Here is a 72,089-nt window from a genome sequence, read left to right as displayed (position 1 = left end):
TCTTACAATGATGGCGAAGCTTGTATAGTCGTTCTTCCCTAGATATACTTGAAGAACAACAAGTGAACTTATTTATTCAAAATTTGGTCCCAGAAATGATGTATGAACTCAAATTGAAAAGTCCTAGTACAATTGAGAAACTCATTAAGAAAGGGATGAACATTGAAATTGCTCTTATAGCTAAGGGAATCATTAAGCTCACCAAAGACAGTGACAATACAAACAATTCAGGAGATAGGAATAGATTTTGGTACAAAAACAAGAATGTCACTAATGATGGAGTTGTTGATGCAAGGGTGGTGAATGCAAATCAATCCCCATTCATAATAAAGAAATTGAGTGCTCCTAATATGTCAACTATGGAACAAAATAAAACACCAGTGAGCAATGTTACTCAATAGTCACAATACCAACAACATACTCAACAATACACTCAACAATATAATCAACAACAAGGTTAGCAACAAAACCAGCAATGCAAACCTTTCCAATCAAGAGATGGGCCTCCTCAATAGTTTACGCCATTGGGAGAGCCTATTGAGTCAATAATGAAACAATTAATACAAGCAAAATTTATCAAGTTACCAGATATCAAGGAAGAACCATTGGTAAAGCCGCATTGGTGGAATGATACTGCATATTGTGAATAGCATCGGTCAAAAGGACATAAAACTGCATTGTGTTTTCAATTGAAACATATGATTCAAGACTTGTTAGATCAAGGAGTAATTGAGGTAGACCCACCCAACGCGACCTCTAACACTGATCATACAATTTTCAAAACTCCTTTGCTTGATCATGACAAGGGTAAAACATCTTCTTCAAATTCTACCCAAACAACAAATTATGCAAATAATGGTTATAACAATGTCATCAATTGTTTTCGAGCATCAAATAAGTATGTTTCCACCATAAGAATAAAGGGACAAGATCCTTCTTGCAGAGTCACCACTCGTCGATCCAAAATAGTCCTAAAAGGAGCTCCTGCAGTTCCTCCCAAATCAACTCCTACAAGTCAATAAAATCTCCTAGATCATCTAGGGAAAACACCTGCACAAATATCAATTCTTGAGTTGTTGAAAATGTCCCCTTTGCATCGTGCAGTCCTAGATAAAGCTTTAATTGAGTCCACTATCCTGACAGACATTGATGTTGACCAGTTTCAAGCTCAAATTGGACATCTAGCCATTTCCCAACACGTTGCCTTTTCTGATAATGATATTTCTCTTGATAAGATCCCCCATAATGATCCATTACATCTCAAAGTCTTTGTCCATAGTTGCAAAATCCGACAAGTCTTGATAGACGGCAGAGCGGGTCTTAACATTTGTACCCTGAGAGTGGTTATTGGTCTTGGTTATACAGAAAGTGATATTGATTCTTCCAGAAGAATAACAATCAAAGCATATGATGATGTTGAGAACCCATCCAAAGGGATAATTTCATTGCCTATCAGAGTCGATCCAGTGACAGAAAACACTTTCCTGCAAGTCCTAGACCTCGACCTCCCTTATAATATGATTCTTGGCCATCCATGGATCCACGCAATGAAAGCAGTCCCATCCACTTATCATCAATGTTTAAAATATCCTTACAATGGGATTGAGATAACAATTCTAGGAGATCCTAATCCATTTCAATTTTGTGCTAATCTAAAGGATTCCCCACAACAACAAGTCCTAGTCAATAGAGAGGCTCACTCACATAATTATGTGGACCCTAATGAATTGTTAGATGTTGTCAAAGGAAAATTGAAGATATAGGACCAAGGATGTGGAGAGTATTCAATGGCTCAAACATTCCTCATTGGGAATTTACCAATATCTCCACAATCACATGGTAAACCACATTTGTTGCAAAAGGAACCTAAGATAGTCATTCAATATCAACCCCCCACTACATTTACAAGATGGGGTGAACTTGACAAAGAAACTTTGGATGATGATTTTATAGACTGGCTTTATAAGGATCCCACTGAGACACCACCTGTCAGGTTGCCGGTGGAGTGGTACGGCAAAGGATTTACTATGGTACAGAAGAAAGAATATGATGGCTGCAGTGGCCTGGGCCCTGACAAGAAAGGAAGACTAGAACCTATTATACCCAAGATGTGACCTCCAACTTTAGGGTTAGGTTTTGTACCATTGCAAATTGGACCCTTGTCTACCAAAGTGACTACGTGTGGAAATGGGCGTGATTCTGATGATGAAACGACACCTGAGGATACCCGACCAGAAACTGATTCCAATGAATGAGAGTGGAGTTCTTTTTCTTCTATCTCCTATGCCCTTGACAATGTTTTCCTTGACCTTGATGATTTGCCCATGGAAGACAAGCATGAAATAACTCCCTCTCCTAAAACATGTCCTAATGCTTGGATAGAGTCATTCTGGGACCCAAGCTCTGAATCAAATACGAGCAGTTCAAACAGTGATACCACGAATGTTTACATCTTTACCATCTCAGCTCTCTCTCTCCTAAAAACCGATGATGACATGCCCCTTGTTTATCCTCAACTTATCCAACATGACCAACAAGAACCACTCACATTAGATTGTTTTCAAAATGACAAAGCAATTGTCGAATTTCTTGGACTCTGAGAAGGCATACCACAAGGTGATCATAAGGCAGGATTTGCTATTGATCTGGATTCCATAGCATATTTTGGGGAGTCAACTCCATCTTCCAGTCATAGAAATGAAAAAGGAAAAGAAAAAGTAAAAAATCAAATGAATAGGTCTTTGAGTGAAAACCATAAGGCACTCTCTTATCATGAAAAAGTAAAAATAAAAGACGTGCCTGTAGGTGAAAACCTCTCGGAGGCGCCCAAAGGTGGAAGATTGGACGTACCCTCATCAAGTTAGGATAAATCAACATTGCTTGTGGAAATGACCGAAGAGATAAATTTGGGTACACCTGACAACCCTAAGGTCATTCATTTTGCTGCTTCTCTATCAAAACAGGAAAAGATAGATTTTGTCAGTTTCTTTCTTGAGAAGAAGATCAGTTTTGCATGGTCCTATGCAGATATGCCCGACCTTGATCCAGAATTAGTCCTTCATCACTTGCCATTAAAATCAGATGCCAAGCTCGTCAAACAGAAACTCAGAAAGATGCATCCCCAGGTGGCTCTCTTGGTCAAGGTAGAATTAAAAAAATTGTTAGATGTGGGCTTTATCATACCCATTGATTATGCAGACTAGAATTCAAATTTGGTACTAGTTAGCAAGGTAACTGGGGGCATCAGAATCTATACGGACTTTAAGGATCTCAATAAAGCATGCCCTAAGGATGATTTTCCACTGCCAAATATAGACATCATAGTTGACATGACTGCTGGATATGAGATGCTATCATTAATGGATGGTTTCTCTGGATATAACCAAATTCCCATTGCTCCTGAAGATCAACATAAGATTGCATTCACATGTGCTTGGGGTACTTACTGCTAGAATGTGATGCCCTTTGATCTTAAAAATGCTGGAGCAACATATCAAAGAGCTATGACGACAATTTTCCATGATTTTATGCATATTTTGATGGAAGACTATGTTGATGACCTATTATGCAAATCTGTCACAAGAGATAGTCATTTAGCCATCCTTGGCCCAATCTTTGACCGAATGGAAATCTACAAGCTCAGACTCAACTCAAAGAAGTGTGTCTTTGGTGTCATAGCTAGCAAATTATTAGGGTACATTGTTTCTCACAGAGGCATTGAAGTCGACCCTGTCAAGGTTAAAGCAATAATGGATATGCCTCCTCCTTCCAATCTCCGTCAACTAAGAAGTCTACAAGGAAAGCTACAGTCAATCCGCTGGTTTATAGCTCAATTGGCAGACAAATGTCATCCCTTCTAGTATTTATTGCATAAAGGAGTTGCTTTTAAATGGACTGAGCAATGTTAATCAGAATTTCAAACTCTTAAGGATTATTTGTTGTTGCCACCTATTCTAATGCCTCCTATAGAAGGGAAGCCATTTATATTGTATATTTCTGCAACTGAAACGACACTAGGAGTTCTCTTGGCCCAACAGGATGAGAAAGGCAAAGAGCAGGCTATTTATTATATCAGTCAGACACTAGTAGGCTATGAGCTAAATTATTCCACTATTGAATGGGCATGCTTAGCAGTGGTATTTGCAACATAGAAGCTCTGACACTATATGTTAAATCATTAGACATTGTTAGTTGCAAAAATTGATCCCTTGAAATACTTGCTTAGCAGAGCAGCTTTGATGGGTTGCCTAACAAAGTGGGTTATGATTCTCAGTGAGTTTGATATTGAGTACATTGAGTGAAAGACAATAAAAGGACAAATCATGGCGGATCAACTTGCCGAGGCTCCTATTTATGATGATCATCCCATGTTGACCGATTTTTTGGATGAATCAGTCTTTGCTCTCACATCTTCTAATGAATGGAAGTTATATTTTAATGGATCCCATACCAAATTTGGGTCCGGCATAGGTATATTATTTGTAACCCCTCAAGGTGATGCTATTCCCAAATCCTACATAATAACTTTCCATTTTACTAATAACATCGCAGAATATGAAGCTCTAGTCACAGGACTCCGAGTAGTGGTCCACTGGAATATCACACATTTGCAAGTCTACGGAGATTCTCAGTGAGTCATCTGTCAAGTGAATGATGACTATGAAACAAAAGATGAAAAACTTATTCCCTACAAGCATATGGTAGATTTCTTCAAGACAAAATTTATGGCTATCCATTTCAGTCAAGTTCCAAGAATTCAAAACAAATCGGCAGATGCTATGGCAATGATTGCTTCCATGTTAAATATGCCCCATAATATGGACAGATGTGAATTTTTGGTCGAACAGTTGCTTGTCCCTTCCTTTGAAATTCTGACAGTAGATGTGATGTGTGTTCTTGTTGGGCCTAATTCCCCATGGTACAATGACATCTATCAATATTTGAAATCCCAAACCCTACCACCTAACCTTTCCTCTAACCAACGCCGAGCCTTCATCTGACAGACAACCAAATATGTCATCATTTCCGATACCCTTTACCGTCGTTCCTTTGACCATACCCTCCTTAGGTGTTTGGATTTTGACGAAGCACAAATGGCTTTACACGAGGTTCATGATGGTATATTTAGGGGCCATTTCAATGGTCTGAGCTTGGCCAAAAAGTTGGTTCATGCTGGGTATTATTGGCCCACTCTGGAAAAGGATGTTCATGACTTTGTCAAGAAGTGCTACAAATGCCAAATCCATGGAAATTACATTCATGACCATGTTCATGATATGGGGTTCCCCTTGCAATTGTCACAGACAATGGCCATCCATTCAAGAACAAAGATGTCAAGGAACTCTGTGAAAAGTTTCACATTCAACACTGTTTCTCAAGTCCTCACTATCCATAGGGTAATGGTCTGGCTGAAGCATCAAATAAAACCATCATTAAGATCCTAAAAAAAGTTGTCAATGTCGTTGGTTGAGATTGGCATGTACAATTGAATCCAACACTATGGGCCTATCGCACTTCTATTCACACACCTACTGGCGCAACACCTTATTCCTTGGTGTATGGTGCGGAAGCCATTATACCCTTGGAAGTGGAGATTCCTTCTTTGCGTGTTTCCTTGCAACACTTGATTGATGATGAAATGCATAGAGTCTCTCGGTTGCATCAGCTTGAGATGTTAGATGAGAAATGTCAGACAACCCTGACACATTTGCAAGCATATCAAAACCATCTTCGTCACTCTTATAATAAGAAGGTCAAAGGGTGACACTTCGAAGTGGGAGATCTGGTTTTAAGGGCAAACCCCAAGAATGCACAATCTACTGACATCATCAAAGGAAAGTTTGAACCTAATTGGGTTGGGCCTTTCATAGTTACTGCAGCCTATGGCTTGGGGGCATATCAGCTTGCTACTCCAGAGGGTGAACCTTTTTCAGATCTAGTCAATAGTATGCACCTTCGCAAGTACTGGGCATAGTTTTCTATCAGCCATTCTTCAAATATGATCCTGAAAAGATACAAAAAAAATCAGAAAGCTCAAAAAATACAAAAAAAGTGAAAAAAAAAGAAAAAAAAAACAAAAGTAAAGAAAAATCATTCGCCCTCTAGTGAAAACCTGGCAAACAGGCACCATGTGTAAAAGATTATTTCTCTGTCATCTATCATGACCCCTAGCTATCCTTTCTTTCTGCAGGTTTATCATGCTTATCCTTGTCTTGACCCAATGTTCTGTTCCAGGCCTATGAGTGGTCAACATCATTGTCTTGCATACTCAGGTTTCCAGTCCTTGTGCATATGTTTCAGTCCTAGTCTTTGTATATGTTTTTCAAATGCTCATTGGGTGCATGTCCCTTTGTCATGATCAATTACTGGAGCTTTCAAAATTGAAAAATGTCCTGAAAAAAATTGTAAAAATTGAAAAATGTCTTGAAAAAATCCAAAAAAATCAAATAATGTCCTGAAAAAATCCAAAAAAATCAAATAATGTCCTAAAAAAATCCCTAAAAAGTCAAATAAAGTCCTGAAAAGAATGAACAAACAACATTGTAAAAACTCAAAAAACAAAACACCAATATCCCTTTTGTGCATAAGACAGATCACTGAGCATACATCCAATAACACACTGCGCTTTACTGAAATCACGCATTCACAGATGAACTTTTCAATCAAATCAGACATTCAAACTGATCACAATTGTCATATCAATCAATCAACATCAATATCATTTATCCTTGTCACTACTATCATGGGTCTTATACAGGGTGTAGTATACTCGAAACCAGACTATGTCCTGTCTTAGACGGGGTACCACATTTCCTGAAACCAGACAGCATGATCGTCTTATCAACACTTTCAACTTTTGACAATGAAGATCAAGATGTTTGTTTGACTTGTTGGAATTAGCGAGTCTTATCATTTATTGATTTATCTTTGATCATGTTCCTATGTCGCTCGATGATGTCCATGAGTAATTTAGAGTGACCGGGATGGTTCATGGTCCTTTTTTGTGGTGTTTGCTGTTTGTGGAATGTTTGTCACAAACTGGGGCAACTATATCATTGGGTGTCTGTGATAAGTACATTCACTCTGTGAACACCACACATACCTCGACCCTTGATGTATGCACCCTAGGATGATTGACTCATTCCTTGTGTGCGATGTGTCTGTATTTTGCAAAAGGGGTTGCGTTTTAGCTCTGGCCTTCAATGCCATGATACTCTGCATCCATTTTGCTACATTAAATAAAGGTTCTCACCTACAAAGTGCATTGGTGAAAGCAAGTTTTTCTTTGTCTCTAACTACTCTTTTTCTAATTTCTTCTTACTAACATTTCTTCTGTCAGTTTGGGCAGTCAGTTCGGTCTAGTGCTCCGATCTCCAAAAACATAAGCGGCATCTTGCATTCATTGATTAGTACATTTGCATTATATCAAGCCCATATCAAGCATTTTATCCATTTCATATTATAAATACATCAAAAAACACATAAACATATATTCATACATGTTCCACAATGGTACATAAATAGTGCATAAGCCATCCATTCATGGAAAGTAAACATAAGTCATAACACATTACATCCCATCATATAGCTGCATATCATATCGTATATCAAAATAATATCGGAGTACAAAATTGGACTGTTTGTCCTCATTATGGCCCGCAGGCTGAATACATAATGTCAAACTACATATGTCTCTATCATACAGAGCACGTGCCTCTGTCACTGGGTGCTCCCTCTATCCTCCTCATCCCTGCCATGTCTCACAGATGATGTCCCTCCTGCCCCAGGTCCTGGTTGTGGTGGTCTCATAGGTCCACTCACCCCCATGCTGCTCACTAACCTCCGAGAACGTGGTCTGCTCTCTGTCCTTGATCGTGCCCGATTTGACACTGCTCTCTGCTCTGGTGGAACTGCACTCTCATATAGTGTCCTCCAATGGTGTATCTCCTCTCCGGTCTCTACCAACATCTATGCCATCTCACGTGCACTGGCATCCCTAATCGACCCAATATACTCGATCACTCTTTGCTCTGCTTGTTGTGCCTGGACTATTGTTGTATCTTGAGCCACTATAAGTCTGGCTATCTCTGCTTTGAACTGATCCTGCTCTATCCTCAAGATAGCATTCTGTCTCTCTAATGGTGCAATGTGATCATGCTGGCTCACTACGGTGGCCCGACATATCTCCAGCTCCTCTATGCTAGCTGTCTCTGGCGCTATGGGTATATCTTGCAATGACTCCTGATCAGCTAACTCTGGCTCATCCTCATCATCCTCTTCATCCTCATCCTCATCCTCATCATCCCCTCTATCCTCATCCCCATCCTTGTCCTCCTTGTCATCCTCATCATCTCCCTCATCATCCTCTCTGTCCTCATCCTCTCTAGTGAGTGGGAAGTCCTCCTATCTTCTAGGTACTGGAATATCAAGATCTGTCAATGGCACTGGTCGTCGTCGTGCAAACCATCACTCATATTCCTTTGTCATCCTGACATCCACCACATTTGATCTCCAATCCCACTCTCTTTGTTGTAGCTGTGTGAAGTCAGCATATGCTATGTGTGGCTGAATCATCCTCCCCCACTAACTCGTCTCTCTGTGAGATTGGGCAAAGTGTGCAGTCCCTCTCGGTATATCCTGCCTCTCTCCAAATTGTCGTCTGACTCTCTCTGGTAGGTACATCTCAATCACTCTCTGGTGATTCACTGGTCACCCAATCAAGTACCTCTCTTGTCTAAAATATGGTAGCTCATCACTGTCATCTGACCATCCAGGGCAATCAAGATATGGCCTCCATGTGAAATCTCTCAATCTGTCTAACTCATGTCGCTAATACAGTATGTATCCGAAAGGACCCTGTCTCAATGTACCCCCATAACTATACACATATGGTCAGTGTGGTACTACCTATCTCTCTACAATTGGTCAACATATGGCTATGTGCTCAAATGCCCATACCTATAACAGTGTGACTCCACAGCTCAACGTCTGCACTCCCTGATATGCTATCAGATGCAACTGAAAATATAGCATGGCAAGCACACATGGTCCCCATGCATATACAGTCCCCTCTGTCGCCATCTGCTCTAGCACTCTTCCCCATCCAATAGGGAATCCATGTCCTCATCTATCGCTTGCTAATATGCATGCTATAACCACGGCTATCACCACATATCGCTGATTGTACTCTACTGCCCTGGTCTCCTAGCGAATCTCCCTCTCTATGATATCTAGATCATCTGCGTCACACTCCAATAATCTACACAATGCATCTCTCCCTATCGCTGGGTCATACTCTATCATCTCCCCATGAATCAGAATGTGGAGGATACGCCATACATCCTCTAGTGTCACAGTCGCCTCTCCCATCGCCAGATGGAAGGAGGACGTCTCTAAATGCCATCGCTCGGCCAATGCGGTAAGCAATCCTATGTTTGCCCTAATCTTAGGCATGAATGTAATATAGTATAATCCAAGTCCTGCTAATATATCTCTATCCGTGCTCCTGAGTCTATGTCGTAACATGAAGCAGTCAGGTCAGTTCTCCCGTGTAATCAAAGGACCCTGTCTCAATGTCTGCATCACAATTGGGGCACGCTTTTTGTCAGTTTTAGGGTTTCCTCCTACGGGTTGCATTTCCTTATTTCATGTACAAATTAGGGTGTTTCTTATCTATTTTGACCTATCCTACCCTCAACCCCCTTTTCGGGATCATTTGCGTGCTGTTTTCGATCAAATTAGGGTTCTTAGTGCACAATTGAGCCTGTGTACCCTGTCCTGTGCATGTGCAGCATCAAGCTACACTTGTGTACCCTACACAGGCACAGGACATCCTACACAAGCGCAGGATGCACCCACACAGGCGCAGAAGTCCTTTTTTTCATTCCCTGTAGGCCCCGCAATGTTCCGCAAGCACGTCAAATTCATGAAATTGACAATATCGGTTTTTGAGATACGTACCGCTACTCCCACATCGTCTAGTCGTCTGTAGGTGCGTACACGTTCCCTGAGGTGATCTACCATTGGAATGTTCACCATCTCTCTGCAAGAGTCCTTTTTCAGAGCAACAAATCCTCCACTTTGGCTAGTGCAAATGAGCTATTTTCCTTCTTCTTGTCTCATTTATAGATCTTTGTCAGTGCCTAGATGGACATGCACCCTCTCCACCTTATGCTAGTCACAGTCTTTTACACCTTCCATTGCTTGTCATTTGGCATCCAATCTCCGATTCTTGATCCATTTGCTCCTATCATTTTCTATCATTCTTATCGATCAATTGGCCTCTTTTCTGGATGTTTTCGGCCAATTCCTTGAGGGGCATTTTCATTATTGTTCTTTAAAACAACACTTAGAATTGTATTGTCTCAAAGAGGGGCAAAATGTAGATGTCTAAAAATGGTCAACGCTTGCGGAGTCATACTTTAACATTTGCGCATTACCTTATTTTAGGGTTTTTGTGTCACATTAACATTTCTTCTATGTTATGCACTTGGTCTTTATCATTTGCGAGCATCAAGTCCTTCTTCTACATTCTTTATTTGTCTCGCTTTCGAATTTGGTCTTGTCGATAATAGTCTTCAGTCATGATTTTGATCGATTTTATCCTAACGCATCAATGTGTGTATTCATTTGTCATATTTTGGACATTGTCAATTCGATTTCATTTTGGACATTTTCAATCCTAATCGATGATAGAATTAGGGTTTTGTCATGTTTTAATCTTGTCGTTTTGCGATCGATTTGTCATCGATCCTGATCCTTTTCAATCTTGTCATTTTGCGATCGATTTGTCATCGATCATTGTCCTTTTCAATCTTGTAATTTTGCGATCGATTTGTCATCGATCGTTGTCCTTTTCAATCTTGTCGTTTTGCAATCGATTTGTCATCGATTGTTGTCATTTTCAATCTTGTCAATTTGGAGCAATTAGTCATTGTTCCTTGTCAATTGGCACCTATCAATTTGGTCTCTTTCTCAATCTTGGTTAGTTGGTCAACCATTCTCAATCATTTGTTAGCATTGGTCCTGTTGATTAATCAGAATCATGATCGAATCGACATCAATTATCTTTTGTCAAGACCTAATTGTCGTCCTTGCATTTCTAATTCATTTTCTAAGGTTAAATAATTTATTTATTTATCCTAAGTCTTCTTGTCACAATTAAATATTTATTTAATTGGCTAACTAATTCTTCTCTCTTTTTGTGAATTAATTAATGAATGAAAAATTATTAATTAATTTACCTAATTTTCCAATTTAGTAATTTGTCCTAATTCCTAATTTTCTAATTTTCATCAATTTTCTCCTAAATTCATGGGAATGACATTTCAATCTTGTCATAATTTGTCATAATTTGTCAATCAATCAATTTTGCATAGCAATTTTGTCAATTTTGTCATAATTTGTCAATCAATCAATTTTGCATAGAAAGTGTCAATTTTGTCATAATTTGTCATATTTGTCATTTTTGATTTGAAATTTCCTTTCAAATTTCTTCATGCTAATCTTTTCTTTTTTCCAATTTATCTATAAATTGGATGAATTTCTTCAATTATCACCCCCTGATAGATCAATCAATCATGCTTCGAGTATCCTTGCGCTATCATCTCGTCTTGTCAATCTTGCTTTCATGCTGTACCTTTGCATTTGTAGGTGAGATCCACAAACAAAGGAATTTGAAGGAGAAAGAAGGACAATGGAGAATTATGAAGGAGATATCTGCATTTGGTTTGCTTTAATTTCATTTGGAATATCTTGTCTTCATGTTTTCTATTGAATGTTTTTAGGATTGTTATCATTGTAATCTGGTTTTGTGATTGAACTAGTCTAATTTGTCACTTGCTTTGATGATTTCCGAATTCCTATCTATAGATACTACTGTAGATAGTATGTGTATATAAATGGGGTCTGCACATGCAGAAATCCCAAGTGCCTAGAGCTCACTGCTCAAACACAAATAGGAGTCACACTGACTGCAATTGGATGGTTAAATCCAATAATGATGTACTACTCAAAATAGCATCTTCATATGCTGGATTCAGTACCGATTGAGTTCTGATATGCCTTCATAAAAACCTTGCTTCACCTTAAATGATGTCTTCATGTATAGCTCTGCTTATTCTCACATATACCTTCTTATAATTCTTTTTCCCAATCGCCTATCGGTCTTATAAATAAGATCTTACATATATACCATAACCTAAGACCAATTTTAGTAGGTTAGCTCTAAAAGATATTACAATAAAATAATTACAAGTAAATCAATAACCAATGCAATATCCGACTCAACATGTCGACTTAATGCATTTACAATAACAACAAAATCATCTCCCAAGCGTGTCATGCTGATCTGGAATAGATAAGCCTACTGGTGCATAACCTGGACCTATTTGCTAGTAACAACAAATATGAAAATATGAATATACCAATGAATAAATCTCCAAGACAAAGTGTCCAAATGATGGCTTTGACATAACCAGATGTTTTCCATGTCATTCCAAGTGCCGGTGAACAATATATCCTGTCAGTGTACCAGATACCGGTGACTATGCATAAAGTCACTTGCTTGTCAGTGAACATAACCATTTCTCCAAAGTGCCAGAGTTGATAAGTACTGATAGGTGTTGACATCAATGAAAAAACCATACCAAAATACCAACAATGTCCTCATCAACTTTTACATTCACACTTTCAATGACTCTTAGTCTTTTGTTGTAGAATTTGTAGGCCTTTCTATTTGATGAGTAACCAAGGAAGATTCCTTCATCACTTATGGAGTCAAAACTACCTAGACCATCCATATCTATTTTGATAAAACACTTACTTCGAAATACTTTGAAGTATTTGCTGACTGATGGCTTCCGTTCATACCACAACTCATAAGGCGTCATTCTGTTGTTTGTTCTTAATTGAACCCAGTTCAAAGTATATACAACACTATGAACAACTTCCTTCCAATATGTGTCTAGTAGTCTGGCATCATTTAACATGGTTTTGGCCATCTTTTAACTGTCCCATTCTTTCTTTCTACCACACCATTTTTCTATGGTGTCCTAGGGGCTAAATATTACCTTCTAATTCCATGTTTTTCACAATAATCTTCAAACTCATTTGATGTGAACTCTCCATCCCAGTCTGATCTTAGACATTTTAACTTGCACCCACTTTCTTTCTCCATCATTTTCCTAAAGATCTTGAATCTGTCAAATACTTGTGACTTATCTTGCAGGAAGGTGACCCAAGTCATTCTTGAGTAAACATCAATAAAACGCATACAATATCTTTCACTGGCAAGAGCTCTTGTCCTAGTTGGAGCACATAGATCTGTATGCACAATTTCAAGTGGTCTTGATGTGTTGTTCTCTTTTGTCTTGAAGCTCACCTTAGTTTTCTTTCCTTTCACACATTCATCACAAAATGTGCTTACCGGTTTCATGATGGGTGGAATATTCCTTACACACCCCTTTCTGCTTATTGCAACTAAGTTATCAAATTTTATATGGTCTAAGCTTTGGTACCACAACTAGCTTTCATCGACCTATCCTATCATGCATTGGGACTCATAGCATTCCTTCAGATTGTAAACAATTCCATCTATTCTCTTTCCTTCTGCCACAACCTGACCGGTACTATCTTTCTTTATCTGACAACTGGTTGAGTCAAAGGTGAATTTATAACCCTTGTTACACATCTAACTCATGCTCAATAGATTGTGCTTTAGGCCTTCCACATGATATACATCATGTGCCTTCAATTTTCTATCGATTCTTAGAGTACCTTTTCCATTTATTTTGAGGGATGAGTTGTCTCCAAATCTTACTGAACCACCATTCTAGTCTTCAAGTTTGATGATTTTTTTTTAATCACTAGTCATGTGATTGGAACAACCACTGTCTACAACCCATAGATTTTTCCTTTCAACATGTAAGACAGTTTGTGCTATCAAACTTGATTCTGCCTTTTCTTTTTCTTTCTCAACCCATACTGGTTTGGTTTCCTTCTTCTTATCTGCTGCTATATTATGCTCAAGTTCAACTACTGGTTCTTGATCAAGATTTGTCTTCTTTTGCTTGATCTTCCTTTTTTTACACAACCTTGCTATGTATCCAAACTCTTGACAGTTATAGCATTTCACATTTTTATTTAAAGATAAATCCTTAAAATTATTGTAGAGCACCGGTTTATTCTTCCAACATTCAAAAATCTTATGACCATATCCATTGCACTGATAACAGACAACATTCATATCCCAGAGTGCACTAAATGTATTTCTAAAACTTATAGAGGGCTTATTGGTTAATCTACAGTCAGCTATTCGATGCCCAAATTTGTTACACCGGTAATATTAACCATGAAAGTTTGAAACATACCGGTTAGGTTTCCTGGGTCTTGCAAAGGATTGCCTCACTGTGGGTCTTCTCTTCATGTTGTTGACTCTAGTGAATTCTTCAAGGTCAACTCTTCCATTTCTCCTTGAATCTGCATGTTGGTATGATGAGTGTGGTCTCCGGTTCATTGCTTGTGTATACTAGTTTGAGTGGTGATTTCCAACAGCATCTGGATATGTCTTTTTACTTGTATCCTTGCCTACAGTGAATGCCTTCTTTTCTTCACCTTCATTTGAGGAGGTGAACTTTATTTCTTTATCGGATGTGTCTTTGTTGTTTGAACTTTGACCTTCTTCAAAACCTAAGCCACCGGTATCTTTGGATTGCTTCTGTTTTCTCAACATCTTGTCTAAGGCTTCGGTGTTGCCTTCATACTTGCTCCTTACTTTTATTTCTTCCTTACTTTCTTCAAGCTCCTTTCCAAGCTTCACTATTTTTGCTTCTAGATCTTGATGCTCCTTTTCCTTCTTCATCAAATCAGAGGATGTAACTTCACATATTCTCTTGGTTTCTTCTAGCTGTAGTTTCAAGTCAGATATGACTTGACTGTACTCATCCATGGATTGCTTCAAGAGACCTTGTTCATCTACTGTTGCATGCTTGACCTTCTTGAGTTCTCTTCTTATTTTACTCAGTTCCTCAATAGTACTTATAATCTCTCCTTCTAAATCCACTTCAGCCTCAATATCCTCTTCTTCCTTATCTTCACCAATTGGTTCATCAAGTGCCATAAAGAGGTTAAATTTTTTGTCATTCTCATGGCAGTCATCTTTTGATGCACTTTCTTCATCTATGTCATCATATTCAATATTATAGAGGTTGTTCTACTTCCGGTAGCCTCTCCTTCCTTGCCGATAGACATTTATTTCTCTATCTTTGCCAACATATTTTCTAAACTCTCTTGACTCATCTCCATTAGTTTCATTGTAAGGACATTTTGCAGCAAAGTGTCCAACCTTACCACAATTGAAAAATTTGAGTGGTATCTTTCCTTTATACTTGTCGGATCCTCTTTTGAGCTTTCTGACAAATTTTTCTACCTCTACATCAGAAGCTTCACTGGATCCTTTATGAGTAGCTACTTCTTTGCCCTTTTGAGTGGTTTTGAATGTTGGTTCTTTTCTTAAAGAAGCATCACCGGTTGTTCTCATCTCATAGGCTGTTAGTGAGCCAAAAAGTTTATCCATTGAAAAGATCTTTAGATCCTTGGCTTCTTCTATGGAAGACACTTTTGTACCATACTTAGGTGTAAGAGACCTAAGTACTTTCTTTACAAGGATCTCATCTATAATTTCTTCACCAAGCCTTTTGATAGTATTCATAGTTTCATCAAATTTGTGAAGGTAATCTACAATCTTTTCATCATCCTTTATCTTGATGCCTTCAAGTTGGCCCCTTAGTGCTTGCATCTTGGCCTCTTTGACTTTTTCATCTCCTTCAAAGAACCTCTACAATTTATCCCAAGTTACCTTAGCTAATGCACAATGCATGACTTTGACAAACTCATTATCAGACAACCCACTCAAGATAGCATGTTTGGCCTTTGCATTGTTCTCATACTCCTTCTTGGCATCCAGATCAGTGGGAGGAACACTAGGGGAAAATTACCCATTCTTGACAGACATCCACACATCAAAACCATGGGAGGAAATATAGGTCTCCATTCTTCTGCTCCAAAAGGCATAGTTGGATCCATCAAAAATGGGGGCTTTTGAGGAAACATACTCATTTCTTGCCATTGTGTTCAAGTCTAGAAACTATCCAAGGTTTATAAATAACTAGGAACCTAGGCTTTGATACCAATTGTTGAACACAAAGTACCACTGAGAGGGGGGTGAATCAATGATTCCTAAACTCTTCTCTCTTTCAAGACAACTTCAGAATACCGATTGTTACCTTAAGCACTAAACAATCAAACCAGTAAAGCAAAAGAGGAAACCAAAGAAGAAAATCACACAAATGTAACCCACAACACCAGATGTATGAGGAAAACCCTGTTGGGATGAGGAAGCTACTTCTCAGGGGGAGTAGTTCGTATATTGAATTGATTGGTATTTTGTATATGAACTTGGTTTTATTATAACTTTGGCATTTGATGTCAAAGGGGGAGAGATATCTATGGAAAAACACATTATCTTTTAAGAGACTGGTATTGAAAATCTTTAGATAAACACATGTTGCTCCTAGGGGGAGAGATTGTTGTTTAAGGGAGATTATTGGTTTTTGGTATTTGGCATTTCTGTTTAGGCACTTTGATGGTTTTTCCATCTTGTGTTGCCATCAATACCAAAGGGGGGGATTGTTGGTATTTTGGTATGGTTTTTTCATTGATGTCAACACCTACTAAAACACTAGCACTTTGGAGATCCAACAACATTCACCGGCAAGCAAGTAACTATTGCACAATTACTGGTATATAGTTCACTGACAGGATATAATGATCACCGACACTTGGAATGATATGCAAGACACCTGGTAATGTCAAAGACATCGTGTGGATACTTTGTTTTGAAGAATTAATCACTGGTATAATCATATTTGCATATTTGCTTTTATTGGCAAATAGGTCTAGGGTTACCTAGGGTTACACCGATAGGTTTATCTTTTCAAATCAGCATGGCACGCTATGAAGATGATTTATTATTGTTGTAAATACATTAAGCTGACATGTTTAATCAGTTATTGCATCGGATATTATATTGATTGTAAAATGTTTTTATTGTAATATCTTGTAGAGCCGACCTACTAAAATTGGTCTTAGGTTATGGTATAAATGTAAGATCTTATTTGTAAGATCGAATGTGGAATGCGAAAAAGAATTGTGTGAAGGTATATGTGAGATTAAGCAGAGGTATACACAAAGACATCATTTGAAGGTAAAGCTAGGTTTTTGTGAAAGCATATCAACATTACACCGGTACTAAATCCAGCATATGAAGATGCTATTTTGTGCAGTACATTCTTATTGGATTTAACCATCCAACTGTAGTCAGTGTGACTCCCATTTTGTGATTGAGCAGTGAACTCTAGGTTGTTGGCCTTTCTACATGTGCAGACCCTATTTATGTACACTTACTATCTGCAATAGTATCATCTGATTGTGGGTAAGGTTTCCCACCATGGTTTTTCCCCTTATAGGGTTTCCACGTACAAATATTGGTGTTATGTGTTGTGGATGACTTTGTATTTATGTTTCATGCATTAATCTTTACCGATATAGCAATTTACTGTTAACACTGTCTACCGGCATACTTAACTGGTTTACCAGTATTAAGCATTAAGTTGGTTAAGTGGTTTTTGGTTTGAATTTATTAGAAAACTGATTCACCCCCCCTCTCAGTTGTCTCTGGGACCTAACAAACCCAATATGGGAAAAACCTTGGTGAGAAATGTTGGTGGAGACTACTACTCCAATCCAGCCTCACAAGTAAAATAATAGATTACAAAGATTTAGGGCACCAACCCCTGCACCAAGCTTCAACTTGATGATGTATATTGAAATACAATTTTGATACAGTTATAGCTTCTTGTTGCAAAAGAGTTATGCAACTCTTGATCAAATAGGTTACTGTCAATTGACAATCTTCTCTTCTCTATTGGATCTCACACTACCAGTTATGAGATCACTCTCTTTGATTCATGGCCTCTCTTCTCTCTCTCTCTCTCATAGTCTTACAACTCATTGTGTCACACTTGGATGCCACCTTTCTCAACCACACCTCACTAGTTTTCTTAACTGTCAAACTTGCTGCAGTTATATCGGTACTCAATCACTGTCGGTTAAACCCTCTCACCGGTTTTCTTGTTGACTCACTCTACATCTTACTTAGAATAAATTCTAAGGGAGATGATTCTTCTCTACACTCAATCTCTCTTTACTCTTCTTCTTCTCCTCAAGCATCAATCTTTTTTGTTTCAAGCTTGTATATTTATAATCATGGATTCCCGCCAAGAATGCATTCAAACACTACTATGTTAGGTTTTCCTTTCCCAACTCAATCTGAATCCCCTTTGATTCAATTTGCTTTTTAGGGATATGATCTTTATGACAACGATCAATCACCAACTGAACTTTGCATTCCAATGTGCATTTTCTAAATCTGGAGGTCTGCACCACGCTTTTCTGCTTTTCTCTCTCACTCACCATTAATGGCTTTGTTGTTTCCTTCACCTAATAGGTATGAAGATCAAATCTTGTTGTAAGATCAGTGCAATTGCTTTTCTAGATTGCCTTCCTCGAGCCGCAATCTTTTGGCATCCTCCGTGACTTGTGGGTTCCTCATAAAAGCTGACCTACCTACAGATTCATTACCTCGATGCATACTCCATTGACCTATGCAATACTTCCACCTAACATCTATTGGCATTTCCATGATGATTGCATTAATGAAATGTTATGTTGTCATTGATGTCAATTGTAACCGATAATGTTGTTATAATGTTATTTTGTAACCAGTATGAAGAGCTAGTGAAGGGAACTACAACCGATAGGTGAGTTTGTGGAGTGAACTGGTATTGCTAAGAAGAAGTGAGATCAACCGATAAACCCTACCTATTGATATGATAAACCCTAACCAATTAAGTTTGGTGAATTGGTTGTATTGGTTTATGATCTGATGATGAGCGGTAATTACTATGACACGTATGCATGTTGTATGAGAAGAGTTTCAAAGTGTTTTTGGCATGTTGAGATAATAGGTTTTGTCTTGGGAATGAGAAAGTATATTGCATGTAATGCAAACCGTGTGATGACTTACAGTGTTCGATGAAATGATGATCAAGGAGTGGTTGAGGCTATCTTGAATGATGTGCATAGATTGTTATGTAATCCAAGGGTCATACTTGAACTGACTTGTTTGTAATCTCTATGAGAGAATTAGTTTTTTATTGTGTTACCAACCTATTGATTTGTTTATAAGGTCGATGAATTTTTTTGTTTAAGTGTTGGCAAATTTGTAGTTGAGAGTGAGAGTGTGGTTGTTGAACTGGATGATGTATCTGTAGTTTGTGTTGTTGATTTTCCCATGTTTTATTGGATGTATTTTAATGTATATATCTGATTCAATCTGATACTTGCATTCTTGGAATTCTATGTGTTCTCAAATTGAATCACATTATACTATATATATTCCTTTGGAGAGGCATGTCCTTGAATGGACATGTCTCTCCTTTAACCATAATAATTTAATCAATATTATAATATTTCATCAATCAATTATTAATTTAGAATAATATAATAGATTAATATTGAATATTAAATTTTATATGATTAATAATAATATAATAATATAACATAATAATATATTATTATTAATCAACATATATTATATGTATTCTAAATGATCATTCGAGTGAAGCTACAAACATTAACCTGTGTAAGGTAGATAGGAGCATGAAAAGGATCTGAACAAGAAAGTGTAGTGCTATTCAAACAAATCAGCAAACCCCCATTGTTTTCTAACAATTACAATAGTAAAATCCCCTAACCGGGTAAGCTCTAACAAGCTTGGTGTTATTCAAATCCTCTAACCAAGTGATCCATTAGCTTGGATTTCAAATCCTCTACCAAGGTTACTCCTCACATGGTATTGTTTTAATAGGGCGTTATAGTCAATCCCTTAATTGGGTGGTCCCTAACAGGATCTGTTCTTAACATGACTTATTGTAAAGCTTTAACAAGCTTGGCAGAGTTCAGAATACTTGTGGGTATTCATCCCCACCATTGTTTTTCCCATTTGGGTTTCCACATCAAAAATATCATGTCAAGTGGTGAATGTTTTTGTGGTTATGTTTACTATGATTGAATTGCTGAACAGCTAAATCCACTTTGATAAGTTATGTTAACTGGCAACAATCTGAAATGAGGTTTTACTTATGTTAGTAAAGTATTTGGATGTTTGTGAGTTTCAAGTTGTCTTATTGTTAATCTATTATAATAGTCAACCGGTTTATCTTGACAGTAATATTGCATTTGTAGTTCAGTGGTTTAATTTGTCATTTTTGAGTTTTCTTTGAGAGGTTGATTTTGAGATTGGTAAAAGTTTATATTACTTTTCTATATACTAATTCACCCCCCCTCTCAATAGTTGACCGAATCCTTATTCTTTTACTATACCATCAACATCCAGCTGTCATGCTTGTCGACATCCTACATTGCTTGGCTTCCTATGTCGGTTTGACATATTTTGTCGACCAAGATTGACTACTAGTTTAGCATTTCTTACCAGTATGACCATCAACCATCCTTTATATTTTGTTCACTGGTTGTTGTGCCTTCATAACACACAAATAATCTTCATTCTGGTTTATTCCTTACCGGTAAGCCTTTTTTACCGATAGATGACCCAATTCATGTGTACGGGTATCCTTCCTTCTGTCTTCTCACTCTCATGTGTATTGCCATCATATCAGTCACCACTTCTTACTTACCGATGACCTTGCCAAACCTGTTGACATCAATGACAACTTAATGCCAAATGCCAACATCTAATCCATGGTTTCTAACCAACCCTATCCCCTTAAACTAATATTATCCTAACCTCCCCTAATTTCCTTAATATTAAGAAATTTGATTCCATTTTTGGGTGGCTTCCTCCCAAATTGGACATGTGTCCTTAAGGACACATTTCAAGCCTCTTTTTGACATTTGTACCTCCAAGGGACACTTGTCCTCCCTTTTTGAGGATAAGTGTGGAATCTTGTTCCACTTGTCCTCCTTGAGGACAAGTGTTGCATTTTCCAATCCCTTCCTCTCCTCCCTTCTCCTATTTAATCCCTCCTTATTTTAGATCAAATCCTCTACTTTCGTACATTCATAATACCATAATGTATAATTCTATCCACTTTCTCACAACCATATCATTATCATGTAACATTTCATTCATTCTAGCATATCCATATCATCATATTGTCAAATTTCATCCCCATATCCTATCATCAAATCCACATATCCTAAATCCAATCATCAAATCGCATCATGGAGCAATCGAGCACTAGCTACATCTTGAGCACACATCCAAACATGGGAAAATCGAATCAAAGCTGGTAAATGAGGTTTGCATTCACTTGTTTTATGCTTATTGTACTCCATTTATTTCTTTTTAAACATCCCAATCTTGAGGTGTTTGGGGTTACTTGTGTTGCTTAGATTGTTTAGTGTTATCTTTCAATCATTTATATTTGAGTATAATTTACTTCACACATTGACTTAGGCAAACATCAATACAACATAACAATTTCACTCTCTATGTGTTCATATTACAGATCCAACTATTTATAGTGACAAAATTATGCAAAGCAGACTAAGACGCAAAATCCTAGATTTTGAACAAGCAAAAAACCTACAACTAATCCAATTAGTTGCATAGTTTAATTTTTTTTGACTGAATTTTGAATGAAGTGATCTACAAAACATCTCGATCCAAGATCTGAAGCCTTAGTTGACAAAGACATCTATAGGACTAAAGCACCTATCTCTTTCGCCTGACAATTTTAGGCTCAAGTTTTAGCTACAGGTTCTTGTCTATATCTCATTTCTAGATTGTACTTTTGAGTTGACTTTTAGTTTTGTATCTATATATTTATGTTAATTATTGTCCATTCTTCATCATTTATCATCATAACCATATCAAACAAAAAGAGGAAAAGTTGATCATAGTGTTCAACTCTCATAGATGACTATAGCTAAGCCTAATTACTTGTTCCCTAATAAAATAATATCCCAATTGGAAATGGTTCCTATTTTGCACTTATAGGCTAGAGGAAACCTAACATAGCTCACATACTTTTTGATTTTGAAGTTCAGATTTGAATTTATTTTCATGAAATTTTAAGATTTAGAAACATTAATTTATGAAATACATCTTTAATGTGTGTGCATTCATTTTGATTAATCATCATTTTTTTATCTCATTTTACTTAAATAGGCACTTAATTGATCATTTCATTGTTATAACACAATTAATCGCTTATTTAATCAATTGCACCATTGATATTATTTCATGTCCTTTGCTAGTTGCTTACATTCATTATTCAAATTTGTAATACATTGTTTCAATTAATTAAAGATATTGCAAGCATAAACCAATTCCTCTACCTTTGCCTCTATCTTTTCTTCTTTATTTCCTAGGAGCAATTGTGTATTTTTGGAGCTTGTACTTTTTTATGAGTTTTATAACCCATTGTTCTGAATTCGATATTCTTGTGAGAAGTTATAGACATCTCATGGCTTCCCATGGTCTAAATACCAATAGTTTTGAGCATGATTTGAGTGTTAACTTTTATTCCATCCTAAGAGCTTGGGAGAATAATCTTCTTTTAATCCAACACCTATCTTGCCCAACATTACTAAGAATCCTTCCCCTCATGCTTCTCATGATGAGGATGACCCTTCAATACAAGTTTATAATGAAAAAATGATGAAGATAGATAGACAATTAGAAAATTCAACAATTTGTGAGAAGAAAAAATGGCTAGAGGTAGTTACCTTGATTGAGAGTTTAAGTAAGTTGATTCAAGGTGATGAACATGGTGTGGATCTTCTACATAACATAACTCACATAGTGGATGAAAACACTGTGAAGTTAGGTAGTTGCATGTAAGTTCTTGGATAATTCTACTCCTCCAACCCAAGATGAGATACCAATGCCTATGCCTACAAAATACCTAATTTTCCTACCTAAACATCTTATGTCATGGCTACTACTAAAAAAAATGGTAATTTTATCCATGTTAGTAATTGAGATAATCCTACCAATAGATATGCTTATATTTCACCTTCAATCGATCTCCCTTTTTTTCTCAAAACATGTATTAAAACCATCTCCTCTAACCACTTACCATAATGTTCTACCTACCTACCATATTGTACCTTCACATCCTCTATCACAATCCAACTTTTCATAAACCAATTCACCCACCAACGCTACAATGAACCTTTTTTTGCAAAAAGTTTCATTCTTTCAACAACAATTGGCCAACATAACCTAATATCGTTCCACTATCCCTCATATATCGAATTAGCTGACTTTACATTGAGATCCTTCAAACCCAACTCCCACAAACAATTGAGATCCCTCATTTTGAGAAATACAATGAAAAAAGTGACCCCCATACTTGTGTGAAAACATTTTCCATTTTATATAGTGACTTCTTCTTTGACCAAAAACTTCTTGCAAAAATATTTCCTTGATCCTTCAAAGAAACTACTTTGGGATGGTTTTTATCCTTGCCTAATAATTCAATTATTACTTTTCAACAATTAGTGGATAAAAATTTTCAAAACAACATTGGGCCACCAATTACATTCACTGATTTATTGTACTACAAATAAGGTGTTAAAGAAAAATTGAGTAATTTCATTGGTGGACATCAATATTTGTATTGACAAAATTCTTATGCTATTCTTGATACTGATATTTAAAAAGTTTTTTATTTAAAATTTACAACCACATATTTGAGGAAATATTTTTCTTTCGAAATTCCTATCGTTTATAGACTTGTGCATGGTGCTTCTTGAATATCAAATTTAGGTTAGTCAATATGAAGGTTCTTCATCTTTGAGTCCAGTTGATAATTCCAAATAGGCTCATCAAAATTATCAAGGATTTACAAAACAAAACAAAACAAAAACTTATTTAAGATCAACAACAACAATTCTTCCAACTATATTGATACTCAAGTTATAGCCACAACACCCCCTATTGTAGCTTACTTTTCTTCTAAACCATTTAGGAATCACAACTTCACACCACTTTCTAAGTCCTTGCATACCATTATGATTCAATTGATTGACAACTATTTAATGAAGATTCCCCTATTCATCCCATAGATACCTCAAAAGACTTTTGTCAATATCATCATCAACCTAGCCATGACACAAAGAGATGTATGCATCTAAAAAATAAAATTCAAGACCTCATTGACTCTAATTTATTGTGGTAGATGGTGTGGATGATAAAGGGAATACATTCGTATTGCCACCTAATCAAAACTTACAAATCTTTACCAATTCTTTGCCTTCCCATTCCATTAATGTTGTTGAGCTTAAAAATGGTAGTCATATAAATATTGATGATTTACTCGACCAAAGAAACATTGTGAATTCTATAGACCAAGATAAACCTAAGCCTAAACATGAACCTAGTATCATAAATGCACCTAATGGTCAATTATACATATTGCAAAAAGAAAAAAAAACATTCTATCATGTGGAATGCTAATTGTTCTAGTAAATATGGTGAATATTATGAAAAAAGAGAGAATATCTCTAAATACATGAATTATATCAAGACAAATATGATAAATTCAATGTCTTCATAAAGGTTCATGATGGTTTCACTTGTCCTACAATAGGTTCTATCACCTTTCTCATTGAAGTTGGTTCTAAATTCTTAGATGTTACTTTTACCATTATCCTTATCTTGAATCAATTTCGTGTGAAGTTGGGTCATCCTTGGCTCACATCAATGAAGGTATTCCCTTCCATAATCCATAAGTGTTTGAAATTACCTTACGAAGGACAAGTCATAACTATACGTCATAGTCTTTTTCAACCATTATCTAATCATTGAAACTTTACCCTTGATTACTTTTGCCCTCAAAAACCTCAAATACTCAAAACTCATCAACATTCCCTATTCCTTTCCTACTAAAATTTCAAAGCCAATAGGATAGCTAACTTATCCTTAGGCAATCCTTTAGGATCTGCTTTGATTGCTACCCCTAAGGATCCTTCATCATCTATGGATATAGAAGTATCTCTTCTTGCCCCATAGGTAATGAGTGAACCACATATTGGACTGATAATTATACCTACTCCTAACATTCCTCCTATATGTGTTGTGGCTCCACCTAGACAACCCTACAAAGGACAAAGAGCTAAATATCTAGTACCTCCTATCTCGCAATGTTTAGTGGTTCCTTTTGTTCCTCCTTTTTTTCCTAGAGTGAAGGAAGAAAAGGAATCGATGTTGAATTATCCCCAACTTCCTTATACAAAATATTCAATTCATAACCAATAAAGTCATAGTGTGAGAGAAATACAACAATGACTTTGTGTCAAGGTTCTTGACCTTGCAAAAAAAAGTGTTTCTTATCCTAATTATTTGAATGTATATTTGATCACACCTTCTTAGCCTTCCTTTTTCATCTTCCACACCTAGAGAGGAGCGTTACCTTGACCAACCTTGCCAAAATTTAAAGTTGTCAATTCCAAGTGATTCTTCTCCTGCTCCTTCTATTTAATCTCTTATTGTGATCAATTTAGATGATGATTCTAATCATATTGAAACTATTGAAAATGCTAATATTTGATGTTTCCAAAAGAATTAACTCTAGCTCCTAGTGCCACATGTTGTGATCCATCATAAGGGCATGGTCCATGTTTGGCACTAGAGATAGCTCCATATACTATACTAGCCATAACTCCTTTGGATTTTTTTTCACCATTCATAAATGGCGATGAAAAATATTGGGAGGTAGATGATTTACTATAATAGCTTGTTCATGTAATATAGATTCTTTATTTAGTATGTGCTTGCATGTAATGTGTTCTATCGCATTGTGTTTCTTGGCATGCCTTTGTTTTTGTTAAGCTCTCTTTTGATGTTTATTTTTTCTCAAAGGGACCAAATCTATCATAACATCTTTATTTGTATCTCACTTCTTCTATATGTTATATACATGTTATACTGTAAAAGTATTTTTTTGATAAATTTTCTTGTGTGTTGTCTTGTAGGGATGATACAAAGAATTGAGATATATTTGGTCCCTTTCATGTTGACCCAAAAAATCTCCTTTTTTCATCTTATATTCTCTTCTTCCATTGTGCTTGTAGTTCCACTACATTTTGAGGGATGAGGCCAATTCAAAACAATCATACTTCATATACATGATTTATCTAATTCACATATTGACCCTTGATAGTGGACTCCTTATGTTACCTTTCATGTCTTGTGACCACCCCCTTTGATTTGCCTATGTTTGGGGGTATTTCATTGTTGCGATGTGTTTATGTTTTGGATGTATGTATGCTACCTTAAGGCAATTTCTCTGATTAAGGCATCGACCATCGATTTCACATGGGGGCATATACACTCTATTGTATGTTACTTTATACACACACCACAAGATTGGTTTGTACACTTTGACCACACACCATGTACACTTTGAGCACCCATATTTTAAGTCACATTTTTTAGATTGTATAGCAAACATAGATTTTGCTTTGTAATCTTCCTTAGTATGAGTCAATTGTGATGACACACCTTGCTAGACATATTTGACTCTTCCTCTTCTAATATGACTCCCAGTAAGTGTTCCTTAAAAGTCCTAAATGTCATTCCTCTTGATTTATGGATCCTTACTTGGCCTATGATTCCATACCCTTTATTTTTGTATGCTCCATGTGTATGTGTTACCTATGCTAATCATGTTGCTCCATTTATCTTTATATTTTATAATTATAAGATCCTAGGTCCTAGGGGCTTGGTGTTGTCTTATCTCTTTAATGTTTTGATGAAATTATTTCTATGCTATCCTATACTTTACCAATAATATGAGTGTAAGGCCATACTCCCTCTAAAGTGAGGGCTATATGTAGTGTCATTAATTGTATCCTTCTATAATGTCACACTCATTTTGGGCTCACTTTGGTGTTTGTTCCTCATGCCTAATTAATCATAGTCCATGGTCATTTCTAGAATTTTGACACAGCCCTCTACTCACTGACCCTAAGTTCAACTTGTTTTTATTACCCTTGGTGGATATTTATACATGTGAAAAAGGCACTTAAGAGTCATAAACTACTCTTTATCCTTGAAATAGATTGAATGTCTTCATTCCTCTTCTTTGTTAGCTCTATCCTCTTTTCAATCACCATGATAATGGCCTCAATAATATTTATGAATGTCATTTACACCATGCCTTTCATTCTCACTTATCATAGTTATTAAATTTTTATACCCTATATCATAAACAAGTCCCTAACAATCATGATTATATGTCCTTAGGAACCTTCATGATTATACCCTCTTGCTTTAAGAAGACTCTCATTTTCCTCTTTTTCTCACTAGCATCACAATTGTGCTTTGAATTCCATCCATCATGATTTTCCTCACACCTCATTGACTATCCTTTTATGCTAGTTAGGTTCATGATAGTTCCTTATCCTTTTATTATTCACACATTGTCTTCTTGCTTCTTGTCACTAAGGTTTAGAAATTGATGTTATATCTTTCTTTTCTTATTGGGTGCATTATGTAGGATGTTTATCCCTTAATGCTATTATTTAATTTAATTTTGTATGTAAAATTTCCTTAAACCCCTCTAAACTCATTACTCTTCAACAAGACTATCATCTCAACATGAAAACCTCTTTAGACTAACATGTGCGACTTTTTGAAACTTTGTCAATGTTGACTGCCCTCAAGCTATGAGGCTTCTATACATTGTCATAGATCTATATCCGAACAAAGGCCTTTGAAAATCAATGCAAACCACTCATATTGTAACTTCCACTATGAACTATCACTATCCATTTCCATGCTTACTTCCATTGTTCTTGATCATCTTCAATCTCCTATTATTGTTTACATTATAACTTCAAAATCCCTTAGGATGCAATATGATCACTATTATGAAACCTCTATTGTCACCTAGGGTTCTAGTATTTCTTTGAGTATTATTTTTTAGGCCTTCTCATTGTCAAACATAGCTTTCATGTTCTTCTTCTTTGCTCTATCTTATTAGGAAATACTTTCCTTTCTCAATGTAGCTTATGTGTTTTTCTTCTTCACATCTTCCGCTCTTTCCTCTTCAAACACCTTGTTCATTGTCTTAAATTTCCTATAGGACTATATATTACCAGTGGAATTATAACTTAAGGTCATATTATCTCCTTCATGATTGTCATCTCTAGCGTGGTTGCAATATTTTATGATTGTTACTTTTTTCTATCTCTGTCATGTGAGCTTCTTACCACATTATCACTACTCCTATTTTCAAACATTGTATCATATTTTCCTTTGACTATTATAGGATATTTTGAATATCATTTTTGTGATGTATTTGGACTATTATGCATCCCAATGATCTTCCCTAAAAATATCTATACTATCTCATTGCTCCAAGAAATTCATATCATTCAAAATTGTGCAATCAAACTTATAAATTATATCATGGTGGGGCTTCTTCATAATTATTCCATCTATCCTTGAGGATTTTGTAGTGTCTTGGTGGTTGGATTTTTCTCTTTTATCTCATAATTTCTATCCTCAATCTTTGAAGAACACTATCATGTCATCATAACACCTTGATATGGTTGTACTTAACTCGTCTTGTTTTTTCATTTGTTGTCATGCAAACTCGAATGTCTCTTTATAACGTGATTCTTTTCTCTATTCATGCCTTGCTCTTGTGAAACCATTGTCCCTATTAGTCTCAATTATGGCTCCAAATATTTTTATGGATCTTGACCCTTATAACTTGCCAAGGATAAGGGAAGATTGTGTGTCTGTTCACTTAGAAAGGACCACTCCTTGTCAATGGTATATATTATTTCATAATTGTTATAGACCTCTCCATAGGCTTTGATTTTAGGAGACCATCTAATAAATTTTTACTATCATTTGATCTAAATGATTGTCTATCTAATAGTTGTATGTTCTTTATGATTGCAGGATCTATGAAACTCATGTATGAATGATGGACTGTCCTCTTAGTATTCTTTTTAAAGATAACACTACCCTTCATATCTCCTTACTCATTTTCCATGTTTGACATACAATTATATTGACCAATTCCATTTTCCTTTATTTGTGAAATATCTTAATATTGGCTAAGATGATGGCATGGTTGACTGAAGGTAGGGGTATCCATTCTCAAGGAGACTACTATCTTCCATTCTGGATTGTCAAATTTATTTTTCATTAACCCATTACAGATTCAATAGAAACCTTTATTGTCTTATTCTTTTCATAGTTCTCTTTCCTAGTCTTAGGTATTTTTCTCCATGTCTTCTTATTTCCATAGCTTCAAACCTTATCACTTTTGTTTTAATAAATTATCATTGCATTATTTGGATTTTCCCTATACTTTCATTTCACAAAATGACCATTAGAGCTCCACCTCTTATTGGATTATCCTTCTTGACTATGGTGTAGATCTCTACATCTTACCTTATGTAACTACCCTCAAGGACTTAATTTTGCAAGGTTTTGGTAGGGTATTGACAATTAACATGGAAAAAATATTATGGAGAAGCTTTTAAACATTATGAAGTTTTGACAACTTGATTGGATATCTTGAGAGGGTTCTTTACAATTGAAAAAAGACATGTTTAAAAGAACATACATGCTCTCTCTATGACTATCCAAACATATGAAAATTTTTTACTTGAAAAATCATAATAAGACAACAATCTCCCTCTCATTTTCAACTATGCTTTCATGTGACAGTGACTTCATGAAAAATTTGATATCATTTGGTTGCCTTTATTTGCATGAAGATCTCTATTTTTTGTTAAAAAAAATCCATTCATAGATAAGATTTGGCTTTGGACACCACCGTAGATCAACAAAAATGTATGGTTAAAATGATAATTTTTTTATCAAACCCTCATATAATGCATCCCTTTTAACTTGTGAAATGGAAAAAAACCATTCAAATAAAACTTTTAATAAAGGATTCATAATAAAAATTCATACAATAGTGAGAGATTTCAAAAGGAGATAGTAACATGTCTTATGTTGGCTTATCCCATCTGGGTTTCCTTGTATACTAGTGTGGGATTATGAAAAATATTATCTACAAGATTTATTCAACCTTTTCTATGTAATTGTAGTCTCCCATGCTACCTTATTAATTCCTTTACCACCATTGTAACTTAGTAAAAGTAAGAAAGTAACAAAACACATACACCACTTATAGCAGTTAGCCTAGTTAAGAGAAAACTAAGACATTTTCTCAGCACATTCTCCTTCAAAAGCCTATGCACATAACTTTGGAGATGCAAATAACCCTTGAATTCCCTTGCTGATGTGGAAAGCCACTCTCTAAGGAAAACTATTTGTACAAAATCCTAGGACAAGGTAAGAATAACTTTTAACCATCATTAACCATTTGTTTAAAAGGCTATTTTAAACAAAAAGGGTAAATATGGTTCTTTCTTCCACAACTTTTGATCATCAAAACAAACCATTAGATAACCTAGTTTCCATCATATATGCTCAACTTTATCTAAAATAAGATAAAATTGAACCTATTTATTACACGTGATGGCACTCTTTACATTACTGCTAGAATTAATGACAAATACATGTGGGGAGTACTCATCTATCTTGTGTTCCTAGTAAATCTTGTTACATAACAGTTTCTCTATGTGCATAAATTGTACCAAAACAAGTAGGAGAAATTAGAAGCATCAATTAGAGTGCATGATGGTTCCACTTAGCCTAGACTATTGGCTCCTTGACACTTCATGTCTAGCTCAAACCGAAAAGCCTAGATGTATATCTTTCCATAATAACAAATTTAAGTTGGCATTTTTGATGTTTATGTTGTGATTGTCATTGATGGACACACACTTGTATTGAGATCCCCTTTATATGTTTGAGCTAGAGCTCAACTGGTATTTGTTCCAACTAGTATGTTGTATTCTAGTCTTTAGACTATTGGTGATTTTGCAGAATGTGTTTCCCGGTCTGAAGTGACATGTCGACCCCAACCAGTTCATAGATCTCAAGTGGTATGAGGGAGCAAAGTGGCATAACACATTCTTACCAGTCTTCATTTTTGTCAAACTGGCAACTAGTACTTTGTATGAATCGGTAATACTCTGTGATGAGTTACCAACCGACATTTTGTGATGAGTTACCAATCCACCGATTGATTGACGGTGTCGACACACTGACGGTGCTTTTTGTGTCATGTTATTGAGTATGTCTAGATTCATTGAACCTAGGAAATTGTAATGTAATCCTATTAGACCGACATGAAATCAAATTCCTTTAAAAGGACATCATGTCTAGGGTTTTAAGTTGTTACTGAAAGGGTTTATGTTGTGACTAGGGTTTAAGGTGGTTGTTGAGTTGTTGTAAGAGCGATCTTATCTGAGAAGATCAAGTTGTAACTAAGAGAGATAGAGAAGACTGAAGTAATGCTGAAATGCATTAGCAATGAGCTATACTAGATCTAACCAAGCAGTTTGTGCTATTAGATAGAACAAACACTTGTTGATTACTCACATCTTTGACAAGTCTGTAGCCCTTAACCGGGTAGGCCCAAAAGCCTTTTGTAAAATCCTCTAACAAGGTGGTTCACTTCTATGAATCTAAAATCCTCTAACAAGGTAGTCATTAATCAGACTTATCTCCTAACAAAGATTGAGATTCCTAACAGGATCTGTTCTGGTGAAGAACATTGTAAGACCTTAACTGGTCTGGTCTCTATTCTGCAGATAGTGACTTGTGAGTTCCATCTCACCATGGTTTTTCCCAGTTGGGTTTCCACATCAAATATCTTGTGTTATGGTTGTATTGCTTATGTGGGTGAATGCTTTATTGGCATTTTGGTTTGCATGTGTGTTAACCGGTCTGTCTGTTAAACTGTTTTATTGGTTTATCTTCAAACTATTTAAGTGTCTAAGTACAAATATTTTTGGCATACTAATTCACCCGCCCCCCTCTTAGTATTCATCAATTTAGACCTATTTTTTGTGAAGTTGTGTCATGTGTGGCTCACTTCCATGAGGGTGTTCTCATCCATAATCCATAAGTGTCTAAATTTTCTATTTGATGGATAGGTATACATCACAATAGGTTTTGCCTCTTGTCCCTCCATGCAGACTTTTCACTTGATTATTTTTGGCCACAACCAGTTGATCTTATTCAACTCTAAGATGATTTTATATTCCTCTCTTATAAAAAAATTCAAAGATAGCCACATTGCTCAATTTTGTTTAGGTAGCTCCTCGAGTTTCATTTGATTTCTACCTTTGAAGCCCCTTAATATTATATAGTGTAGCATCATAAAATTGCAACCCTTGCAATTTTTGACCACATTAGGGTCCTCAGACATGAGAATCGAATCTCTAAGCCTAATTGAAGACTAGAGACTTACTCGACACCTGAAAACTACATCTTTCTTGCCCTCTACACTACCTGAACTACATCCTATCCTAGAAAAAAGGGTAGGACAGGGGCATGGCACCCTTGTCCCTATTTTAAGGTATGACCCTTTCCAATTTTGCATTGGAGGTTGTGGATTGAGTGGGAAAAATCCCCCAGTGTCAACCTATGATGGAAAATCGGCCAGTTAACCCTAATTGATGGGTATATAAGTTGCATTCACTTTCCCATTTTTGCATGATGGATGATAAGAAAGGAGTTTTCATAAGTGATAAGTTTATTAGATCATGCATTCAAGCATCCAATTCAAGCATTGAGCATCTCAAGTCTCCTTTCAAGGCTAGGTGTTGCATTCAAGTCAAGGATTCAATCATTGAAGAGGAGAATCATTCCAACATTCAACTTCATACAAGCAATTATATCAACATTTCTATCACAACCTCCCTTGAGGTGATTTACATTTCAGTCTTTCATTTACATTTGCTTGCAAGTACTTTCTTTCATCATTTGGTTAATTCCAAAAGTAAGTTTGACCTAAAGGAAAACCCCCAATCCCAACCCCTTTTCCTCTCTTTTCTGTGTGTATGTTGCAGGTGCACAACTGTACTTTGAAATTTGAACTCCATTTGTAGAGGTAGAAAAACCCTTTTTATTTCACGGATTTTTCGGAGGACCGGGTAGACTTTTGCCACGGTCTAGGCAAATTTTTCTGAAATTCGCAGGGCGGCTTCATCTCGACATATTATTTCTAGATCCAGGTGCACAACTTCATCCTACGCTTCTATCTTGATTTATAATCAGATCATTGTCATTTTTTCACTCGGTCATAAGTACAAAATTCAACCAATTCAAATCTCATTCTAGAGGAGGGGATTAACTTACAATTCTAATATCACTCAGAATTCAATCTCCTTCTTGGAGGTTGAATCTAGTGCATTTTCCCCCCTATTCTAATGTAATGCATGAATTTTTTTTGAAGGGAAATCTGAAGTGAAAATTTCATCTCTCCTCAGAGGGATGAAAACCTTTCCTCTAGATCTCTCATTCGCTCATTTTTCCCAACATTACATTTTGGTGAACCTGACATCTTGCATGCCTTCCTTTGAACAAAATTGCAAGTTTAATTTTTCTACACACTTAGTGATTAATTCATTCAAAACCCTAGTTTTAAAATTGAAATTGAACTTGTGTTTTTCTTTCTATTGTCTCAGATCTAAAAATTGCTTTGTTTGTCAAATTCAATTTCTTCCTTGTCTTGTTCAATTTGCAAAATCAACTTTACAATATTAAGTGGTTAATTGTTCAAACCTTGACTTTCAAAATTAATTGGATTTTGTACAAATTTCAATCAATTTCATTCAAATTCAAATTTCCCTTCTCACACTTTTCACACATTACATATAGATATGATAGTAGTTCCTCCTATTTCACAAGTAATGAGAAAACCACAACTCGAACTATTTCTCTCTCCCCAATCTTGAGAATCTAGTATCTATGTTGCTCGGTTCAACCTGTACCATCCTATTGAGGACCATGTAGCAAATAGTCAACACAACCTAAACCTCCTCATACTTTAGGGGTTGCTTTTGTTTCTCTTATCCATTTAGAATCTAGAGGAAAGCAGTTTATTGTGCAGAGACCTCCTCTTGTTGTCTCCAAACATTTAGTCACTCCTTTTTTTTTCTCATATCATTCCTTAAATAAAGGAAGAAAATGAACTAGAATTGGTGAACACCATGTTTTCCCCTATACATGCTCTAAATTATATAAGATGAAATTAAAATGTGAAATAATGTAAGAGACGATGTTGTGCTATGACTCACCATCTTGTTATAAAGGAATGAACCTTTTCCTAATATTCCTTCTACTATGTGGTTGAATCTTGACTTGGCCCCAACCACTTATTCTCCTTCACCCTTGTCACCTAAGTGTAAGTATGAGCCCTTCTCTTCCAGTCCAATTTAAAATCGTAAGTGTTTAATGCCTTCACCACCATCAAGTTTGTGGGATTCTTCTATGATTGATAGTTCTTGAAACCACATTGTAAACATTTTCATATCGGTCATTGTTGTTTATTTAGATAGCGATTTAGATGACATGGTTGAACCATTGCAAAATAATTTATAATTATCTTTAATTTTTACACAATTAATGGACTTGGTTTCTAAGGGCATGTAAGATGATCTTTGTATGGTGAATGACCCATGATGCATCAAACTAGACACTTCTCCATGTACACTTTCCATAGTATTTGTAACATTTTTCCTTTCATCTTTTTATGATGAGTAGGTTTGGGTTATGGATAGTTTTCTATATATCGACTTGTAGGTATGATACCCTTTGTTTTTGTGTTATGCATGCAAGTATTTTTATCCTCATAACATGATACTTGGTGTGTATTTTGTTTGTTATTTCTCTTTGGATAACCCTTGATGCTCTTGTCGATATAAGAATACAAAGAGAATAAATATGTTGTGACATTCCTCTTTATGTATTGTAATTCTTCCATTTTTCATACTTGCAGACATTTAGGTCTTTTCCATGTTGACCTATTTTTTTTCATGTACTATTTTTCCTCTGTACTTGTACTTCCACAATATAGTGAGAATTAAATCAATAGAAAATTATTTTTACATCATTTGTCATACATTCATACTAACCCCAAGCCTTTGGATCTATTATGTGCTATTATATGACGTTGCTTGTCGCATCACCTAAATTTTATGATCTTGGGCCTGATCCATTACCACAATGTACCTATTTTGATCTCTCTTTCTCCCTTAAAGTAAATTGCTCCTTAATGCAATAAGTAGTTAATTTAAGGTGAGGGTATATATTCCACTATGTTCTTCAATTTGTTCACCTACCATGCAGTTAGTTGTTTTATCACATCACCTTTTGAAAATCCTTGTAGAACTTTATCAGAGTTAGCCAACAAATAATTTGTTTTCTTGCTCCGTGATTTGATATTGTTGACATAAAACTCACCCAATAAATATATGGATATTTAATAGATTTGTTATTTTTATTTTCTACATATGAAGCTCACCTAGTAAATCTATGGATCTTACTAGCCTATGGTGTTGTCATTTTTTCATAAGCCACCTAGTAAACAATGAATATTATTGCCTTGTGAATTATGAATGATATTTTTAGTATGGATCCTAGTAAGAATTTAATGATATTACTAGATGAAGAGGCCATACCTTGTATACTTTTTGTTTGTCGAGTATGCTAGATACATTATTGGATGTTGATCATATTATGTTGTTAACCAAAGTTGTTTCAACATATAATATTTGGTCTTTTCCTTTTTTTGATATCTTATAGATAAACATGCTCCTTCTTGCTACATGTCTTGTTTTATCCTAACATTAGTAGGATCCTAAGCTTGGGGGCTATCACATCTCTCAACTTAGTGTCATCTCGTCTCTTTAGTATTTTGATGTAAATACTTTGGCTTCTATACTTTACCATGTTTATTAATGTAAGTTAATACCCCTACTAGCATGGGGTCAGATGTAGCATCATAAATTGTTTCAACTTATAATTTCACACTAGGTATAGCACTCAATTTAGCGTGTGTTTAGCTTTTCTTGTAATGTGCCTATTTCATATCCTTTTTGGAAAACTTAGGTAAGTCATTTGTTACTATGCCCTTTGAGATAAAATTATGTCTAGACACTAGTGTGACATGCTATCATCTCAGTCATATGCTCTAAAATAATTGAATTCAAATGTTAGACTTGTTACTTAAAGGACATGGCCTTTCTTATTAGCCTTGCCCAAATGACTATTTACAGATATATTTAGTCTTATATATACATAAGCTTCTCTCTCCTTCACAAATATAGAAAGATAGATAGAGATAGACATATATGAATAGAAACACATAAAATAAAATGGACATGCGAGAATACAAGCACATAAGAGATTTAATAATCTACATTCTATGTTCTGCAAGTTTATGAATTCTTTAATTACAATAAATCTCTACTCAAGTATTGCTTGATACTCTTTGTTTATGATTGTAGATATTTTTTATATGCACTAACACTTGTAGGACCTCAAGGAATTTCATTCCTCTTCCTTGTGTGAGATTTGTGTGACAACTTCAATCCCACAAGGGTTCTAGATCTGTATTGTAAATTTATTCTTGTGTTGTTTACCAATATCAATTTTATTTGTTTTTCCTTTACTCATTGAGAGCATACACTCTTTATCATCATTGTCATTTTTTTTGTAGAGGTGGTAACACCAAACACGAAGTTTGACTAAGGCAAGTCCCTATAAAACAAAACCCCCTTTTCCTCTTTCCATTTTGTGGGTGTCTAGGCTGCTATGGTGGAAGGAATATTTTACATCTTTCACCTTTTAGAGATTCCTAAAGCCTCATCTCTTGTATTTCCTATTTTATCTTAGATAGATTAGGTTATTCTAATCATTCATGTATATCCACATATTTATTTTTTATTCTTTATTGTTACAAGTGTACAAACTATTCTAGATATGTATAGATAGAAAACCTTAAATTCTACACCTTTTAGACTATAACACGATGGGATGGTGTTTGCATGACACAAAGGCATCCCTGATAGTTTGTCCACAGTGTTTGGATTCTATTAAGTCTACTCAATTTGATCACTATTAGCTTAGCCCATTGCATCATTTATTAGTCTTTGTAATTACAACAAAGTAACCAACCCCACGAACCAACATGGATCTTCCTTGTGGACAATAGCCAAGCACAACCTTTTGGTTGGTTTTGTGTTGCAATGTTTAATTGGAAATATTAATTTAGATTAGATCATTTTGTCTAGATATCCATTTTCTCTCATCAAACAATATTCTTGGTGGAAGTATCTAATTATAAAATTAGGTGAGTAGTAGTTGCAATGTTGAGATTTTAATTTTTCTATTTTAGGTCAATATAAATGGACAGAGGTTGGGAAAATAATTAGATACATGTAAGAATCATAATTTTGATTATGTAGATTATTTATTGAATTTGTGAAGATTTGAGGTATCTTTTATGGGATTTCTAAACATGAGTATATGCATGAGTTAAGAATAATATAATATTTGATAAATTTTTAACCAATAATATTTAAATTATAAAAAATAATAGTAGGAGTTATCCAGGAACATCAAAATATTGAAGAAATATGTTTATTTTAAAAATATATATTTTGAATTGTGTATTTGTGTCAATTGATGTTGTAATAATCATATCTCACCAAAATGGAGTTGCTAGAGTAAGGAGTAGTTATCAATAGAATAATTTAAAGAATGGTTTAAGAAAATATTTGATAGGATTTGCTAAAAAATATATTTTCAAAGAAAAAATAAAGCCTAAATCCTAATTAGAGATGGATATCTATGATTTTCTACATGAAGTGTATTTTGTTGAAGTTACTACATGGATTCATGTTCTCCTCATTTAATACCCTAGGTGGACCAATTTGATAGTGATGTACCAAGACCAAAGACATTAGACAAGTATACATTATGCTCAAATGATGGTGTGATTGTGATTATTATAATGCTATGATACTTTTATGAGAATTCCCTTCAAATGATTGTTAGGTGATTTAATTTGATTAAGGAATTTCTATAAATATCACAACATAACACACAAATCAATATAAACATGCACTAGGTTGGCTCACGATGACCAATAGGAGGGAGTCAACAAGGTAATCAATTTGAATTTAGAATTTAAAAATTCAAGGTATAGGTCTATAGTTTTTGAAATAATTTGGGGCGATTCTACACTTGTGGATTTGATTGAAGTTTGTGAATAGAAGATCTAAGGATCAAGACTAGTTTCTAAGAATCAATGATGATATCAAAGTAGAATAATATAATGAGTCAAAATTTGTACAATAATATGCCATATATAGGCTTATTATTGCATAAAGATGCTTTCAATCAAAGTATAAGATTGTAGACTTGTTATTATATAAATGATGCTCTAATCAAAGTAAAGCCCAAAGTATAAGGGAAAAGGATGTGATAGACAAACTCCACCTATAAAAATAAATATTGTATAATATTATTGGTGCAGTTATGGCAAGATGATACTCAAAGAGAATAGTTTGGACCATGCAACAAGAGTTACACAAAAGAAAGAACTCAATGTGCTGGAAAAAATATAGAAACAAACTGTATTATATAATAAAAATGAATTACTAATTGTCAGCAACATGTGGGCTCACAAGATTCGGCTCACAGGTCTGATTAAAAATACACTCAATCGCAATATCCAAACTCAAGCAAGAATATGAGCCAAATCCGGATCTCTAAACCTTAGGATTATTATTCTGTGTTCTCATAATTGATTTCTAAATGCTTAATTACATTGATTTATATGATCAAGAATGATCCGCATCATTCCAAGATGAAGTAAATGTTTATGAACAAGATGTAATGTGTAAAACAACAAGGTTGGCTTCCGCCAAAGAGATCCTTCTGGAAAATTCATATAATGAAGTGCGGACCCAAGGGAAGGTTGGACACATGCCAAGGAATGTTCAAAATAATGAACTGAAGCTATGCAAGCTATGAAAGTGATCCACAAGATTTGCCAATAGTGAATAGGTCCAAGCGGTTATGTTGTTCCAAGCCAAAAAACCGTCTCAGATTTCGGAAGCAATAACTTGCCAGAAAAAGATCCAAACATCCCACATACTTAGAATAAGATAGATGAACATGTCCACAAAAAAAATCCATCTCTGCAAGATTTGGTGAGAAAATGAAAAGAAACACAGAAATAAATGCTAAAGCTGCAAAACAAGAAACAAATCGAAAAGAATGTTTTTGGTTGATGCAAGATTGCCATGAACCAGAGATGCTCCTTCATCAAACATCCGAGGTTGTTGATAAAAAAAGTGATTCCCTCACTTTTCTGGGGTCATAGGAAAACCAATACGGTCTGCCTCTGCTTGAAAAATCCATGATGAATCTTCAACTGGTCTACCCTTCCACTTCACAATATAATCTCTGTATTAGTTGCTCTGGATGCTACACCAAATTCTTCTATCCAAACTTTTTTAATTATGATCTGGTATTCTCTATGGTATCTACTTCTCCAAGTCTGTAACATTGTCCTCACTAAATTCTACCTCATGGTATTGATGTAGATCTGTAATGTTGAATATAGGTGAAATATCCAAACTATCAGGTAACTCCACTTTATATGCATTTTTTGGAACTGAATTTCTTCAAGATCTTCAAATTTTTATAGGATCCAACTGGAAACATTTCTTTTCTCAGATACAAAATCACTTCATCTCCAACTTCAAATTCCTTATGTCTCCTCTTTTCATCTGCTTTCTCCTTATACTTGTTCATATCTTCCAAATGTTGTTTTGCCTGAGTATGTATTGTCTTCATATGCTCTACAAATTATTTTGCTTCTGCATTCCTTTTAACTTCGTTAATGATGTCTCTCAATTCTGATATGCCTCTAGGATATGCTCTAGTAACAATCTCAAAAGGTGTTCTTTCGGTTCTCCTGTTCATTGAATTATTGCAGGCAAACTTTTCTTGTGCAAGGATCAAGTCCCAATTTCTGGTTTTCACTTCAACTAAACATCTCAACAAATTTCCCAAACTCCTATTCACTACCTCTATCTATCCATGAGTCTGTGGGTGAAAAGTAGAACTGAACTTCAAATCTATCTTCATCTTCTTCCAAAGTATCCTCTAAAATTATCTAACAAACTTAGTGTCTCTATCTGAAACTATGCTCTTAGGTAATCAATGCAATCTTAGCACCTCCTTGAAAAATAGGTCATCTATATGCGTTGCATCTGTTATCTTCTTACAAGGTATAAAATGTGTCATCTTTGAGAATTTATCCACCATCACAAATATAAAATTATTTCCTCTATGTGTCTTAGGCAAGCCAAGTATAAAATCCATGCTTGTGTCCTCCCAAGGTCTCTCTGAAATTGTCAAAGGCTTATACAATCCAACATTTTGACTACTACCTTTTGCAAGTTGACAAATCCTATATCTCTACACAAATTTCCTAACATCCTTATGAATCCGCAACCAAAATTAATTCTCACTAATCAATGTCATTATCTTAACAACACCAAAGTGTCCGACTAATCCTCCACTATGCTTCTCCTTTATCAGATTCTCCCTTATATAACTCCTAGGTATACACAACTGAACTCCTCTAAACAACATCTCATCTTGAATGAAATAGTCTAGCTACTTACTTATATCCACCATAACCAATTCCTTACAAGCTTTCCAAGGTTCTGCAAAATCTGGACCGTCCTCATACAAGTTCTTCAATTGCTCAAAACCTAATACCTCTAATCTCATCTTTGTCAGCAAGTTCCTCCTTTTTCTCAATGCATCAACAACTCTATTTGACTTCCCACTTCTATGCTTCAAAACAAAGGTATAACTCTACAAGAACTCTACCCATCTCATATGTCTCTGATTCAACTTTGACTGTTTAAATATTTCAAAGCTTGATGATCATTATAAAACACAAAATCTTTAGGAAACAAAAAATGTCTCCATTTCTTCAATGCTTGAACTATGCCATTTAAACTCCTGATCATACACACAATATTTCCTCCTTGCATCATACAACTTCTCACTGAAATAAGCTACCAGTCTTCCTGCCTAACTTAACATTGCTCCAATTGCATTCCCACTTGCATCACAATCCACTTGAAATACTTTGCTAAAATTCAGTAAAGCCAACATAGGTTGCTCTGTCATATTCTGATTCAACTATTCAAAAGTTCTATTTGCTTTAGTTGTCCACTTGAAATCCTTCCTATCTCCTCTCATTATCTCAAGCATAGGGCTGCAAACTGAACTGAAATTTCTAATAAACTTCTGGTAAAAACTAGCCAATCCATGAAATGATCTTACTTCTCCAATGTTTTTCGGTGTAGGCCATTCAACAATTTCTCTTACCTTCTTAGGATCCATCTTCAATCCTATTATGCCCTACATAAATAACCCCCATTAGTTTCCTTGTGTTGAAAATATGGGTCCTCTTTTTGCTTTATGCTACTTTATTTCTTTTTGTTTTGCTCCTTCTACCTTGGAACCTCAGAGTCCCGGAGTCCCAAGGTCTCTTTCCTTTTCATTTCTCTTTGTCCACCTCGGAACCCCAGAACCCTGAAGTCTCGAGGTTGGCCTTTTTCCTTGTTAGTGCACCTACCTCGGAACCACAAAATCCCAAGGTGGTGCCTTGTCTTGTCTATTTTTTTTCTTTCGTTTACCTCAAAACCCCGGAGTCTCGAGGTACGTTGTGTTTTTGTTCATCAACCCCAGAACTCCATAACCCCAGACTCCCGAGGTTGATCCTTGTTTGCTTGTTTGTTCTCCCTCACCCTGAAACCTCGAAACCCCAGAGTCCCAAGGTGTGGTATTTGTTCTTTGGATTTTGTGTCGACCTCAGAACTTTGGAACCTTGGAGTCCTAAGGTCATGTTTAAGTCATTTGTACGAACAAGGTTCGGGGGGTATAAATATGAATAGTGAACTTTTGAAAGCTCATTTGTGCATTCAACCTTCCAGAGCTCTTGCTTTCTTGCCTCCTAACTTCATGCCTCCATCGTTCCGAGCTCCTTTCATGTTCTTGGGCAATTTTCCTCACCAGGTTGGTGATTTTTCTTGACCTTCTTGTCATTTGTAGTTTATATCTTCTTTTTGTCATGGGTTTTTGCTTGTTTCTTTTCTTGTTTTTATTTTCCATGTTTTATCTTTTTTCTTCCTGCGTGCCCTAGCTCCCACCTCGGAACCCCAGACCCCCAGAGTTTTGGGTTAGTTGCTTCACCCAACCTGAAACCCCAAAACCTCAGAGTTTTGAGGTTATTATTGAGCCTTACCTTTGATAAAATCGGAACCCAAGAATCCCGGAGTTCTGGATTACCCATTTCAAGAAGTAATACTACTCACCCCAGAACCTCGGACTTCCAAGGTCTGTTCTTCTGAGCTCGTCCTTAAAATATTTTGGGTGTCTTTTTGTGTCTACGCTGAAACCCTAGAGTCTCGAGCTGAACATCAACCTTCAATCCTGAAAACCCAAAATCTCAAAGTTTCAAACCCATTTACAGCCCATCAAGCACGGAACCCCAGAACCCCGAAGTTCTGGACTTCGTTCACGCCTTCCTATCCTGGATCCCCGAAGTTCTGGACCTTTTTTTTTTAATATTTCCTATCTTGAAAACCCAAAGTTCTGAAGCCCTTGTTTAAAAAGAAAACTACCCATCTTGGAACCCCAGAGTCCTGAGGTAAATGAAGTTTTTATGTTTTATACCAGGTATTGACACTTGTTTCCTTCTTGCAAATTCAAGCAATTAGATGGACCCAAATTCTAGCAAGAGAGGCAAGGACATTGATCTACTTCTGGAAACCATGAAATACCATTACCAAGGGCAAGTTTATGCTTCAAAATTGGATGATCAAATTCAATGGGTTACTGATACTGAGATCAGACATATTGAGATTGAAGACATCAAAACCTAGTTGGATAAACCAAGGTTGGAAGCCCCACAGAGGAGGATAAAGAGATAAGGCCTAGTAGAGGTTACCATCTTCCCACAGTTGGTGTAGGATCCTAAGTTTATAATGATGATTGCCCAGTTTTATGACCCTGACACTAGGAAATGCACAAACACACAGGGTAAAACAATGATAGATTTGTCCCTTGATATGCTGGGATTTGTGTTCGGCATCCCAACCAAAGATGAGATATTCCTCTCAACTAAAGGGGAGGCCTTGAAGGTATGGAACGACAATGTGACCTCAAACAAAAGGCACATGAATGAAAACTAGTTGGAGGAAGAAAGGAAAATAGGTCTAAAGGCCATAGAGATACTGAGGGTAAACTTTGAAGAACCACAAAGAGACTTGATCATCATGTTAAGCAAGGCCTTCGGCAAGCCTGACTACAAACACTTTCACCCATGGATGTTCCAATTCATGACAACCATCCTAATAGGAAAGCAATATTTTGACTGGCCTCAGATCCTTCCAGATAATATATGCAAACAAATGAAAGAGGTCCACCAGACTAAGAAAATCTTCTTTACCTCCTATGTCATCTGGGTGGCTGCAAGGGCAGGCAAGTTTCTAGGCCTAAAGGTGGAAGGTCATCTTGGAGACGAAGAAGGCCAAAAGAAGGTCTGGGAATATTATTCCCAACTCCCCCTCACTAACGCAAAGGCACATTTCAAAAGGATTAATGATGCCTTCCTCTTCCCCATAACCATAAAGTTAATTGGAGACACTAGATAGAAGATAAGCCCAGAGGGCATGGCCATCATCCAAGAATGGGCATGTTGGTTTATCCAAAACCCATGCTCCACCTACATAAGGGTCAGTGGGTTTACAGGAAACCCAATGCTGCTCCCAAGGTACTGTAATGACAGGGTCATTCTATTAGAATATGTCAGGCAGTTACTAGGCCTCCAATCCCTCCTATCATCCAAGCACAAAACAGGGATTGACTTTTCAGTATCTATTGGGTATTTCTCCTACTCAAAGATACAGGTAGCTAAGTTAGCGAAGCTAGAGCTCCAAGATTTGAATCTTAAAGATTTTGATTATGCTAGGGAATTATATGATCCCTGTGAGAAACTCAAACAAACTATGCCTAAGGCATATGAGGGGCATAAGACTAGACTAGAGGATTTTTGGGCAAACCTCGAAGACAGTTCTGAAGTGATAGAGAAAAACTGCAACAAGTTATCAGTGCCCCAAATAAGGGATTTTGAAATTGAAACCAATCTCCCTAAAGACCTGAGGGATGGTGGAGACTTTCTTGATACAACATATAAAGAGAAAGAAATTGATAAAAGAGCTCCCTCCCCAATAAGGTGGTCTGCAAATGAAGATGTAAATATAGAAAAAGTCTCCCGAGCGGTAATCCACTAGACTAAATAGTCGCTAAGTCAAAGGGTTAGGTTGGGTGCCTCAAAGGAGAAGAAAAAAGAGTCTACCTCAGGGATACCCCAGTCAAGGGGTTATAAGGAGTGTGCTCAGAAAACAAGCTCAAGGTCAAGAAAGAATACATCTACTGACCCTAATGAAGAAGTGGGGCCCCAAGATAGCACCGAGGATCTAATGAGAAAGCTTAAGGAGAAGATGAGGATGTCTGAGTTATTGAAGAAGGATGCAGACCTAGGGATAATAGATGGATTAAGAGTAGTGCCACTCGATGAAGTCCTTTTGCAAAGGATAGTTATAGGGCAGGTTGCAAGTGAAGCTGCTCAGGAGAAATAAGAAGAAATAGAAACAAATGAGGGTGTGCCCACTTAGCCTCCTCTAATACCTATTGCATAAGTTCCAGTTACAAATGCCCCCATACCACCATCAGTTGATACAACCATAGGGCAGCCTCAGATACAGGGATTTAGGTCTGCCACTGAGGAGGTAATCATCAGGAATGCTGAATCAGACTTAGACCATGAGGAGGAACAACCCAAGGAACAATAGTCACTTAAAGGGGAGAAAGAATGAGATGAGGCGGAAGATTTTCTAAATGAAAGATTAGTCTTAACCCCTTAGGATTAAGAAGACCTCCTTAAGGACATAGATGCAGGGAAAGGTAGAACAGAATCAGATGAGGAAGGGAGGATGTTTGGAGAAAAGGTCAGTGGTAAGTTAGGAGAGTTTCATAGGCAACAATAGCTGAATGTTAATATGGCTCTCCAAACTAATCTGGCCTGCCAAGTTGCTTCATCTCAAAATCCTAAACAGACAGATGCGAAAGAGAGGGATGAAGCAAAGGAACAGGAAGATGTTCATATTGTAACGACTGACATAGTGTCACATCAAGGTGACAAAGATAAAGATATACCATAGTAACTAGAATTCACTTTTGAGAAGAAGAAGAGAAAGGTAGAGCTACCCAAGGTGACATTGCAATAGGTAATCACAGAGGAACCCCAAAAGGTCAAGAAACCAAAGATTGTACATCATTTGTCAAGAGTAGGTTCTGGTGAAGTGGTTGCAAATGTGGTAGTTCCACTGCAAACTGAAGGTCAAGCCACTCCCAAATACCAAGTATCCCAAGTAAACTTGGGTAAGAAAACAAAGTGGGGAGAGTTAGACACTTTAGAACTAGCCACCAATGTTGTTAGGGGGCGCATGGAAAAGGAGAACACCTCCAACATAGAGCTTAAAGCATAACTGGGGAAATATAAGCAGTTGCTAGTAGAGATGAGTAAACCTCTAGACTCTTGTAGGACTGACAACTTACCTTCAACCTCATCACTATTAGAGGGAGAAGTAAAAGCATTAATGGAGGTGAGATAGGTGGCTACTACAGCTAAATCATGGGCTTAGATAAATGCTGCTAAGATTAGGTTATTTTTTGCAGGATACCATAAGGGTATACCGAGAGGCAGCTTAGGCAAACAGAACATTAGCTTCTTATTCTATGCAATGGGAACAAAAACTAAACATTTTTAATAAATAGTTTCTAATTTTGAATAAAGTTTTTCATTTAGGAGAAGAGGTAATAATAGAGGAGGACCTCTTAGGAGGACATAGCTGTAAAAACTTGCAATCTTATGCATACATTTTGGAACTGAAGATTGAAATGCTTCAGTAGTATGTGGTAGAAATCTGAGTCCCTCTCCTTAGGGAATTTTTGAAATATGAGAATTTTGTAAAGCATTTGCTTGGAGCTTTTGGGTTGGGGTTATCTAATATGGGGATCGTGGAGGAAGAGAAAGTATTGAATCAATGGGACACATATGAGGCCCAACATCTAGGACCTCCAACTCAATTCGATGGCACACTGATGGATAGATACACATACCTGATTACCCAATGTCAATAAGTGGGTGAAACAATAGGGGAGTTAGAGAAGGGAAAGAAGCATGCGGATGAAGTTTCAAAGAAGTAGAAATTTAGAATTAAGCATGTAGTTTACCCTCCTATTCAAGTAGTTGCATGAATTATTAATATTTATAAATCTTATAAAAAGAAGTAGAAGATGAACCTATAGTTACTAAAGATAGAAGGATTTATAAGAAGAGATTTTGCATGGCATCTCCATTAACACTCTGATGGTAGCTCCAACTCATGTTCCTATTCTGAGCAAAATTCTACATGACTATGAAACCTTGGCTCACACAGCATGGTCTTTGTAGTGCTCGTGCAACCTCCATTTTATAGTAGTTAACTGGAGTCTAGAGGCAGAAACTTGCAAGTTAATTGCGACTCCTAGTTTTGAGTTCTTAATTTAGATTAGGTTTATTTCCTAGAAAGTAGGGTAGAAAACTCTATAAATTGAGGAGTTAGATTCATTTGTAAGGGTCCGCATATTGATGATTTGTGGCCCACTTAGAAGTTTTTAAGATATTCTTTCAGATTATGATACATTTCAGTTATTTTTTATTATTTGAAATTAATATAAGAAGGATCTTGTAGATTGCCTGATCTACGCCTATATTCTAGGAAATTATTTTGTGTAATCTGGTAATGTTTGTTATTTGGAATTAGCAACTTGGTTTGATCTTCTATTTATTGATTTATGAATCATATTTCATACGTGAGTGGTCTATGAGAATTATTGTGGTAGGCGGTATTATTGATGATTTTGCAGGTTTACTAGAGGTCCGTTGTTGAATGCTAATTTGAATAATATTTGATAATTTCCTGGATTTCTGGGAACTAGCTGAGTAGCTTGTTAAGTTGTTATTGAATTGATTTCATTGTTGTTTTCTTGTTTCCTTTACTCTTCATAGTTTATTTTCCAGAGAATATTGAATTATAAAATACAAAAAAAAGGAGGAAATTAAGCCATTAACGATCAATGGGATTTAGTTTCAACCAGCACGCCCCTTAATAGGTACAACCATATCAACCATTGGGCTGCCCATCACCATCATGACCCGATTATAGAGACCTTGTTCTAATGAGTTTTTCCTAAGCTCACTGCTTCTTAGGAGAGGTGGTGAGTGTTCACATTGGCTACCTGACTATTGGCGGGTGTCTCAAAATAGTTGTCAACAGAAACTAGCGCTAGAAGGAGGGCCACGTACTAGTCCCCTTATTGATTAACCACATACGGTGCTTCCAGGAGATGAACTTTTACCATTTACGCAACCCAACCTCAACTACAAGAAAGACGACATTCTCACTCAACTATACGATCTTGCTTGGGACAGTACAAGAGATTACAACAATTGGTTACAAGCACAACAAGTCTTGCACAATGAAAGACAAAAGGCTATACATATAGAAGAGGAGGCACAAAAATAACTTCACCCACAGGAAAATCTACAACCACCTCCACAACCAAAAAATTGAACCACTAAGTTAGATCGTATATCATCTTTCTCTCTTGAGAGATTCCATAGAATCCTTAGGAGTAGTTCTTCATCATCTGACTTAGTAGCGTTAGGACCCATAAATAGGAGAAAGAGGAATAAAGCTAAGGGATAGCCTTCAACATCTTCACCAGCACAGTCATCCATACCCAACGTAGAATATTGACTGATCCTTAGTCCTTAGCCTATCATTGCACCTTTTGTTACTCAATGTCCACCGTCACCACCTCCGATGTTGTACTTTTACCAAGACCACACACCACTAAGAACTATACTAGCGGCCATACATGACCTAACCAGAAACCTAGATAAATTTTGTAGCAAATTTTATTATTTGGGGGGTAGGACAGCTGATATGCATATTGAAGCATTCAAAGATGCAGTCGTTCGTAACAACATTGAACACCAAGATGTAGTATGTAGACTCTTCCCATATTCACTTGGGGAGAACAAATATAATTGGTATTTAACCCTACTGGCAAATTCCGTCACTGATTGGGCTGTCTTGGAGAAAGCTTTCATTGATCAATTCCAAGTGTACTTAGACCCCAGAACACTATACCATGAGTTCACCTCTCTTAAGAAGTACCCGAATGAGCCTTTAACAACTTTTAATACTATCTTTCAAAGGGCATTCAAGAGGTTACAAGCTCCTTACCAGGTAGCACCCAACATAGTAATTGACTCATATCTAAGAGTTATTGACCCTTGGATGGCTATGTTTATCAAGAAGAGTGTTCCCCAAGATCAAAGGGACACTTTGGCAAAAGTCTTTACATTGGAAATCAACATGAATCATGAGTTGAACCAAACACCAGGAGGGATTGGATACAATTTACCCGTAGGAGTAAATCAAGGGAACTACAACCATCTCCCTAGCGTACCCTCACCTTTAGCTATAGGAGCCCTGACAAAAAACTCAGTGCCAATCTATGCATCCCAACCTTAGGCTAATCAACAGTTTGTTGCCCAAGCTTCGACTTGGCAGAATAATACCAATTCTACTCCCACTCAAACTCAATATTATGGTCAACTTCAAGGGGGAAATAAACAATTTGGTAATTCTCATGCAAAAAGCCAACCTCCAATTACGATGCCTGAGAGTCAAGGATCTCATATATCTACTGAAGTAGAGGCATTAAAGAAAATGATCTCACAAGTTACTTCAGACTTGAGCCAACCGAAGATGAATCCTCTAGGAGGGTATAATCAATCCCAGCCATATAATAATCAATGAAACTACAACAACCAGAACCAAAAACAAAGGTATAACAACAAACCTTACAATAGGCAATGGAACATGGGTCCAAACAATGGTGGGGTGAACCATGATCATCCTGACAGATGAGATAACCCAAACAACACACAAAGTGTTAATCTTGCTGAGATGAATTTACTGACTAATTGGTGTAGATTGCATGATACAACTGCACATTCTAAGGTTAATTGTGCCCAATTCAAAAAGATCATAAGGATTTCTCAAGATGATTCTCAATCAAAAGATTTCTCTAATGATGAACCCAATAAAGTTAATACCACAATGTTGGTTGACACGTTCCTATGCAAAGAATTTCAAGTTGAACCTAAAGGTGAACCATGTGTCTATGATGCTCAAGCCTTTCAAACCAGAAACAACTACAATCTTAGGAGTCAAGGCAAGGCTCCATTAATAGAGCCACCTCCCCTGAAGGGTGGACTTGTACCTCCCGATGCGAATACAAGCAATAATCCTCACCCTCCTCGGGCTTTTCAAGGAGCATGCCCTAGACAAGTTCAAGGGCAAGAATATGTTTTGAATGGATCATTTGATGTTACTAAAGAGATGGAGAGGACTGCCACCACTATGTCCCTAATAGAAGTACTGAGATATTTCCCTGAACAAAGAAGGCTCTCCTTAAGAAGTTGGAACTGTTAGAGTCACAGAGCAATGAGGTTAAGATGGTTGACTTAAATGAAGTCAACACCAACATTAGTAGTGATGCAATTGAGAACCCACCATTTTTACTGAGTTTGAGGATATGTGGAAAGAATCTACACAACTGTTTGGTAGATTCAGGTGCTTCAGTAAATGTAATGCCCTACTCTATATGTCAGAAGCTCAGTTTCAACCTAGTACGTGCAAACAGTAAGGTGGTACAACTAGACAAGACAGAGGTTAATGTAATCGGAGAATTAAAGGATGTATACATCCAATTGAGTGTCGATCCCTACATATCATGTTACATTGACATTCAAGTGGTGGATATTCCAGAGGTGTATGGGATGCTCCTTAGTAGGGATTGGTCAAAAACTTTGGGAGGCTATTTCTCAACCTGTTTTACATACTTATGGATTCCATGGAAGGGGGTAAGAAACTAGATTCGAATTGATAGTGAACCTAAGTTGAAGAAGTTAGTCACAGATTATGGCGCTCCCAATGAGGTGGCATATGCTAAAGTAAGTCCACGGGTCTATAGAGTCAATGAAATCCTCACTTTCTCTGCACCGGCTCTTCTCCAATTATGTCAAGAGGACATGACTGCATATAGAAGGCGGGTCAAAGACTTCATTACAACAATAAAACAAGGGATGTGTTTTTTGGGAGATACTATAAAAATACAAGATTTTCTACTTCCAAAATGTTGTCGGATACATCATGAGGAGCACTCGAAGATTTCATGTATCCCATGTCAGAACGAGATTACAAAGTGATGAGCCCGGTGCCATGTGAAGATGTTGATCATACCATCAACATGGAAGAAATTCAAATTCCAGGTTGTGAGGGAGTAGTGCCTCAAATAATGGATCTTATGAGTAAAACTTCCCAACCAAGAGAATACAACAAGGAGATCTTTGTGGTTGAGATTGTCAAACAAGAGAAGGAGGATATCCCACCTAAGAAAAAGAATGAAGAAACACAATCTCAAGCATAATCTCAAGTGGAACAAACTACTCCTAACACCCCTAAAGTGTTCTTGCAACCAGTAATTGAACAACCTCAGGTGTTGCAAGATCTTGAACCTGAGAGACAATAATCCACTCCGGAAGCTAATTTGATCACTGACCCTAAGGTGAAAAATGTAAAGAAATCAAAAGATGAAATATTGTTTTTAAAGTTTGACAGGTCAAGATCCAAGGAAGGCAGTGGAGCGGGTGTAGAGTTAACAAGCCCAAAAGGGAAAACCTTTTTAGCCTCTTACTGACTCCAATTCCCTTGTACTAATAATATGATGGAGTATGAGGCCATAGTTAGAGGATTACTCTTTGCTCATCAGAAGGGAGTTAAATGCTTGAAAGTGGAAGGAGACTCTGAACTAGTGGTCAAACAAGTATGAAGCCAATATGCATGTCATGATAAAAGGTTAGTAGCCTATAGGAATAGAGTATGGGGTTTGGTTGAAGATTTTGATGCTTTCAATATTCAACTAGTACCTAGGAAAGTGAATGGAATGTCAGACACATTGGCTGTAGATGCTAGTATATTAGAACCAGTAAGCCAATCCCCTCTCAAGAATTTTTCTATGGAGTTGGTCTCCACACCTGCTGTGCTTGATAATATCAAACATTTTCAAGTTTTTTAGGATGATACCCACATTCTAGCATTTATTGCCAATCCAGGGGCTTTTGAAGAACAAATCATTGATGAGATGGATAGATAAGATGATCTTGATGATGAGAACGATGATGAAATTATGCATTTACCTACAAGTGTTATTCCTAAAGGTATGGTCACCTTAGAGAGGCTTTTTTATTCTGATCCCAGAGTAAAGGAGAGATCAACAATGGATTCAGATGCTGGGAAATATGAACCACATAATATTGGTCCAGAAGGCCAAGAGAAGATTGTCTATATTGGGAAGATTTGCACCCAAAGTGAAAGAGAGAAAATTGTACAAATCTTGAAAGACTTCATTGATGTAATAGCATGGGTGTACAAAGATTTAAAAACTTTCGATACATCAATCATCACCCATGTTATCCCCCTAAAACCTAATGTGAAGTCATTCAGGCAAAAGCAACAACCAGTTAATTCACTGATAAAATCCTTGATTTTCAAGGAAGTACAAAAGTTTCTGTCTCCCAAGATTATATTCCCAGTATGTCATTCTACTTGGGTCACCAATTTGGTACCAGTCAGGAAAAAGAATGGATAAATTCACCTTTGTGTGGACTTTCGCAACCTCAATAAGGTGTCTGAGAAATATAATTACCCGCTTCCTTCTTTGGATGAGGTACTACAAATAGTAAATGGTTCACAAATGATGTCATTTTTAGATGGCTAATCTGGATATAACCAATTTTTGGTGAATTATAAGGATCGTATGAAAACATCATTTATGATGAAGTGGGGAACATATGCGTACTGAAGGATGTCATTTGGATTAATTAATGATAGGGAGACCTTCCAAAGAGAAATGGATATTGCCTTCAAAGATCTGGTTGGAAAATGTATTATTATATACATGGACGATCTGACTATATTTTCCAAGCTCAGAGAAGATCACCTAGACCACCTCCAAAAAGTACTGGAAAGATGTTGAAGATATGGGATTTCCCTTAACCCCAAGAAATGTGTATTTGGAGTGGTGAAAGGAAAGCTACTCGGCCATGTAATCTCTAAGAGGGGGATATCTATAGATCCAGATCGAGTAGAAGCGTTATTGAAGTTACAAATGCCAGATAGTAAAAAGGAGATGAGATATTTCTTTGGGAAGATCAACTTTGTCAGAAATTTTATCATTGGGTTTGGAGAGATAGTCAAACCATTAAATGAAATGATGAAGAAGGATGCTAAGATCGAATGGACAACTGAAGTAAAAGAGGCTTTCACCCAGATCAAGAAATCCATCGTTGAGGCTCCCATGTTGATTAGTCCTGATTACACTCTATCATTTTACATATATTCTTTTGCTTCACTACACTCAGAAGCAGTTGTTTTGATGTAGAGGCAAGTAGTGGATGAGAAACCCATTGTATTTATGAGCTCTCCTTTCAAGAGTGCTCAGGTCAGATATTCTGCTCTTGAAAAACAGGCTTTCTTATTAGTAAGAGCAGTCAAGAAATTCAGGCTTTATATCTCGAGGAGTAAAATTTAAGCGATAGTACCTAATCAAGCGGTGAAGTCATTGCTTATGAAGTCAAAGCTGGGACAATATTGAGGGAAATGGATGGAAGTATTACAAGAATTTGATCTATGTTAGGATTCCCAAAGATACTAAGAGGGGGGATGAATCAGTATATGACCGGTTGGATAATTTTCTTAACTTATAACATGAAAAGCATATTAAAATAGTGTACCGGTAAACCAAAAATAATGCAGTAAATAAGAACAACAACCACAACATGAAAAGAACACCATAACACAATATTTTAATGAGGAAACCCGGTGTGGGAAAAACCTCGGTGGGATTTGTGACCCACAATATTCACTTACTGGCCAATAAGGGAATATTACTGTCTACAACAGGGGCCTACACATGCAAGAAGGCCAAGTGCCTAGAGCTCACTGCTCAGTTACAAAAGAAGTCACACTGACTTACAAAATTGGATTACACAAATCCAATGTCTTGTACTGCTTCAGATCAACATCTTCTATGCCAGATTCAGTACCGATTTAAACTCTACAATATACATAAACCCTTATCCTAATAATTCGCACATTAGGTCTGCTATATTCTTTCTCATACTTCACTCTCTAAATGATCTATAATGATCTCATATATATATGAGTCATATTACAATCCGCCATGTCGGATTACAAAATATTTACAATTAATTACAAAATACATTTATACAAAATTCCTGTCGGTCATGGTGTTGGTAATCTGTATGTCAGTGTAGAGTTTGTCGGTGTCGGTGTCTATGCTTGCTACCAGTATCACATGATTGTAAGGTTGCCATCAATGAGAATACCTTCAATCACCTACAATTTCTCATTGGAGTGTGCATTTTCCAACAATCTCCCCCTTTGGCATTGATGGCAACACTCATGACAAAAATAAAAGGTGTCCAAAATGATGTCCAAAAAAGAATCTGCCAAAATTGTCTTACCAAAATTGTGTGCCCGAAAATGTATGCTCCCCCTGAGCTGATGATGTCTTGTTCTGATCATTTTTCTCATCTCACTCCTCCCCCTTTCACATCAATGACAAAGGTTGTCATTCACCGTCAGTGGAGTGTGATTTCTGCCTAGATTTTTGTAACTGGTGGTTTACAATCTGAAAAATATCTACTAAAACCAAATTTAAACTGTCGTTGAATCTCTTGCTATCCTATAATGCCTCTTGTGTTCTTTGAACTATACCAGTTAGTATTTTCATTTTCTCTTCTAGTGTTTTGATTCCGGGAACCAGAGCCTCAGATATTTATTTTCTCAAAGAAATGAGGTAATCTAGTTTGGGACCAAGTTTACATTTTAAGTTCTTTGCCTTGTCCTTTATTCTCTCTTTATCCTTTTCTAACTTCTCAATTTTCTCTTCAAGGTCTGCAATTTTCTTTTCTATTTCCAAAAATGAATCTGATGTACCTATTAGATTGTCAGCAATATTGTTAATCTCAGTTTGTGTTTTGTTGATCTCTAAATCTATATCTTGTGTCAAGATGTCGATTTTGCATGTATCCTTGTACAGTTTCTTGAAATCCAAAATTGTTTCTCCTAGTGCTGGTAATAAGGTTTCTACTTGTTCCTTATTCTTCTTTACTAATTCATTAAAGAAATTCTCTTTCTCCTTATTCATCCTTTCTTTGAATGTGTCTTCATTGATTTGATCAACTGTCAAAATGTTGTCGATGATGAATTTTGACAATGTGTCTAGTTGACCTAAAGAATATTTATTATCCACAATGCACCTAGGTGCTACCAATTTAAGAATAGGAATTGTGTCATCGATAGCCTTATAGGCTTGTGCATTACACTCTGTGATTTTCTTTATTCAGTCTAGTAAGACCTCTGTTACATTTGTAGGCTGGAATTCTGCTATTGAAGTACCAGATGTCTACCCAACTGTTTTTACAATCTCCATGTTGTCAGTTGTAGTGATAACCTTGCTTGTTTTGACCTTTGGTAGGTCAGTTTGTATTTACATTTCTATTAGCAAAGGTTTAGGGCTTTCAGTTTTAGCCGGTGGCAATGTCTCGGTCTGAACCTTTGTCTCAACTTGTTGCTGTTTCGATTTCTCTATCTGTGTCTCAGAAGGTTTCTCTAAGCTCTCAACAACTGGTTTCTTAGTGTAGTCTTTGTATGCACTTCCAGTTTCTCTGTTTGTACCTCTACACTATCCATTGCTGGTTCTCCTGATTATTTTTCAGTTGTATCTACCGGTTCTTATAATGTTTTACCAGTGGTGTCTTCTGCCGGTTGCTCTATATGAGTAGGTTTTTCTATGCTTATGTTTACAGTGTCATTAACCTCAACCTCAACATCTATAGTCGGTGACTTAGTAGTCACATCTTTCTTTTTATCCTCAGTGGTTTCTCTGTCAACCACAACATTTACCTCTTGTGTAACTATATTCGTAGTGTACAAAATTTTGGACTCATGATTTGTATCCTCTTGAGGAGTCTCCATACTTTCTGTAGCCGGTTGATTGTCTGTAGTTTCTTATGTTATCTCATTCACTCTCCCTGCCATCAATGCTACATGTCGGTGAGCAGTTGAAAATACTATCCGGTTTGCCTCACTAATTAATTTGTCTATCTCATCAGGTGAGTATATTGGATGTACTGCAAGTAATTTTTTAATTTTTATCTTCTTGTCTAGCTCAACAATGGCTACCCTTCTAGCTTCTAGTCTTCTATACAAATCATTGGGTATTTCATCAATAATTTCCATCAAAAATTTCTTCTATATATCCAAGTGTAAAATTACACTATTTTCTATGCTTTCTTTGTCATCAGCAAAAAGTGTATTGTATAGTTTGTTGATGTTATTCAACTTTCCATCCTTTGTTATTTCACTTAAGAGTTTATCCAATGGAGCAATATATTGTTTTACCTTCTTCTTCTTAGGTTTTAACTTCCTTGCTGGAGGCCTCACTGCCTGTTGCTTTTGTCTAGTTCTCCTAGGTGTGGGTGAGGGTACCGGTGAGGGTTTTCTTTTCCTTTCTACCCTTTTGAATACCATCGGTATATCACTCTTAGAGGAAGTTGCAACTAGTGAAAGATGAGTTTCTGGTTGATTTCCTTCCAACTCACTTTCTTTGATACCAGTTTGCTTCAATACATCTTCCTTAAGTGCTTTTGCTTGTCTAGTGCCTTTCCTTACTATTTGTTCAACTTTCTTAACTCTTCTCCTTGACTGAATTCCACTTTCTATTGTTTCAGCACTACCAAAGACTTTCTCAGTGGGTTCTTTTGGTGCTTCAAGGAGGGCTTTTGCATAAGTTTTATAATGTTATCATTTGTTTCATACCCTATTTCAGTTACCCAGATAGTCCTAGGGACAACTGCCTCTATCCAGATTTCATCCTTTTTAATTACAAAGCATATTTCCTTTTGATATTTATCTACAATTGCCTTTGACAGTCTTATTCTTTTCTTCATTCGAGCCTTTAGTGCCTGAAAATGTTCATTTATGTTTTTCTCTTTGTTTTATCCCATGTTGTTTAATAGATCCAATAGTTGCTTTTCTACTGATATATCAAAGCCAAATTCTTTTCTACCAATACCGGGTACTTGCTTAGTAATGTACAACATTAAACATACAAGTAAATTTCCAAATCTAAAGGTTACTTTCTTATCTCCCTTTATCTTCTTCAGATTGTCTATTAACTCATCTTTGAGCCATTCACACACATCTAATCTAGCATTATCATTAACCATGTCATATGCACTTTTGATACATAAGCTAGATATTGAGTTTAACCTATTTGCATGCATAGCTTTGTAGCCTAAAATCATACTGACAAATCTGACATTGATGTCCTTCACATCATTTACCCTTCGAGACCTTTTATTAAATGTTGTGCAGGTTAGGGCTATCACTGTGTCATTTGAGACCCTTTTTAGTTCTATCAGGCCTGCTGTCGGTGGAAGGTAACCCTTTTACTACCTTAACGACTTCTTTGGTGAACTTATGAATTGAGTCCAACCAAAAGAATTCACCATCAACTCTTCTTAGGACTATTCTTATCACATCTTCAGGAAAATCAGGAATGCTAAGAATATCCACAAAACCTGGGGTTTCTATTACCTTGTGTTCTGGTTTGATATTGCCATTTTCATCACAAATCACAGTCTGATACATGTTCTTGATTTAATCATCTCCTAGTTCCTCTATGTGACAATGTATGTATATCCTAGGGTCTTCAACATATAATACACCCTTACGAATTTGAGAAAATGCACCTAGGGTATCATCTTTCTTCGCTATTTTGGGAATAAGCTTGAATATAGGTCTAGGGCGCTTGATAACTTCAATCACAGTAGGGTTTGCAATAAATTCAGGTGTGGATGAGGAAGCCATAGTTATAAATACCTCAAACTGCCTTAGGGATGAGTGCTTGGATGAACTGCTTCACTTCTTCACTAAGGATGCCTTCGCTCGAGAATTTTCGCGCTCTCGAAGATTTGAATGCTCAGTGAATGAAAAAGGAGCCAAAATACTTGCTTTATAATGTTATTTTCTCTAACTACCACATTTAATGCTTGCTGGTTAAGTCACAACTTAACTCATCTGTCGATAAAGAAGTAATTCAACTTCTCACTATCAACCAAGGGTATAATAGCATGTTTTTCAATTCGTTGCTAAACCCCCAAAGGATTTTTCTCTAGTTAGATAAAGAGTCTCCTACCGGTGGACTGTTACTCTGTTCTACCAATGGAGGAGTATTCCTATCAACATTTTGATTTGACTTTCTGATCCATTGTTTCAAGAATTCTTGCTTTACTTCATCAACCTTTTCTTTACCTTTCAAGCTAGGACCTTTGTTATTTGCCAGTGATGCCTTACTTCTACAAAATTTAGCAATATGTACAATCTTGTTACAAGCATAACAAGTCATATTGTTTTTTTGAATAGCTTTCCCATTTCCTATGCTGGTATGTGTTCTGCATTGATTAGATAGGTGTCCAAATCTTCCACAAACATAACATCTTACATTCATTCTACAATTATCTGAATTATGACCAACTTTGTTGCATTTAGAACATTGACCGGTGGGTGTACTAATGTTCTAATAATTTCTAGATCTACGCTAATTTTCTCTATGACCATACTTGTTACAGTTAAAGCATTTCCCATTAAATTTGTGAGCATTAGGTTGTCTTATTAGTTTTCTATGATCATGTTTGTTTGCAGTACTGGAGCTTTCACCAACTTCAAAGCCAAGGCCATTTGTATCAACATTAGGTTTCTGATTCTTCAACATGTCATCAAGTTCTTATGAACTTTTCTCGAATTTCTCCTTGTGTTGATTTGCAGTAGCCAATTCATTTTCCAAGAAGTCCTTCTGTCTCATGAGTTCAGTTTTATCATGTTCTAAGTGAATTAGATATGTCTTTAGCATATCATTCTCATGACTGAGTCTTAGATTTTCATTTGCGGTACCATTGATTCTTCTAGTCAAGTTATCTTCATTCTTCTTTCTATCTTCAATTTCTTTACAAAACCTCATAGTCATATCCTGCATCTCATTCTTTGTTGTATTGATTTCTTGTCTCGGCTTGTTTACCAAATCATTAAGAGTTTCCTTTTCATCATTGTCATTCTGCATCTTTTCACACAGTTCTCTTCTCTTGTTCCTCGCAATAGTGAAATTATCTTGAAGTCCTTGAATGATATCCTGAGCAGCCTTCAGATCATCTTCAAGTTTGATATTCTTCACATTTTCTACATCATAGTCTGAAAGAGTTGTTTCCAATTGCTTTCTCAAGTTTTCCATCTCTACCGGTGAAAAGATCTTCCTCAAACTATTAGGATTTTGAAAATAGAGAACTGGCCTCTGATACCAATTGTTAGGATTCCCAAAGATACTAAGAGGGGGGGTGAATCAATATCTGACCAGTTGGATAATTTTCTTAACTTATAATATGAAAAGCATATTAAAACTATGTATCGGTAAACAAAAATAATGTAGTAAATAAGAACAACAACCACAACATTAAAATCACACCATAACACAATATTTTAATGAGGAAACCCGGTGTGGGAAAAACTTTGGTGGGATTTGTGACCCACAATATTCGCTTACTGGCCAATAAGGGAATATTACTGTCTACAAAAGGGGCCTACACATGCAGGAAGGCCAAATACCTAGAGCTCACTACTCAGTTACAAAAGAAGTCACACTGACTTACAAAATTGGATTACACAAATCCAATGTCTTGTATTGCTTCAAATCAGCATCTTCTATGCCAGATTCAATATCGGTTTAAGCTCTGCAATATACACAAACCCTTATCCTAATAATTCGTACATTAGGTCTGCTATATTCTTTCTCATACTTCACTCTTTAAATGATCTATAATGATATCATACAAATATGAGTCATACAATCTGCCATGTTCGCTTACAAAAGATTTACAATTAATTACAAAATACATTTATACAAAATTCTTGTCGGCCATGGTGCCGGTAATCTTTATGCCGGTGTAGAGTCTGTTGGTGCCGGTGTCTGTGCTTTCCTGCCAGTATCACATGATTATAAGGTTTCCATCAATGACAATACCTTCAATCACCTACAATTTCTCATTGTAGTGTGCATTTGCAAACAATCTAGAGATGCATCCAATGAAGTTAGTCAAAGGCCAAGGATTATCTCAAGCTATGGACACTGACATCCCTCAAATCCAGTGCCAGCAGTATATGTTGGATTCATTCACTCAGGACTCATGGTACACAGATTTGGTTTTTATATTGCTGAGTAATTGGTGTCCTGAAGGGTTTGTTGGTGCCCAAAACCACAGATTGGAAAACCAAAGACATGCCTAATCCTTAGTTGATCCAATCAGCCTTGGCCAACGAATAGGGATGGTCAAAGACCAAATCCCTCTGCACTTTAGGTTCCACTAAACCCAGGTGGGTGTACCTTACACTCTCAAGCACAAAAGAGGTTTGTTTTGAGTGAATTTAAACTGTGGGAATTAGCAATTGCATGGATGGCAAAAGGTTTTCCTGCAACTATGCTAACATAAGTTCTTTTTATTGAATGCCTTTAAAACTGATAAAATGAGTGTGAGTATAGTTTTATTATGCAAAAGATTACTGTTACGACTTTAAGCAATTATGAAAAAGAGCAGTACTTATAGAAATTAGAAGATTTGTTTCTTTGATAAGGACCTAATGCATACAAACTTATTCAGCAAATATTAATAACAGACCAGTGCCTTTATCTGACAGATAATGCATAACTTTGTGGACAAGAATCACTATCAACTCAAGAGACAATTATAAGACCATCACTATGAAGGTTTCATTATGTGTTGTATGAATAATAAAAACCCAATTTTTTTTCGATACAACATCATGTGATGGCACATCACATACAAATCCAAAATATTTATCAAGAGGACATATGATTTCATCAAACACAAAATTACACACAACGTTCTAAAGATAAAAACATGAAATCTTGTATATTAACTTCTAGAATAAGAATATACACAAAAACTGCACTTACAAATACTCCAATACATTCAGTTTGCACAAAACAAACTTCTTATTCCTACTAGGCCTTTCTAAAACATAACATTTGCAGCCCAGCCAATGACATAATCATCTATTTCCCCCTCATGATACAAAAATCACTCACTACATATATGTGAGCCAAAAGATTCGAATGAAAGGACACACCCTTTCATCTTAATAAACTAAACTTAACTAAAACCTAACACCTCACTCCTTAACTGCTAAACACAATATATAATAAAAAATCAGTTCTGGTCATCCAATATTGTGTCACACTTTTGTATGTGCTCCAAATACTTGTTGTCCTTGTGAGTGCTATTGTTGAACACAGTATCTCTAACAACAATCTCCATGGTAACCAACCTCTCCATCTGCTAACCTGTATCCTTCATATCCAAAACATCTGTCCAGGCAACATCAAGGGATGTGTTAAGTACATTATGGCATTTTGCAATCCAAATCTCTTTGTCTTTTAACTACTCTACATCATCCACAATATCTAGTAAACCATACGTAACAATATCTTTGCAATCTGTACATTTTTGTTTAATGTCCACACCAAACTCCTTATGTTTATTCAACCTTCTCTGGATCTTCTCAACTGCTTTCGCATTGGCACTCTTATCTTTCAAAAATGCCTTCAGCCTATTCAAAGTTCTTTTATGAGAAGCCATATTATCTAGGGTCTTCTGACAGTTTGTCTAGAATTCTTTGAGAACCTCCAATAAATGTTCAAACCTATTTGTTAACAAAACACAAGCAACATCTACCCAGGTAGTCTTGATTTGCCTCTTTAACTTAATGTTTTCCTTCATCTGGTCTTCATATTTCTTCTTCCATTGAACACCAGTATCATCTATCTATGGTACTTCATGATCATAGCTTCTCAACAGGTCTTCATATAAATTCTTATATTTTTTACCCTCTTTTACCACCCACTACATTTGGGCCTTATTCAATTTTGCAATGTCAATCCCCAAATTTGTTGTGACAATTGGATTAACCTCTCCCACTTTTAGCTTCATCATGTGCCCAAATGCCTTATCTACATCTATGTTCTTGGGTCTCTTATTTGGAGGCTATAGGGCCCAAAGTGTTAGGTCCAATATGGAAAGCTAATGTACTGAGAGGGGAGGGGTGAATCAGTACTCCAAAACTTTTCTTGAATAATAACTTTACTATTATGCATAAACAGAATAGTGTAGTAACATAAAATAAAGTTAAAGCAAATAGATAACAATCATACATGATTCACTCCATAACACATATATTTTGGTTACGCAGAAACTCTTGGTTAGAGAGAAAAACTGTGGTGGGGATGGCACCCACAACTTCACTACTGCAATAATAAAGAGTGCTTGGTTAGAGCTACATTTTAGCTATTTCTGATGGCTTACCCTGTTAGGAGTAACAAGATCTATTAGATCTACTTATAGACTTGAATGTTGCACCTGGTTAGAGGCTTGACAATTTATAGACTTGATTAGAGTCTTTTACCCTGTTAAAGGTTTCTCTTTCAACTTCACAATATTACAATAAAATCATTACAAATATCTGTAACTTTACATCTGAAATGTTATAGCAGATTCTATGTGCTCAAAATAGATTACCTTGCTTATAGCATACCTCAGTAACTCATATAGTAACTCAGTAAACCCTTCTCGGTGACCTCTGTGTCTTTATAACAGTCTTCTTATACATACATATACCCTTAACTCATGTTGTATAAATAGATCTTTTAAGACGGTGATCTAATTCATTGCTTCGATCTTACAAACATGATTCCTTGAATGAATAACTATACAAAATATTTTATTGGTTAGATCGATCTCAAAATCATACACAATCTTTTAGTGCAATTTCCAATGTAATAACGGTTAGATGTGCCTCAATCTTGTAACACATTTTCATATGCATGTCCAAGTTCAGTGTATCTGGTAACACGTTTCACTCGGTGTATGTCAACTCAGTGTGTCATCTTTACTGCTCCGTAGCCATAAAAAGATACTCGGTAGATAGCTCAGTGTGTATTGCGTTCTGTGACTACTTTCTTCTGTAACCGACTAGACTGTGCATACCGACTGCATGATTTGGTAGTGCTAACCAACTAGAGTATATAGTATGAATTTGAATCTAAAAACTAATGGCAACTTGATAAGTAGTAACACAAAGTAATATTTCCTCATCATCTAGATCATACCTTGATCCAATAAATATATCATCAACACCCTGTATGTCCAATTTTACATCCTTTCTGTCAATATGCAACAAGTTGTCAAACATAAAAGAGGCACTTAAGTCCCATTCTGGGAACAAAATAATGCCTGCCTCACTAAGAAGTTGTATCCCTCTCTATGGTGTCATTATGGTCACTTTTGCATCAATATCTTCTTTTAATTTTTTAAGCATCTCTGCTTCATTTTCTGGAGTAACATTTGGGATGTTCTCCCTCTCAACTTTTTCCCTTTATAATGGTACAAAAATGACTTGAACTCCTTTGATTGTACAAAATCCTCATCTGCAACAAAAGTTGCATGCTCTTCCAATCTTACATCTGCATTGGCATTTATTCTCATCATGATTTGCTCCTGGCTCTCTGCCACTTCTTCTAATTTAGGTACATGCAAGGTTGATACAACTACATTCTCATCAGACCCACTCTCAGAATCTCCTTCTTCTTTTAGTTCCTAAAGCCTCTGCTTCCACTCTTCTAATTTTTGGTTTAATTCATCTGAAACTACAGCAACCTCATCTCATTCCCTATTTCTAAATAAATCTTCAGCCTCCATGGGTATATGTAGATACTCTCCCAGATTCTGGCTCTTCCTACAGTGGTGGATATACCCCTGTGGATCATTATTTTTGTGAGCCTAGTGTTCAAACAAATTGTACTCCTCTACCAGCTTATTTTCTATCATGTCATAAGCCTTGGTAGATACAATGGTGAAGTCTCCAAAATGCAAAGTGCCAGCCATAAATGTTTGGTTGTGTGCACCACCCAAATGCTTTGCATTTGACATACTAAGTTGCCTAACAATCTCTAAATAGGCAATCCTATCAGGATCTAATATAGGCAACATATACGGAACACCCTCCAAACCATAAACCCTTAAAAACGTGAAATTATGACATACAAACCAGTCACCCCAATTATGGCTGACCTTGGTGTCTCCAAAAGCATGGGGTCTCAAGAATCTCTTAATCTTAGGTGAGACAGACCAATCACATTCCACTCCAAACAATCTGTACAAAGGCTTAACAAAATATTCTTCAAACAACACATAATGTGATTTGAAAAACCTCAAGTCCCATAGGGATGCCCATAATTGAACTAGTTGGTCCTATCCATCTTTGTTCTTGGGAGTCACCCTTAATTCCTCTGGCCACAAACCCTTTATCTGCCCATGAAACAAAACCATATGCATTAGCAATGAGTAAAATATAAAAGTAGGGTTAGGTTTCGTCTGCAAACTCAAGAACCCTTCATGCAGCTTCTCTTCCAAGTAAGTTTCATAATCAAATGGCCTTGGCTTATGCCTTTGAATATCTGCAGTCATCACCAATGGGTCTATCCTTGTGACATCAGGCACTTCTTCCCTGCAAACCTAGCCGCATGCCTAGTACATGTATTGCAAGTATTGTCTGAATAGAGTAATTTTGAAAGGAGGACCATCCTACTTTGTGAGTCATCCTTTCTCCTTCTTATGAATCGCTAACCTCCACATTGTGTGAGTGGTGTCCATTTGGGTATACTCTTCTTCCAAGTCTGTAAAAGATAGGGGTATGTAAGGCTCATAAGACACATCAAAAACCTCATGAATAGTCTCGGTAGATATCCGGATGAATGGATCCCCATTGGGCAAATGAATGCACCTTGTTTCTTTGTTGTACCTCCTGGTAATAAATTCCAATAATCTGATATTCAGAAAAACATTTGGAACCACCAGTCTGCCCAAATTTGTCGTCCAAGGTTTTAGACCTCCTCGACCTAGTACCGGATGACTCCATTTGGTCAATCATGTCCTTGTTCAGTTTTTACTTTTACACACCCTCTATAGACTTTGTCTTCTTTGATTTAGCAGACTATATGTCTGAAATCTCTATGACCTTTCTTTTCCCTTGTGAACCAGAAGCCTCCATGATTAAATGCTTGAACTTTCAACTTACCCAAGCTTCTTGTCTGCAACTTCAATGTTGATGGCCGAAAACACTATGAATAATTTTGGCACGAAAACTCTTTCTTTATGTTGGATATGCAACAGCTAGAGTCTGTAACAATCATAAACTCATCAAATTTGCTTCATGGAGATCCAATCCACCCAATCATGAGCATTAAATAATGGTCATCACATCAGATATTCCAACAGTTAATCGGCATAACCCTACCTGATAATTCAATTACTTGGCGCCACCCGCATTTTGCATTCCTTCAATTACCCTTTTTGTCTTTCTAATCGGCATAGGTCACTCCGACTAGTCCGTCGGATCTCACCCTGACTGTTTCCCTTTCTTCCTCAAGGCTTGGTTTATCCCGATGGATCTGCCTTTCTTCTCTATTAGTCAACTTTGTTTTATGTTAAATCGTGGTATGTCTCTCCAATGAAACCTCCTTCTGTTTATCCCTCCAGTCACTCCATCAGGCTTCGGAATAAATCACTTAATATTTCATCTGATGGTCCCATGACATCTAACTTTCTTTCTGATCAGTGTAACCTTCTCCTATTGCTTCATCGGGCATCGGCATTGCATATTTTCCTTGCTTCTGATGGTTATAGTTTCCCTGATAGATCTGCCTTTTGTCCCTCTGTGGCATTCGGCCATTGGGCATCGGCATTGCATATTTTCCTTGCTTCTAATGGTTATAGTTTCCCTAATAGATCTGCCTTAAGTCCCTCTGTGGCATTTGGCCATCGGGCATTGGCACAACTCTAAAAAATGTTTCTTCGATAATGTAAGTTACCCCGATGAGTCTTTTATTTCAGTCCGCACCTTACTCTTCTTATCGGGTTGCTTTGGTCTATCAGTGTAGGTTTTCTCGATGTAATCTCTTCATTTGTGATGAGCTTGTCTCCCTCATCGGGCATCGAGATAACTCAAAACACAGCTTCCTGATAATGTATGTTATCTCGATGGCCTAGCTCCCATTTTTGCTTGGTACCGCTTTATTGGAGAAAGTCTCTCTGATAGAGTTTCCTTCTCCACTTAGTCTATCAGGTATCGGGGTAACATAAATTAGAAATTCCTGATGACATCACTATGAATACATCACTCCATCTGTTATCAACAAGAGTTCCACCGATAACCCCATCAAGTATCAAGATAACATTTTTTCCTCGTTCCCGATAGTGTATGTTACTCCAATGACTCCAAATTCTTATCATATCATCGCTATAACTCTCCCTGATGGATTACCACTTAGTCGCACTTCTTCACTCAGCTCATGCTTTTAGGAAACATGCATGAGTTACTCGATCAACACACTTTGTCCTCCCTAGGCGATCTCATTGGGGTGACTTATACCAATAAGCAAAATTTTGTATTTTGTACAAAAGAAGCCTTTCTCCATGGATGCAACTTTTAATAACCATACTGAAAGGTTTCTCCCATACCATTGACATCTCTGAACATGTTCACAACCCTTCTCTATGCTAATCTTCCAAAAGTGATCTTGCAATGAAACTAATTGTGAAGATGAGGATTACCAGAATGCCATCACACTCAACATTTCCCTTGAATATGCCCAAGTGATGCTTTTCATGAAGACACTGCAACATATCATCTACACATACAATCCAACAGTAAATGCTCTTATGATGAAACTATCTACAAAAAGCATCCATATATAGCATAAAAATCTTTTGTAAAAATATGTGCTAATAGTGGCTCTTTCTGGGGATGTATGTTCTTTTTAAGGACATAGCAAGATCTCAGCTATCTCTAGAAAGTAGACCAAGATAGAAAATTGAAAAACACATAACAGAAAACAAAAAGAAAACTATATTACTATGATACAAGAAATACTCCCTGATTATCAAGAGAAGACATGCTTGAGGTGTTGGGCATGGACTGGAAATTCCAGCACTTCGCCATTAGTATCCTGCAAGTAATATGAGTTTTCTCTACTTTTTTCCAAGATGATTTAGGGTCCTACCCAAAGTGCATCAAATTTTCCATGTTTTCCTTTGTCTTGGTCCCTAGCATTCCATTTAAGCACCCATTCTCCTTCTTCAAATGTTTTGTCACAAGCCTTTTTATCATGTAAAGCCTTAACCATCTTTTGCCTCTGAATGTTTCTTTCCTAAGCCTCTTTCCTATACTTATCCAGCACATCCAACTGCATCACCCTATTCTCCATAAAGTTTACTTCCTCTAAACACTCCTCTGTAACAAACTTATAAACTGGAAGCAAATTATTCAAGGGTAATCTTGCTTCTTTGCCATATACAAGCTCATATGGAGAAAATCTTGTGGACTTCTTGACTATTACTCTGTCAGCCCATACTACTAGATTCAATTTTGAATCCCAAGCTCTTTTATTATCACCCAACATCCTTTTAATAATATTTAACAAGTTCTTATTGCTTCATTCTGCTTGTCTATTTCCTTGGGGATGGTAGAGTGATAAGTAGGACAAAGTGATGCCATAATTTTCACAGAAATCAGAGAACTCCTTGGATCTGAAACACATCCCATTATCCACCATAATCTTCCAAGGTACTCCAAATCTAGTCAGAATGTTTTCCAAGAGAAAATTTGTCACAAATTTGCTTGTAGCTTGTCTTGTGGGAATGGCTTCAACCCATTTAGTGAAATAATTAGTAGCCACCAAAATCCATTTATGCCCACCACTAGATTTGTTTTCTATTTCCCCTATGGAGTCAATACCCCACATTTGGAGTGGTTCCTCTATATGCATGGATCTAAGAGGAATAGCTCCATTGCACTTAAGCTTCCTTGAAATTTTTTTGACATGCTTCACATTTTCTAATATAAGCATGACAATCCTTAAAAACTTGGGGCCAATAATAACTAGTATTAAGAATTTTATGAGCAGTGGTTTTGGCAGACAAATGGCCTCCACATACACCTTCATGTAAGTCTTTTAAAACAACAGATGCTTGATACTCATCTAGACACAATAAAAGAATACCATCTCTATTTTTCTAGTATAAATCTCCTTTAAGTAATACATACCTAGATGTTTGAAGCTTTAAATTTATTTTCTGACTATCATTTAGACTATCAAGACACTTCATATATTTCAAGTAATAAACAATATTTGTATACCAAGGACACATTTAAGTGCTTATTTGTGCATCTTCCAACTCTATTTGATTTACCTATGTTGCTTCAAGATTGGATTCTACCATCAATTTTGCTAAACCCTGACCCCTCACCAACTTTGTGATCTATATATCAATATTGAATTCTTGGATCTAGTTTATCCATCTGCATCTCCTTCCAATAGTCTATGATTGTCTAAAGATGTCTTTAACAACAACATTTGGTACATATGTAATAACACTGGCACCAACCAGATAGAGTTTTAAATATTTAATAGCTTTCACAAGAGCATAAGCTTATTTTTCATTTAAATCATAGATCAATTCAGATGCTTGCAATGTTTTGCTAAAGAATGCCACTGGTTGTTCATGGCCCTCATCATTCTTTTGTAACATGATAGTAGGAATAGTATGGAATGAAGCAAATGAAAACACATGGAAAGGCTTAGAGAAATCAAGGGACTTTAATATAGGGGCTTCCTTGATGCCTCTTTTGATATTTACAAAATCTTCAAGAGCTTCATTAGTCCACTTTATTTCAGCACCCCTTTTCAATATTTTAGCAATAGGTTTTACAATTTCAGAAAAGTTTGAAACAAATCTTCTTACAAAGTTAATTTGACTGAAAAAAGATTAAATTGCCTTAACTATTTTAGGGATTTGAATCTTATCAATAGAAGCAATCCTTTCTGGATCGATTCTCCCACCATCTTTTGAAACAATATGACCTAACAATTTCCCTTTAGTAACTCCAAAATGACACTTTTGGGGATTTAAAGATATGACATATTCTAATGCTCTAATAAATATTTTTTCTAGGTCATTACAATGATCTTCTGCTTTTTTAGAATAAGCAGTAATATCATCTTGGTAAACTACTAGATATAATCAATCAGCCCTTCAAAGGCTACATCCATAGCCCTTTGAAATGTAGCTCCTACATTTGTGAGTCCAAAAGACATCCTAGCATAGACATAGGTGCCCCAAGGTGTGGCGAAAGCAGTTTTGAACTTTTCTACTTCCTTAACTTTGACTTGATTATAGCCTAAGAAGCCATCCATCATAGATAACAATTCATTTCTAGTGACTTTCTGCAAAAGAGCCTCCATGTTACGTAAAGAACAATTATCTTTTAATGAAGAAACATTTAAATTCCTAAAGTCCACACACAGTCTGATATCACCATTCTTTTTTCTTACTGGGACCAAATTGGACACCCATGTTGAGTGCCTTATGGGCTCAATAATACCACCATTCCTCATTTTTATCAGCTCTTCTTTCATCTTGGGAGCCAAAGTAGGGTTTATTGGCCTTTGCTTCTATTTGAAAGGCTTTGCATCAGGCTTCAATGGTATCTCATGCTGGAACAAGTCTTCCCTGTATTATTTAAGGTCATCATATGACGAAGCAAAGACATGTATGTACTTCCTTAGCAGATTAATCAATATTGTTCTAATTTCCAGTGTGACCTTTTTTCCAATGTATACTTCTCTTGGATTGCTTTCACTCCCCAAGTTTATTTTTTCAACATCCTCACATCCTCCTAATTTAGGTCTTAAACTTTCCATATCTTTATCATCAAACATTCTTTCAATCTCTACCAATCCCTTTAGGATTTTATTTATTTTCAGCTGCAACACCTATTGCCCAAGTACAATCTCATTGTCATCCTTGTCCTCCACAAGTCCATTCCAATCAATCCGCTGGTGCTCATACTAATTCTCACAAAATAAAAACTTTAGCAAATCCTTGTAATCATGAAATACTTGCCAACTCTTTACATTGTCAAAGACTGATGGTCTGGTCTTGATTTCTACTTGGGTAATATCATCAAAAGGGATATCATTATGTTTGATTGCCAGATTAGCCATGAAGTCTACCAAAATATTATTTTACCTTTCAGTCCAATTAATGGAGAAAGAATCGAAGAGTTCAATGTAATCCCAAACCTCTTTCCTGTAGCTTCTTAATTTTGTATTTTTGTAGCAAATTTGCCTCTAACTTGTGGAACAGCTAATTCTGAATCACCATAAACTGTTGATAACTTAATGCCATGTTTATTTGTGGTTTTAAGTCCTAATAAGAGGGCCTCATATTCAGCAATACTATTAGTACACTCAAAAGCTAACAAGAAAGAGTATTTAAAAGATTTTCCATTAGGTGAAATAAAAACAACTCCTACTCCATTTCCATCTTTACTGCAAGCACCATCAAAATATAAATTCCAAATTAAATTTTCATTTTGTTTAACCATTTCTGTAATTTTATAAACTTTTAAAGGTTTAGAAATACTTACCTGAAAGTTGTCCACATCTGAGTGGCAAAAGCAAGTCACTTCATCAGGATCAACTTCTTCTATGAGGTAGGGAGATCTTGGTTCTCTGTTTATCCTCACCTCTGTCCCTTTCACTGAAATAGTGGCACATGACAAGTCAAGCTGGACATGTCCACCCACCAAGTTGGACCACTACCTAGATAACAACATCCCATAGTTCGGGGGCACTTGTACAACTGTGATATTTGTCTTGTATGCAATGTCTGGGAAGGCTAGGAATTTGAACTCAACATCCTTCATGATTCCTACTACACGAACTGACCTATTGTCCATGGCATAGCACTTACCATAAGGTGTATCAACATACATTCCCAATTCTTTCATGACGTCCTCTAGCATGATATTTATTGTTGCTCCTGAATCTATCAGGCAATTTTTTAGCATTTTTTTATTTATCAGTAGTGTTAGATAGAAAGGATCTACCTGTGTGAGATTTTTGGTAATAGATGTGCCAATATACACCACAGGATGATCTTCTTTTGATTTAGGATCTTCCCTACTTACTTCTCCAACATTAGATAGAATTTTCAACACCTCATTTGTATAGTCTGGAAATTTCATTACCTCTAGCAGAGGCATAGATAGCTTTACCTGACACAATACCTGGGACATGAATGAATTATTGTTTGAAGTGGGCTTACTTACTTGCTTCTTCTCCACAAGCTTAATTAGTTTTGGCATTTCTTCTGTCTTGGTCTATCTTGGTACTGCTTCCTTTCCCTTTTTGGCATTTGCATCTTTGCTTTTGAAATTGTTGTCTTTGTTTCCATCTAGTTTTTTAACTTTGGCAAACACACTTGTTGGCTTGCCCTGTTCATCATTCCTATTTCTCAACTGATAATTTCTCTTTACTTGTTCTATTGCTGCAATAGTGAAGGCTTTCTTTTCTTCCTCATTTAAATTCCTTAACGAAGGCACTCTATCATTCTGGAACAATCTTCTCAAAGTTGGAATGTCTTCATCATCATCATCTGAAAAGACCTGATGTATACTGTAATGCTGATTTTCTCTCCTTTGCTGTACATTAGAAAACTGCTCCCCTCGGATGAGTCTTCATCCCTTCCCCAATATGGATTAGATGAAATAACATTCACCGTAGGTTCACAATCCTCAATATGATTTTCCTCCTCTATCAAACCTTGGGCAATCATGCATTGTTCTGCAACATGAGGTAGATTACAAACATCACACCTTGGATATTCATCTACAAAATTTGTGGCCTTCTTCAGCAGATCTGGAGTTTCTTTGTTTACATTAGTCTTCATTGGCTTCCCATCCTTCCAGTTTGGGTTATATGGCATATCATGTAGCCTCAGCCTATTGTAATTCATTTGCTTATTGTTTTTACATGGTGGCTTTTCATTAGGATTTTTCTTACCCTTTAGGTCCTTAAGCATGTCCATGATCTGAGTAAGTTCATCTTTCTTGGGAACCCTGGAATTCTACAAGTTTGGATCATCTCTCTTGGAAACCTTCCCAACAACTTTCCTGTTATTCTCAATGGTAGCAGTTGTCTGGAATGCTTGCTATAGAGTATCAGGTCTATGAGACAAAATGTCATAATGGGTTTTGTTGTCAAAACAACTCAAATAAAAGTTAATCAGAAATGAATCAACAGGTCTGACATCTCTAGGTGTTCTATTTAGTACTTTATTAAATCTTTTATTAAACTCAGCAACCGATTCATTTTGATTATTCTTTATACTTGTTAATTCATGGGATGCAAATGAAGGATCATTGTGATCTCCAAATTCTTTGAAGAACAATGTTACAAATTCTTGCCAACTTCCAATACATCCATCGAGAAGGCTTCTATACCATTCTCCAGCATCTTTTGTCAAAAATTGAACAAACAATTTCTTGAATACATCTTCATGAGGAACCTCAAATTCTTCATTGGTATTTTTTACATTAACTACATGTTATTCTGCTGAATCAATTCCATTTCCTGAGAATTTAGGGATGGCTAATCTTAAATCACTAGTGATTTGATTTGGATAACCAACAATGCCAATGAAATCCAACTATTT

Source organism: Cryptomeria japonica, chromosome 3 (genome assembly GCF_030272615.1).
Source record: "Cryptomeria japonica chromosome 3, Sugi_1.0, whole genome shotgun sequence".
Taxonomy (NCBI): domain Eukaryota; kingdom Viridiplantae; phylum Streptophyta; class Pinopsida; order Cupressales; family Cupressaceae; genus Cryptomeria; species Cryptomeria japonica.
This window is presented reverse-complemented; position numbering follows the sequence as displayed.